Here is a 72,089-nt window from a genome sequence, read left to right as displayed (position 1 = left end):
GCTCATTAAACATTACCCAATCCTCTTGCTTCCAGCACATCTTTGCTTCGTTGTACTTCTCTTTTATTTATAATGCTGTTCCTGACGTCCCTTGTCAGCCATGGTCGCCCCTTGCTCCGCTTGGAATCTTTTTTCCTCATTGCCAAAGTTCTCAAAGGTTGTTGTATTGCATAAGGTATCGACATGAATATAGAGTCTGTAGCTTGTTTCGGGTATGCACCAGTCACCTCAGCTGAGGTAGAAATAAGCTTTTCACAACTGAAGCATATTCTGTCTGGCAGATGGCATAGTTCAACACCAGATAATTTGAAAGAAATGCTAGTAATTATGTGCAATCAGGCAACTTTGGTCACTTAATATAGTATACCTTTATATTATCATTTTAACCATATTATGGTGGTGGAAATACATGCCTTTTTATGCCTCTGTTTGTAAATAAACGCCCATTTTTGTGATTTTTATTATGCCTTTTTGCCTGCCTATTTCAGAGTTTTTTAGTGCCGAAACATCCTGGATCTGGTAATTACGAAAGAGATTTGCACGAAATGCTGAAATTACCAAACCAGTCATAAATGGAGAGAAGGAATCAAGGAAGGTGATACAAGGAACTGCTGGTACTGGTGACAAACTGGTAACAAACGTAGACTGGTGATTGGCGCAAGATTTTCTGCCGTTCCTGCTTTTCCCCCAAAATCCCTTGATTTCGTTAGCCCAAAATCTTGAAGAGCATAAATAATTATCTATTAAAGCAAACACAAGTAAAACACATAAAACTATCAATAAAGAAACAATACAAAATAACTCTTACACCACTCTACATATTCCAGTCTCCTGTCCACACACAATGGTCCAAGATTTTACTCTCTCTCTCTATATAGTACCTAGCAGTCTATCTGCGATATCTATCTTCTATCGCATATCTGATATCTTATCTCTCTCTCTCTAGCCTTCTCTCTCTCTCTCTCTCTCTCTCTCCTCTCTCTTCGCTCTATCTCTCCTCTCTCCCTCCCTCTCCCTCTCTCTCTCTGTCTCTCTTGCGCGCGCGTGCACGCTTCTTTCTCTCCTCTCTCTCTCTCTCTCTCTCTCTCTCTTTATCTCCAAGTACAACATGGCGAAACCAAAATGTATCAAAATGGCCTTTATTAAAATCTGACAATGTGCACTTTAAACACATGAGATTTTTTATGTTACAAATCTTAAATTGTGGAATACAAAATCAAATAACTAAATAATGTCCCAGACATTATTTATTTGCAGGCACTGTATTTAGCTGCGTACATCTCAAACTAGGCTGTGACGGTTGTCAGCAAAGATGCCAGAGAGATACTACGATCTTTGGTTGTCAGTGTTGCAGGGTAAGTGCAAGTCTCAACATACAAAGTGTAAAATCCAACACCGACTCCCATCCAGCCTGGGTGTGGTCACATTTCACACGATGAACGGCCAGGTTATTGATTCATGCACATGCAAGCACACAGCAGATTTCAACATGTGCCCCACGCCATGCAGCGGGTGGAGCTGCTGCCTCTCAGCGCTAGAGTCCCGGGCTCCATCACGCAGTGGATGTGAAAGTGGGATAACATAGAACTCGTGTCAGATGGTCATAAGGGATAGAAGCAGAATATGTTCATTCGGCCCATCAAACTCCGCCTTTCAATTATGGCTGATCTATCTCTCCCTCCTAACCACATTCTCCTGCCTTCTCCCCATAACCCCTGACCGCTGTACTAATCAAGAATCTATCTACCCATTGGCCGTGATGGTATTTCAGTCACAGTCACAGAGGCCGACGTCAGTAGATCCTTCAGATAGCAATGTTACAAAATTTTGAGATTTAAAAAATCAAGTCTGTAATTTATCCCATCAGATAAAGCATAAAAAGAAGTTTAATTTGACACCTAATTCACTTTCATATCTCAAGTATTTAAAAAGTTATGGCCATTTTCATACTCGGAAATTAGCATCTTGTTCCCTATTGATTTTCTATGGACATAACAAAAAAGCTGTGATCGTGTGCAGTCAAAAGCCCATAACCTTCTTAAAAATTAAGAGAACTGAATGAAATTTTCAGTTATCGTAAATTGAACCATTCTGAAACAAATATAAAATAATCTTACTTGGATGACCTGAAATTAAAGCATATAATTAGTTAGTTACCCAAGTGTAGCTAATTTCAAACTTCAATTACTAGATCTAAACATCTATCCATTTCTTAATAAATGATTAACATTTTTAAATAGCCTGTCCAAATAATATTCATAAATAATTCACAATAAAACATGATTTTAAAATCTCATTTACATTAATTTATAGGCCAAATGGAAGGAATTTAGTGTTTAATTGCTGTAAATTAAAGTCCATTTTAAATCAGCTTTCTAGTGGGATCCTGTGAACGCGCTGGTTTAGAACGTTCACATTGCGCTACATTTGTGCCCTCAAATGCCCAGAAAAATACTGCCGGATATAATGGGCCCAAAATGAGCTACTCGCAACATTAAACTTTGTATAAAGGGATCTTAAGAAGCCCTTTTATATGTACAAATAAGCAGCCTACCTTCTATTATTTGCTCTATGCGACCCTGACAGCTGCCGGTGGTCGCGGGTTTAGAGATTGATTTTTAAACTACTATAACTATTATACGAGGCCTTTAAAACCAATAATAGCTTTTGCGACGGGGTCTTCCAGCGATTTTTCGTTAATAATTAACTAGGCTGAACATCTTTGATTTGAACAGCCTAGAGAAAATCGCGTTTTAAACCCGCCCCCCTCTAAACGGCGCCAAAATCGCGCACACCCGCAGCGACAGATTTTCAGCGACGCTTCAGGTAGGCTTTGCAACATACCTACTTCAGAGGGATGAACCCTTGAAAAGCGCCTGGACCTGATGGTATACCTGGTCGTGTTCTAAAAACCTGTGCGGACCAACTGGCTGGAGTTTTTACGGACATTTTCAATCTCTCACTTCTGAGGTCTGAGGGTCCCTCCTGCTTTAAAAGGGCATCAATAATACCGGTGCCCAAGAAGAGCAAGTGTCTGTTCAAGGGTCTGGACTCGAAACATCATCTATTCCTTGGCTCCATAGATGCTGCCTCACCCGCTGAGCTTCTCCAGCATTTTTGTCTACCTTCGATTTTTTTTTGCAGTATCTGCAGTTCCTTCTTAAACAAAGTATTATCATGTGCTAGAAGGAACTGTAGATGCTGGTTTAAACCTAAGGTGGACACAACATGCTAGAGTAACTCAGCGGGGCAGGCAGAATCTCTGGAGAGAAGATTGACGTTTCGGATCGAGACCCTTCTTGTGTCCAGAGTGTGTAGTTGAAGCAAAGGAAAGCAGATGATGGTTCATCCACAACAGGGGCACAGAATGCTGGTGTATCTCAGCAGAAGAAGGTTCTCGACCCGACATGTCACCCATTCCTTGCTGCCTGTCCCGCTGAGTTACTCCAGCTTTTTGTGTCTATCTTCGGTTTAAACTGGAATCTGCAGTTCCTTCCCACACAGATCAATCAGACAGTCCAGTTCATCTCAACAACAGCCGTGTGACCGGGACCTTGCGGTGGGTGAACAAGGGCTCGCTGCAGCAGTTTGCGAGTCGGGAGGGGGGGGGGGGGGGGGGGGGGGTTATTGGGGTTGGAAGATGTGAGCGACTGGCAAGCCGCGGCGGTTCCGTCCGCTATATCCAAAATCTGTTATTAAGGGGTCCCTTAAAACGAGAGTTTACTGTATTATCCGCGGTACATTGTGTGAGCATGTTGTTATATCTGTGAGTTTCACGGTAATGTTAAAAAAAAACTGTGTTCATGTGCATGAGGAAATTATGACAAAACTGTTAACGAACAGACTGCCTGGCCGTGTTTATACGTTATTTTCTGAGTAATAGTAAAAATGAAAGCACATTTAAATTAAATTAAATTAAAGTTAAATGTAAATGTGGCAATCCTTGGAAGACACGGTAGCGTAGCGGTAGAAGTACTCGCCAGAGACCCGGGTACCTGAACACGGGTGCTTGTCTACGGAGTTTGTCCGTTATCCCCGTGACCTGCGGTTTCCTCCCACACTCCAAAGACGTACAGGTTTGTAGGTTAATTGGCTGGGAATAAATGAAAACCTGTGTCACCGACTGAATCTCCAATAAAACTCATAAAATGATGCAATGAAGCGAAGCGTTTTGTTGAAATAGGAATTTCCCCGAATGAATCGAAATAAACGTTGTGCACGCGTGTGAACGGACGGTATTTTCTCAAAAGTATCCATCGATAGAATAGCAGAGGATGGTTTCGATCCATCGACCTCTGGGTTATGGGCCCAGCACGCTTCCGCTGCGCCAATCTGCTTTGACAGAAACATTCTTAGCGTATGTACACCTTTTTGCTAATTTCGTTGTTTTCATCTCTTACCTCACACCGTTTGCAGGCTTTGCTTTCTTTTCTCGCGTTCCCACTTCTATCTTCCATTTTTTTCTCCATCTTACTTTCTTTATTTCTTACTCTCTGCCCCATCCCGTTGTTATGACTGTGCTGCCTGTCCCGCTCGGATACACAGTTCCAGAGGTTTTCGCAATGAATTTTAAATTATTTAAATTACCCCATTCCAGCAGCCCTGTTGCTGAATATTCTGTTTATCTTGCTCTGTGTCTCTCCCACATTCATTCGAGCCGATCTTCCGATCACACTTCAATGTAAAAGCAGGGGGCACCGACTGAGCTGCAGCCGAGGATTCACCCACACACGGCTGTTTATTTTGTCCAATCCCCAGATCCCATTAATTTCCCAATCCCGTCAATGCGATTAACTGAATATCAGATTCCTTCAGTGTTGAAGGGCCAGCAGATCACGTTGACTCTTTGCGGAACTTATCCGGTGCCTTCACAAGTACACTTCAAGTGCAACACATCCGTCTACCGGGTTTCACACTTGGCGACATAACGGCTGCTGTAAACTCCGGAGCAACAAGGCGGGAGCAGGTAGTGTCAATGTGCAGCAGCGCAGTACCGCAGGACCCAGGGAATCTGCCGGCTAAAGAGTGACGGCGATCAGTAAGACTGTTCTCCCGGCTGAGACTCGCCCGTTGCACCCGCAGAGATAGACACAAGATGAATTGAATTGAATAAATGTTATTAGCCAAGTATGTATGCATACAAGGAATTCGCCTTGTTGCCTGGTTCGCAAGTAACAACACGATATACAGTAGACAATTAAAAATGCTGGAGTAAAGGACATGGAGTAACTCTGGAGAGAAGGAATGGGTGACGTTTCGGGTCGAGCATTTCTGGAGGGAAGCAATGGGTGACGGACACAGTAGATGAAGTTGGAGGAGGTGCAAATCAACCTCTGCCGCACCCGAAAAGACTGTCGGGGTCCCTGGATGGAGTCGAGGTGTGTGTGTGTGTGTGTGGGGGGGGGGGGGGGGGGGGGGGGGGATATAGGGACAGGGGAAAGTAACTGGGAAGGGGGAGGTTTGAGTGGCATCGACCCCTCCCTCTGCAACTGGATACTGGACTTTCTAACCAACAGACCCCAGTCTGTTAGGTTAGACAAGCACACCTCTTCAACCCTCACCCTGAACACCGGCGTTCCACAGGGCTGTGTGCTGAGCCCCCTCCTCTACTCCCTCTTCACCTATGACTGCACACCTGTACATGGTACTAACACCATCATCAAGTATGCAGATGATACAACGGTGATTGGCCTCATCAGCAACAACGATGAGTCGGCCTACAGGGAGGAGGTCCAGCACTTAGCAGCATGGTGCGCTGACAACAACCTGGCCCTTAACTCCAAGAAGACCAAGGAGATCATTGTAGACTTCAGGAAGTCCAGGGACGGCACGCACACCCCCATCCACATTAACGGGACGGAGGTGGAACGTGTTTCTAGCTTCAGGTTCCTGGGAGTCAACATCTCCGATGACCTCTCTTGGACCCACAATACCTCAACTCTGATCAAGAAGGCTCACCAGCGTCTCTTCTTCCTGAGGAGACTGAAGAAGGTCCATCTGTCTCCTCATATTCTGGTGAACTTCTACCGCTGCACCATCGAGAGCATCCTTTCAACTGCATCACAGTATGGTATAGCAACTGCTCTGTCTCCGACCGGAAGGCATTGCAGAGGGTGGTGATAAATTGCCCAACGCATCACCGGTTCCTCGCTCCCCTCCATTGAGTCTGTCCAAAGCAAGCGTTATCTGCGGAGGGCGCTCAGCATCGCCAAGGACTGCTCTCACCCCAACCATGGACTGTTTACCCTCCTACCATCCGGGAGGCGCTACAGGTCTCTCCGTTGCCGAACCAGCAGGTCCAGGAACAGCTTCTTCCCGGCGGCTGTCACTCTACTCAACAACGTACCTCGGTGACTGCCAATCAGCCCCCCACCCCCCGGACACTTATTATCACTTATTATTATTTATTTAAATCATTTGCTATGTCGCTCTTCCAGGGAGATGCTAAATGCATTTCGTTGTCTCTGTACTGTACACTGACAATGACAATTAAAAATTGAATCTGAATCTGAATCTGAATCTGAATCTGAGTGGGAAGAAAGTTGTGAGTTTAGTTGAGAAAGAGTAAGTTGAAGAAAGGGGTGGAGATGGGACCAGGGTATTGTGCAGGGAACGGCCTCTGCGGAAAGGGCAGGAAATGGTACTTTAGACTGCAAATCGGTGGGGAGGAGGGGACGTGTCCCATACTCGGATAGGTGAGATTTCCTTATTCAAGGAACGTGGGTTTTACTCTTCTCTCATAGAGGAGAGCCTCACCCCGCAACGTCCCGTAGTTCTGCTCTTGCTTTCTGTTCGCCCGGTCGTAACAAGGACAGTTCCCCTGATCCTCACTTGTCACCCCACCAGACTCGCATCCCAAATATTATCCTCCGACATTCCCGTCACCTCCTGAGGGATGCCACCACTAATCACATCTTCTCATCTCCACCCCTTTCCGCCTTCCCCAGGGACTGCTCCTTCCACAATTCACTCATCTCTTCCCACCCACCTCAAGGTAGATGGGAGGAACCGGGTGGTCTTACCTTCAGCGCCCTCGAGGTCGGCTGCGGGAGGTGCCCCTCTGGGGAACTATGGCTGAAGAGGGCAGGTGTGGAGAGGGATACCGGATTACGGGACAACCGGAATGGAGGTGACGGCTGCAACGGGCCTGTGTCACCAGCTGCAGCTGCGACTGTAAAATGGCGCCAAATGTCACCTCTTACATATGGACTCAGTGGGTTGTTCTGTGTATGCAGTACTGACTAGGGTGAGTATGCATATGTACGGGGATAGTCTTGCTGAGCTGTATGAAATAATCCATTGAACCATCCCCTTCCTAGATCCATTCCCAGCAACCGTAGTAGATGGAACACGTGTCTCTATACCTCCTCTCTTGACACCATCCAGGGACCCCAGGCATAGGCGGAAATCGGTTTTAAAACATGTGGAGGGACACAATGAGGCCTGACATCAAGGAAAGGGGTCGGCAACCTACGGACCAAGGACCGGATCCGGCCCGCAAACCAAAATCATCCTGCCCGCAGACTATTTTGTTTAATGGGCGCTACAGGCAGTCCCGGATCAGGCGAGCCGAAGTGGGACTGACTGTAGCGCCCAGGTCACAAAACATGGGGGAGATTGTCCCCCACCTCTGAAAACTGGTCGCCGAAACTCTACTTCAGTCTCATTCAGTACCTTCGATTTTCCAGCATCTGCAGTTCCTTCTTAAACATCGAAAATCAGTACCCCCTTCCTGTTTTCCCCCACATCCCTTGATTCCTTTGGCCCAAAGAGCTAAATCTAACTTTTTCTTGAAAACATCCAGTTAATTGGCCTCCACTGCCCTCTGTGGAAAGAATTCCACAGGTTCACAACTCTCTGGGTGAAAACGTTTTTCCTCATCTCAGTCCAAAATGGCCTGCCCCTTATTCTTAAACTGTGACCTGAGTTCTGGACTCCCCCAACATCGGGTACATTTTTCATGCATCAACTAGATGAATTGTGTGCGGAGTCCACTGTTGTGCTTCAACAAAACTCACCGCGACGGACGTTCAGGTGCAAAGTTAGGAATTACTTCGACAAGGAATGGGTAGATGATATATCAGAGCTGTAATAAGGCAACTGGTCCGTCCTCTCACCAGTTGTAGAGCGGTCCTGACCTTCAATTTACCTCATTGGAGACCTTCTTAATATCATTAATCGGATTTTACTGGACGTTATCTACATTAAGTTTAATCATTAAATTATTCGTTTAAGTCTGAAGAAGGGTCAGGACCCGAAACGTTACCCATTCCTTCTCTCCAGAGATGCTGCCTGTCCCGCTGAGTTACTCCAGCATTCTGTGTCTCTCTTCGGTTCAAACCAGCATCTGCACTTCCTTCCTGCACGTCACAGGTGCAGAAAGGTGTCACAGGTGACATTCAATGATTGCGCATACTTTCGACGGAACATATTCGAGGGCCGAAAGACCTCCTGCGATCACTGTGCTTCTGTTCTGTTTTAACAAGTTGTGATCTGGGATTTGGTCAGACCAATGGGAAAATCAAAGGTACACAAAAATGCTGGAGAAACTCAGCGGGTGCAGCAGCATCTATGGAGCGAAGGAAATAGGCAACGTTTCGGGCCGAACCCCTCCTTCAGACCTCCTCTGCTCCGCCTCTGTCCCTGAAGTTGCAACGTTTACAGGGCGTGTGGTTCAGTGACTGAGGTGGAAGATGGCAAGAATTCTCTGTCTCTCTTGTCTGGTGGGATCTGTATTCGGAAATGACAAAAATGTTCAGCAGCGGGATTACCACATCTGATGAACACGGTGCGTTATATAAAATTGACGCAGCATCAGGTGAAGGACTATGGCCGGATTCATGAGTTGGAAGTGAACTGAGTTTCCTTCAGCAGAGGTAAAGTAGCCGAAATAGCTCAGTTGGGAGAGCGTTAGACTGAAGATCTAAAGGTCCCTGGTTCAATCCCGGGTTTCGGCAATGGTATTTAAGACTTTAAAATTTAAATCAGCTATCATAGATATATGATTTATTCCAACGTTTTTGTTCGTGACGCAGCCGTCAGTGCCGCTCAATCAAGGTTCAACGTTAACCTCCGGTTTTCTTTGACGGTCTTTCTGCCTGCATGTGACTTATTGGGTTTCCAGCAGGTACCCCGGTTTCCACTCAAATACCACGGACGTACGTTCGGAAAATAAATTGGCCGTGTAGCTCACCATTTCGTGCATGGTATACGGCGGGATGTAGCTCAGCTACATTAATAGGAGAGGAATGGACGTTAAAATGTTAACGGGGAAAGTGTGAGATGTTGCGCTTGGGCCGAACGAAAGTTTGATTAACACCCCGCTTATTATCTTTTACACCCGCAGACAAAAATTCTTACCAGAGGTAGTTCCTTGATGTATTGAGAGGTTGATTCTCGAGACATTATACATTCAATGTCTGAGCATTGCCCGGCTAGCTCAGTCGGTAGAGCATGAGACTCTTAATCTTCAGGGTCGTGGGTTCGAGCCCTACGTTGGGCGACACTTCCTTTAACCATTATCAATAGCAAACATATGTCTAGCCAGCGAATAGTTCAGGAATACTCTGCATTTTTGGGGATCTAAGGATTTTCTACATTTTAAACCAGTTGGTTACATTTATTGGAGAGAATTAAGTGCAACATGTGTTTTCTTTATTATGAAATAAAACGACAACGGCTGAGAGCGCCCAACCCCCGCCACCGCCAGAGTGACGCCCAGCGCAAATTGGAGGAGCAGCACCTCATATTTCGCTTCTACATCTGGTGACCTCCTTGGTTACTTCCCACCAGTTTATCAGGGTCAGAGGCAAAGATCCTATAGCTCCGCTATAAGATCGTTGGTCAGAGGGGCCTCACGGTTCTCCAAGACGGGACGTCACGTGGCAGCTCTCTCTGACTTTTGTCAATCTGCATTTGGAGTCTTGCATTCAACTCTGTTTTCCCTATTACAGGAAGGGGGTGGAGGCTTTGGAGAGGGTGCAGAAGAGGTTTAACAGAATGAAAACCTGTCTGCCATGAATGGGTTAGGGGCCAGTAGCTACAAAGTGAGGCTTGACAGACTGGAATTGTTTTCTCTGGTTCATCTGAAATGGAGGGCAGAGGTATATAAAGTTATGAGAGATATAGATAGGGTAGACACTGGGAATCTTTATCCCAGGGTGGAAATCTCAATCACTTGAGGCTGTAGCTTTAACGTGAGAGCGGTAAAGTTTAAAGTAGATGTGTGGGACGAGGAGAGCTGGGTGCCTGGAATGCGCTGCTACGAGTGGCGGTGGAAGCAGATACGATAGAGATCACAGGTAGGCAAGTAGATTAGATTAAAGATGATAGACACAAAAAGCTGGAGTATCTCAGCGGGACAGGCAGCATTTCTGGAGAGAAGGTGACGTTTCGGGTTGACACCCTTCTTCAGATTAATTTGGAATTATGTTAGACACTGATATTGTGGGCTGAAGGGCCTGTTTCTGAGCTCCCGTACTGTATGTGTTATGGTAATTCGGAATATTCAATAAACCGATCAATTCAGCAACAAACGTTTTGTATATTTATAAATCAAAATGTGTAAAATTCATCTTGGATTTCCAGTTAAATTTAGGAGGAAAACCTTCTCCCCGAGGGGAATTGAACCCCGGTCTCCCGCGTGACAGGCGGGGATACTAACCATTATAGTAACAAAGAACCGCTGTACAATATGCATTGTGAAGCAGTATAATGTACGTAGGTGAAGGGTAGGGGGGGGAAGGAGACATTGAAGTGAGTCGAAGAGGAAAGAGGGGAAAAGTGTTGTTTGTGGGTTAGTGACATAAGGTTGCAGAATTTCTCCAAAAGCCTGCAATGTTCAGACATTCACTTCCCACTCTTTGACTTGTGCTTCTTCCGCGATCCGGTCACTTATTCAAGTACATGCTCGTGTTGAATTCTTTAATAAAGGGGCGCTTTCATTTTCTAAACGCATGAAACCGGAACTGCGAGTCGTATTCTGTATTTGCTGTCACAAGCAGCAGCGGGACTGTGCTCGAGTCACAGAGTCACACTGCACTGGAGACGGTTCCGTTCCCCACTCGCCGATGGAATAGTGTGGCCTGCCTTCCGTCTGGTTCACAGCGAGTGCCGAAGGTCGACACAAAAAGCTGGAGTAACCCAGCGGCACAGGCAGCATCTCTGGAGAGAAGGAATGGGTAACTTAATGGAGAAGTCCGAAGAAGGGTCTCGACTCGAAACGTCACCCGTTCATTCTATGCAGAGCCTGTCCCTCTGAATTACTGCAGCAATTTGTGTCTATCTTCGGTTTAAATCGGCATCTATAGTTCCTTCTTACACCCAGTGCCGTCAGCTACCTGTCTATTCACCTCGTGGACTCTCTCTCCCCACTTTCCCTCCACTTCGACATGAACCTCCTCCAGAACAAAAACCCTTCGGCCCACTATTTCCATGCCGACCAGATATTGCTCATCTACTCGCATCCCATTTCCCACCACCTGTCCCGTAGACTACTACCGTTCAGTGATTATCAGAGATATCCCCCTTGTTCTACCCATTCCCCGCTCCCCCACTCTCTCTGCTACTGAACATGAACGTGTTTATATCTGTATCAAAGTTGCAATGAAGAACACAGGAGCTGAACCATTGGCTCCACCATTTCCTGTTCTATACCATGGGGAGATGTTATGAGGAGAAAGCAGGATAATGGGGTTAGGAGGGAGCGATAGATCAGCCGTGATTGAATGGCCTAATTCTAGTCCTATCACTTATGACCAGAACGCAGCTTCATGCAGCAGAGAATATTATGCATTAATTGGTCAACGGCCGAGCACAACGTCACCCACGGATTCTCCAATAAAACTCATAAAATGATGCAACGAAGCGAAGCGTTTGTTGAAATAGGAATTTCCCCGGATGTAACGAAATATACGTTGTGTACGCGTGTGAACGGACGGTATTTTCTCAAAAGTATCCATTGATAGAATAGCAGAGGATGGTTTCGATCCATCGACCTCTGGGTTATGGGCCCAGCACGCTTCCGCTGCGCCACTCTGCTCTGACAGAAACATTCATGGCGTGTGTGCTCCTTTTTGCTCATTTCCTTCTTTTCATCACTTACCTCACACCGTTTGTGTACTTCTGCATCCATTACTCTGAGCATTGTCAAATCTTCAGTTTCGTGATCAATAGGATTATCTTGCTGATGCCGTTAAGTTTCTTGATCATTTACATGGTCTTGATTATCAGTTACTAATTGCACATCACCTTCAGTCTTTCTATCTAAGGAGGGGGGATAGGAGGGGGAGAGGAGGAGGGCGGAGAGAAGAGGGCGAGGGGCAGGAGGTGGGGTAGGAGGGGGGAGGAGGGGGGGGGAGAGAAGGAAGGGGAGAATAGGAGAGGGGAGAGGAGGAGGGGGAGGGAGCGGGGAGAGTGGCGCGGGAAGCGGGGCGGGCGACAACCAAAGGACTGCGAGTTCAGCGGCTTCAATCCAAGGCCCGACTTGCTCGTTCTTTCTGCGTCTTTTGAATAACGGGGTTTGGGGGGGGGGCGGGGGTGGGCATCACTCGTAGCGAGAGGAAGGGCACGCAGACCCATTAAGACGTCATCAGCGAAAGACAGTCGTTTTTATTTCAAAGTTTTGTCAGATGTTTGAACATTTTCATTAAATACTCGAGAAATCAAGCATGGAGTTTTCAGATGTCGTTTTTGGAATCCACGGGAAAAATCTCTCCCAGAATATGTAAAAAAGGTACCGTTACCGCATCGTTTTTTCCTGGAGATGTGATTACACACAAACATACAAACACATACACACACACACATCCACATCCAAGATCAGAGTTTTAAGTATATAGATATGATGTGATGTTTACAGGCTACGGTACAGAAAGGAAAAATTGTTGCTTGCGCTTTCTTATGAATAAACCTGACTGATGGCAAATAAAGAGGAACTATAAACTGTCTAAAAGATCAAAATGTATTTATAATATCAAGTGTAAAGTCTCAAAATTTGAGCCCCCTTTGAAGCAGACGGGCATGAGGCCGATGCCAAATGAACCTTATTGCCCCCCCCCCCCCCCCCCCCCCATCTGATATGGCCAGGGTGTGGTCTCACTGGGGCCCGTACAACTGCAGAAATACCTCTTCAAAATTAGAGGGTTATGTTGTAAGGCTGTTATTCGTGTTGGAGGTCTGTGACCAGTGGATTTCCACTGGGATCTCAGATTCAGATTCAGATTCAATTTTAATTGTCATTGTCAGTGTACAGTACAGAGACAACGAAATGCATTTAGCATCTCCCTGGAAGAGCGACATAGCAAATTATTTGAATAAATAATAATAAGTGTGGGGGGGGGGGGGGGGGGGGGGTGATTGGCAGTCACCGAGGTGCGTTGTTGAGTAGAGTGACAGCCGCCGGGAAGAAGCTGTTCCTGGACCTGCTGGTTCGGCAACGGAGAGACCTGTAGCGCCTCCCGGATGGTAGGAGGGTAAACAGTCCATGGTTGGGGTGAGAGCAGTCCTTGGCGAAGCTGAGCGCCCTCCGCAGACAACGCTTGCTTTGGACAGACTCAATGGAGGGGAGCGAGGAACCGGTGATGCGTTGGGCAATTTTCACCATCCTCTGCAATGCCTTCCGGTCGGAGACAGAGCAGTTGCCATACCATACTGTGATGCAGTTGGTAAGGATGCTCTCGATGGTGCAGCGGTAGTAGTTCACCAGGATCTGAGGAGACAGATGGACCTTCTTCAGTCTCCTCAGGAAGAAGAGACACTGGTGAGCCTTCTTGATCAGAGATGAGGTATTGTGTGTCCAAGAGAGGTCATCAGAGATGTTGACTCCCAGGAACCTGAAGCTAGAAACACGTTCCACCTCCGTCCCATTAATGTGGATGGGGGTGTGCGTGCCGCCCCTGGACTTCCTGAAGTCTACAATGAGCTCCTTGGTCTTCTTGGAGTTAAGGGCCAGGTTGTTGTCAGCGCACCATGCTGCTAAGTGCTGGACCTCCTCCCTGTAGGCCGACTCATCGTTGTTGCTGATGAGGCCAATCACCGTTGTATCATCTGCATACTTGATGATGGTGTTAGTACCATGTACAGGTGTGCAGTCATAGGTGAAGAGGGAGTAGAGGAGGGGGCTCAGCACACAGCCCTGTGGAACGCCGGTGATCAGGGTGAGGGTTGAAGAGGTGTGCTTGTCTAACCTAACAGACTGGGGTCTGTTGGTTAGAAAGTCCAGTATCCAGTTGCAGAGGGAGGGGTCGATGCCCAGGTTACTGAGTTTGGTGATCAGTTTTGATGGTATAATGGTGTTGAATGCTGAGCTGCAATCGATGAACAGCATTCTTACGTAAGTGTCTCTGTTGTCGAGGTGGGAGAGGGCGGAGTGAAGTGCCGTTGAGATGGCATCCTCCGTACTCCTGTTCTTGCGGTAGGCAAACTGATAGGGATCCAGTGTGGGGGGTAGGCAGCTTTTGAGGTGTGCCAGGACCAGCCTCTCGAAGCACTTGGTGATGATGGGGGTAAGTGCAACTGGGCGGAAGTCGTTGAGGCTTGCAGCAGTGGAGTGTTTTGGCACTGGCACGATGGAGGTGGTTTTAAGGCACGTGGGGACAACTGCTTGGGCAAGTGACAGGTTGAAGATGACAGTCCAGACGTCTGTCAGCTGCGCAGCACAGGACCTGAGCACGCGCCCGGGGATGCCGTCAGGGCCAGCAGCTTTACGTGCATTAGTCCTACTCAGTGCCACGTATACGTCGTAGGGGGTGAGTGTGAGGGGTTGGTGATCGGCAGGTAGCACAGCCTTGATGGCTGTCTCTAGATTGTCCCTGTCGAAGCGGCCATAGAAGTGATTAAGCTCCTCAAGGAAGGAGGCGTCGCTGGATGTGGTATCAGGTATCTGTGTTGATACCCCTGTTGTTTGTGATATATATAAACAGCCTAGAATGAATGTACATGCAGACGCAGGGAACTGCAGATATTGGTTTAAATGTAGGGGAGTGCAGATTGTAGGGCATGATGGGAGAACTGCTGTGAGAGGCAGTGGGTGTCGTGCAGGTCCCAGGTGGGCAATAACGGGGAGGCCTTTCCACAATATTATGGTACATTTCTCTCTTCTTATCTGACATCATTTTGGATCCTTTTTACCATTACCGCTTCTCCACCCATCTGCCAATGAAAACCCCTCACCTCACAATGCCCTCCAATATGTTTGGGACAAAGACCCATCATTTATTATTGGTTTCTGTACACCACAACTTGAGATTTGTAATAGAAAAAAAATCACATGTGGTTAAAGTGCATATTGACAGATTTTATTAATGAAAATGTTTTTACATTTTGGTTTCACCGTGTAGAAATGACAGCGGTGTTTATACATAGTCCCCCCATTTCAGGGCACCATAATGTTTGGGACACATGGCTTCACAGGTGTTTGTAATTGCTCAGGTGCATTTAATTGCCTCCTTAATGCAGGTGCAAGAGAGCTCTCCGCACCTAGTCTTTCCTCCAGTCTTTCCATCACCTTTGGAAACTTTTATTGCTGTTTATCTACATGTGGACCAAAGTTGTGCCAATGAAAGTCAAAGGAGCCATTATGAGTGAGAAACAAGAATAAAACTGTTAGAGACATCAGCCAAACCTCAGGCTTACCACATTCTATTGCTTGGAACATCAATAAGAAGAAAGAGAGCACTGGTGAGCTTACTAATCGCAAAGGGACTGGCAGGCCAAGGAAGACCTCCACAGCTGATGACAGAAGAATTCTCTTTACAATAAATAAAAATCCCCAAACACCTGTCCGACAGATCAGAAGCACTCTTCATGAGTCCGGTGTGGATTTGTCAATGACCACTGTCCGCTGAAGACTTCATGAACATAAACACAGAGGCTACACTGCAAGATGCAAACCACTGGTTAGCTGCAAAAATAGTATGGCCAGGTTACAGTTCGCCAAGAAGAACTTAAAAGAGCAACCACAGTTCTGGAAAAAGGTCTTGTGGACAGATGAGACGAAGATTAACATATCAGAGTGATGGCAAGAGCAAAGTATGGAGGAGAGAAGGAACTGCCCAAGATCCAAAGCACACCACCTCATCTGTGAAACACGGTGGTGGGGGTGTTATGGCCTAGGCATGTATGGCTGCTGAAGATACTGGCTCACTTATCTTCATTGATGATACAACTGCTGATGGTAGTAGCATAATGAATTCTGGAGTGTATAGACACATCCTATCTACTCAAGTTCAAACAAATGCCTCAAAACACATTGACCGGTGGTTCACACAATGATCCCAAACATACTGCTAAAGCAGCAAAGGAGTTTTTCAAAGATTAAAAAATGGTCAATTCTTGAGTGGCCAAGTCAATCTCCCGAACTGAACCCAATTGAGCATGCCTTTTATATGCTGAAGAGAAAACTGATGGGTACTAGCCACCAAAACAAGCATAAGCTAAATATGGCTGTAATACAGGCCTGGCAGAGCATCATCAGATAAGACACCCAGCAAGTGGTGATGTCCATGAATCGCAGACTTCAAGCAATCATTGCATGCAAAAGCTATGCAACAAAATACTAAACATGACTACTTTCATTTACATGACATAGAGTCACAGATTAATACAGTGTGGAAACAGGCCCTTCGGCCAACTCGCCCACACTAGCCAATAATGTCCCAGCTATCCTACTCCCACTTGCCTGCACTTGGTCCATAACCCTCCAAACCTGTCCTATCCATGCACCTGTCCAACTGCTTCTTAAACAATGGGATAGTCCCAGCCTCAACTAACTCCTCTAGCTAGGTAGGGCTCTTAAAAATAGCAGAGTCAGGGGATATGGGGAGAAGGCAGGAACGGGGTACTGATTGGGGATGATCAGCCATGATCACATTGAATGGCGGTGCTGGCTCGAAGGACCAAATGGCCTACTCCTGCACCTATTGTCGATTGTCTATTGTCTATTGTCTCTGGCAGCTTGTTCCATACACATATGTGAAAAAGTTACCTCTCGGAATCCTATTAAATATGTTCCTCTTCAATTTGAACCTATGTCCTCTGGTCCTCGATTCCCCTACTCTGGCTAAAAGACTGCATCTACCCGATCTATTCTTCTCATGATTTTGTATACCTCTACAAGATCTCCCCTCATCCTTCTGAGCTCCATGGAAAAGAGACCCAGCCTACTCAACCTGGAATAGAGACCCAGCCTATTCAACACATTGCTGTGTCCCAAACATTATGGTGCCCTGAAATGGGGGGACCACGTATAAACACTGTGATTTCTACATGGTGAAACCAAAATGTATAATAATGGCCTTTAATAAAATCTGTCAATGTGCACTTTAACCGCATGTGATTTTTTTCTATTACAAATCTCAAATTGTGGAGTACAGAGGCAAATAAATAAATGATGGGACTTTGTCCCAAACATTATGGAGGGCACTGTACATCATAGAAACAGGCCCATTAGCTCATCTTGCCCATGATGATCAAGATGCCCCATCTACACTGAAGAAGGGTCTTGACCAGAAACGTCACCCACTCCTTCTCACTAGAAATGCTGCCTGTGTTACTCCAGCTTTTTGTGCCTATCCCCATCTACACTAGTCCAACCTGCTCATATTTGGTCCATATCCTCTGAAACTTTCGTATCCATAGAATGTCTTTTAACTAACATTGTAGTACCCACCTCAACTATTTTGTCTGGCAGCTTGTTCCATATACCCACCGTCCTCTGTGTGATAAACACCACTCTGGTTTCTATTTCCTTTCTATCTTCAACCAATGTCCTCTGGTTTTTGACTCCCCTATGCTGTGCGAAGGAGTCTGCGCATCTACCCTATCTCTTCCGCTCATGATCTCTACACCTCCACAAGATCACTCTTCATCATCCTGCACTTTAGGGAATCAAGTCCGAGCTTTCCCAACCTCTCCTGATAGCTCAGGCCATCAAGTCCTGGCAACATCCTCAGAAACTTCTCTCCACTCCTTCCAGCTTAACAACATCTTTCTTATAGCAAGATAACCAAAATTGAACACAGTGCTCCCAATGAGGCCTCACCAATGTTGTGTACCATAACATCCTTACTTCTATACTCAATCCCCTGACTGATGGCCAATATGCCAAAAGCCCTCTTGACTACCCGATCTCGGAACTATGCCAAATCCCTCTGCTCTGCAACAATCCCGGGGAGCCACTCGTGGCGGGAGTATCCTGGGGAGCCCCGCGGCCCATAGACTGATCCACCCAGAAGGCCTGACTTGTCTGCCACGGACGGTGGGCCCGCGTCATGCAGTGGAACCCGCCAGGTAGGCCCAACCGGCCCGCTGCACACCGGAGACTTTCCCGGCATGGATGGAGCATCCATGGTAACCCACATGGAGGGCCGCTAAGTAGACCGGCAGTGGGAGGCAAGGCATTGCCTCGACAGTGGAGAGGGCCGCTGGAGGCCCCTGCAGCAGCCTGGGGCTCAGCTGGACTGGCGCCGCTCCAAGAGGTTGAGCAGGTGGACCGGACGCAGCCTACAGCCGGTAAGAGTGACGGAGGACACCAACGGTCACGCTTGGCCAGGCCCACCCTGCAACGTCTACAGCATAACACACCTTCATGATCAGGTCAAGATCCCTGCACTTACGACAAATGGGACTGGATAATGGCATCAAACTGGCGACTCTGTATACTGTCTCAGTGTACAGCTACTGTACACTTGTACTGTATCTGTGATGCTTATCTAACATGTATCTAAGTGTTTATGTGAAGTGATATTTGTACTGAACTGTTTACATAAACAAATATCACTGTGTTAGAATACATGTGACAAATAAAGTGCCATATAAATAGACTCCTCAGGCCCCTGCCATTCACTGTGACTGGTGGGGTGCTGCAAGGCTCGGTGCCAGAACCCCAGTTTAAAAAATATATATTAATGATTTAGTCGAGGGAATTAAATGTGACATCTCCAAGTTTGTGGATGACACAAAGCTGGTGGCAGCGTGAGCCGTGATGATGCTATGATGTTGCTGGGTAACTTGGATAGGTTGGATGAGTGGGTAGCTGTATGGCAGATACACTATAATGTGGATAAATGTGAGGTTTTCCACTTTGGTAGCAAGAACAGGAAGGCAGATTATTATCTGAATGGTGTCAGATTAGGAAAAGTGGAGGTGCAACGAGACCTGGGTGTGCTTGTAGATCAGTCACTGAAAGTAAGCATGCAGGTAATGCAGGCAGTGATGAAAGCTAATGGCATGTTGGCCTTCATTGCGAGAGGATTTGAGTTTAGGAGTAAGGAGGTCCTACTGCAGTTGTACAGGGTCTGGACATTATTGCTATTGAGGGAGTGCAGCGTAGGTTTACCAGGTTAATTCCTGGTGAGGATCTTATAGAAACATATAAAATTATTAAGGGATTGTACCAGCTAGATGCAGGAAAATGTTCCTGATGTTGGGGGAGTCCAGAACCAGGCGTCACAGTTTAAGAATAAGGGGTAGGCCATTTGTGACTGAGATGAGGGGGGAAAAAATCCTCATCTGTGGAAATTTCTACAGAAGGCAGTGGAGGCCAATTCTCTGGATGTTTTCAAGAGAGAGTTATTTTTAGCTCTTAGGGCAAAAGGAATCAACGAATATGGGGAAAAAGCAGCAACGGGGACTGATTTTAGATGATCCCAGGCACACCACTAGTCACAGGCCTCCAGTTTGAAAACCAACCTTCCACCCTCTGCATCTTTCCATTAAATCAATTCTCGATCCATTCGCCTAGCACTCCCTGGACCGCACGCATTCTAACCTTTCAGAGCAGCCTACCATGTGGAACATTAACATTGTTCCTAATCAAGCCTGCATACATCTGTCACTTGCCAGGCTTTGTCCCGCTCCAAGGTACACAAAAATTCTGGAGAAACTCAGCGGGTGCAGCAGCATCTATGGAGCGAAGGAAATAGGCAACGTTTCGGTGCGAAACCTTTTTCGCTCCACCCTTTTTACAATTTTCTCTCCTCTACTATGATCAGTATGGTGCATCTCTCTAGAATATTTCTGTCAGAGCAGAGTGGCGCAGCGGAAGCGTGCTGGGCCCATAACCCAGAGGTCGATGGATCGAAACCATCCTCTGCTATTCTATCAATGGATACTTTTGAGAAATTCCGTCCGTTCACACGCGTGCACAACGTTTATTTCGTTTCATTCAGGGAAATTCCTATTTCAACAAAACGGTTCGCTTCATTGCATCATTTTATGAGTTTTATTGGAGAATCCGTGGGTGACGTAATGGTCCCCGTTGTGCTCGGCCGTTGACCAATTAATTCATAATATTCTCTGCTGCATGAAGCTGCGTTCTGGTCATGTGATAGGAATAGAATTAGGCCATTCGGCCCATCAAGTCTACTCCACCATTCAATCACGGCTGATCTATCTCTCCCTCCTAACCCCATTCTCCTGCTTTCTCCTCATAACATCCCCCATGGTGTAGAACAGGAAATGGTGGAGCCAATGGTTCAGCTCCTGTGTTCTTCATTGCAACTTTGATACAGAGATAAACACGTTCATGTTCAGTAGCAGAGAGAGTGGGGGAGCGGGGAATGGGTAGAACAAGGGGGATATCTCTGATAATCACTGAAGGGTAGTAGTCTACGGGACAGGTGGTGGGAAATGGGATGCGAGTAGATGAGCAATATGTGGTCTGCATGGAAATAGTGGACCAAAGGGTTTTTGTTCAGGAGGAGGTCCTGAGCCGGATTTATGTATAGGCTTCATAGGCTGAAGTCTATGGCCTTGAGAGCTAGGGGGCCTTGGCCTCGTACTGCCAAGGTGTATAATATTTTTGGCATAGTGGCATTGACGGGTGGGGGTGCTGCAAGCCGGCAGCCCTGCCAGCAGCGTGTCAGTTCTTTCCACTTTTTTTGTCTTTTTAGTATGTCCTAATGTGGGTTTTTAATGTTCCTCTGTGTTTTTTGTGTGGGGGGTGGTGTGGGGGGGGGGTTAGAGGGAATCCGCTTCAGTCGCCTCCTCCACGGAGAGGCAACTTTTTTCATGTCGCCTCCCCCGTGGCCTAACAGCAAGGATCGGTGCAGCCTTTCCCGGAGACGTGCCTGGGGCTACAGCAGCAGGCGCAGCGCGGACTCTCGGCGTGGAGCGGGCGAGCCCTCGCCGGGGATCGCCAGAGGGGAGCACGCCATTCGCTGGCCGGCGGCAGCCTGAAGCTGCAGTCTGCAGAGCTCCGACCGGCATGGCATCCGCAGTCTGGGATCCCTCGTGGGGGACCTGGGGGAAGAAGAAGCTCTGACTGCCGGCCGGCGGCCAATTTCTAGCGCGTGCGTGGTGGCGACTTACCATCAAGAGCGGGGTCCCTCGCCGGGGATCCCTGGAGGGGAGCTTCGACCGCCGGCGCTGCAGTCTGCGGTGCTTCTGGCTGCGGCGTGAACTTTAAATCTCCGACCGCTGACCTACGTCCTATACCAACTTGAAGCCGCAGTCTCAGGTGGGGAGGCACTGATTCAGCACTTACCTGGACTTTTTACCTTGTCTGCACATCTGGACATCCGCAGCGACGGTTTAAGACACATACCCAGGTCTGATCTACCTGCTGTAGGCCTGCCTCGACTGAGGGTGTCTTGTGATAAAAGGCCGAAACACCCAGTGACATTGAGGTACACAACTGAAGATGTGTCTGATTGGTAGCAAATTCACCTAGTGATCATACCAAAGAATGTCAATTGTAGTGAAATATTAGGGATTGTAACACCCAGTCCTACAATCAATCACTACAGTTTTCGTCAGATGTATTGTGCAAAAAATAATGATTTAATTATCTTGAGAGTGGATGTTTCTGGATTAATTTATGGGAATTAAACACTAAATTCCTTCCACTTGGCATATAAATTCATGACAAAGTGAGATTTAAAAATCATGTTATATTGTGAATTGTAGTGTGAATGGGATCAGTTTGTTATTTGTTATTTGGATACTTTGGCTATTTAAAAATGTTAACCTTTTCTTACGAAATGGATAACCGTTTAGATCTTGTAATTGAATTTAGATCAGATTAATTGATTAGATGAATTTAATTGATTTGATGAAACTGATGAATATGAATTTTTAGTTGGTTATTTACTATTTGTTTTAACTTTTAAAAAGCATACTCATTTTGTAAACGGTTTTTGGAAGCAGATTCGATTCAGATTGGATTCAGATTTTGCAATATAATTGCCAATAAGGAACAATTCTTTAAGAAATATTTCCCAACTATTATACAGAATTTTTTTTTCTTCACTCAAGTGAACCCCATTTTGTGATAACGCCCCTTCATGTTTTCCTTTCTAATAACTGTTTCTAATTCTAATTCTAATCTGAGCATGAGTAAAAGATTTGAAAGTGGTGCTAGCAAGCGCAAGAGAAAGAGACTTGAAAATGATATGGTAAAGGAGTTAAAACCAATCACTGCTTTCTTAGATCAGCCACTGACAGAGGCAACAAGTGCCAGCGGTGAAGCAGATACATTGATACTGACACAAGGAAATCAGTGTGGTGGAGCTATCCAGCCATCTACTAGCATTCAACCAGAAGAAAACCCCCCAGAAACAGAAACAGCAAAGCAGGACGTGGAACAGCAAGCTGAATATGAGAAAGCAGCCATGATGCCGACTCCAAATGAAAATATAGAACTAATTCTGTGTATGTGTATGTAAGTACTCAGTTAAAATGACATTAAAGTAAATACTGAATACTGAATAATTCAGGAGTCACTTAATGGACAGGGAGAGGCTAAAGAGCGACAAGAAAATAATGTGGATAGGCAGAATTTCCAGCTCACACCTGGTAAGGTAGGCCAAAGTATTCCAGACTCAGTTATAGATGATGCTACAAATAGATCTATTGTAACAGACTGGTTTGTAGACAGAATTATCACATGAGGACGTATCCTATTGGGTAGAATGGGGCCCCTCTCAAGTTCTTGGTTCTTGGTTATTTGGTCCTCCAAAATATTCCAACTGGAATTTAAACTGGAGGTGGTGAAGGGAGGGATTAAGCCAGAAAGGGTTATTGGGAAGAAAGTGCTACTTTAATTTTAGTTGCATCTGGTTGGGTAACTATAGTTTGGTGGAGATTATTCCATGCTTTAATTGTGCATGGGAAGAACGAATTGTTGTACACATCTGTCTTTGTAGCTGGGATCACAAATTTGATCGAATGCCCTCGTCTGCTCCTAATTGGTTTGGGGTTGGTGTAGGTCTTGTGATCTATGTCTAGCTGACCATTTAACATTTTGTAAAAACAGGTCAGACGGTGAGCTTCACGTCTGTCTTGGAGAGGGTTCCACCCCAGAGAATTCAGAAGTTTGGTGACACTCGCTTCTCTCTCATAGGTGTTAGTAACAAATCGAGCGGCCTGTCTTTGGACACGTTCGATGGATGAAATGTTTTTGTCTGTGTATGGGTCCCAAGCTGCAACTGCGTAGTCCAAATGAGGTCGAACGAGGGTGAAATACAGCTTCTCCTTGACAGAAGCTGAACAATGATGAAAGTTGCACCTCAGGAAGTTTAGGACACCTGTTGCTTTCACTGTTGCATTATGAGTCTGACCATTCCAACGCAGATCATTTTGCAATTTGATGCCAAGATACTTGATTTGTTTGGATTCTTCAAGGGTGACACCAAGTATGTTGTAGGATGTGACGCCTGGATTCCTCTTTCTGGTGACACGCATGGTTTGACATTTGGAAGGGTTGAACTGCATGCCCCATTGTTGTGACCACTCGACCATAGTGTCGAGATCCTTTTGGAGAGCATCTTCATCATCAGCTGACTTAGTTCAGCATCGTGTGGACCATTTTCTAATTCAAGCGAGTGTATAAAAAGCAGTCTAGCTTTAGCACAAAAGCTCTTTTTTATTCAACAAAAGACAATGGAGAAACATATAGCTGAGAGTGGCCTGTGTATTCTCCCTCGAAAGGCCGGATTTATTGTTTTGTTTGTAAACTCTTACCAAACAATGCATGTTCTGCTACATCTTTAGCTTCTGAATGGTTTGATAATTGGCAAAACCCCTGTCTTATCCAAACTCATGAAAACTCACTCGCGGTGAGGGGGTGACATCACTCGCAGCGAGAGGAAGGGCACGCAGGCCCATTAAGACGTCATCAGCGAAAGACAATCGTTTTTATTTCAAAGTTTTGTCAGATGTTTGAACATTTTCATTAAATACTCGAGAAATCAAGCATGGAGTTTTCAGATAAGTCGTTTTTGGAATCCACGGGAAAAATTTCTCCCAGAATATGTAAAAAAGTTACCGTTACCGCATCGTTTTTTCCTGGAGATGTGATTACACACAAACATACAAGCACACACACACACACACACATCCACATCCAAGATCAGAGTTTTAAGTATATAGATATGATGTGATCTTTACAGGCTACGGTACAGAAAGGAAAAATTGATGCTTGCGCTTTCTTATGAATAAACCTGACTGATGGCAAATAAAGAGGAACTATAAACTGTCTAAAAGATCAAAATGTATTTATAATATCAAGTGTAAAGTCTCAACATGAAGCAGACGGGCATGAGGCCCATGCCAAATGAACCTTATTGCCCCCCCCCCCCCTGATATGGCCAGAGTGTGGTCTCACTGGGGCCCGTACAACTGCAGAAATACCTTTTCAAAATTAGAGGGTTATGGTGTAAGGCTGTTATTCGGGTTGGAGGTCTGTGACCAGTGGATTTCCACTGGGATCTCAGATTCAGATTCAGATTCAGATTCAGATTCAGATTCAGATTCAATTTTAATTGTCATTGTCAGTGTACAGTACAGAGACAACAAAATGCATTTAGCATCTCCCTGGAAGAGCGACATAGCAAATGATTTGAATAAATAATAATAAGTGTCCGGGGTGGGGGGTGATTGGCAGTCACCGAGGTACGTTGTTGAGTAGAGTGACAGCCGCCGGGAAGAAGCTGTTCCTGGACTTGCTGGTTCGGCAACGGAGAGACCTGTAGCGCCTCCTGGATGGTAGGAGGGTAAACAGTCCATGGTTAGGGTGAGAGCAGTCCTTGGCGATGCTGAGCGCCCTCCGCAGACAACGCTTGCTTTGGACAGACTCAATGGAGGGGAGCGAGGAACCGGTGATGCGTTGGGCAATTTTCACCACCCTCTGCAATGCCTTCCGGTCGGAGACAGAGCAATTGCCATACCATACTGTGATGCAGTTGGTAAGGATGCTCTCGATGGTGCAGCGGTAGAAGTTCACCAGGATCTGAGGAGACAGATGGACCTTCTTCAGTCTCCTCAGGAAGAAGAGACACTGGTGAGCCTTCTTGATCAGAGATGAGGTATTGTGGGTCCAAGAGAGGTCATCGGAGATGTTGACTCCCAGGAACCTGAAGCTAGAAACACGTTCCACCTCCGTCGGTAGTGGGGAAATTGCTAGAGTCAGTTATTAAAGATGGGATAGCAGCACATTTGGAAAGTGGTGAAATCATTGGACAAAGTCAGCATGGATTTACAAAAGGTAAATCATGTCTGACGAATCTTATAGAATTTTTCGAGGATGTAACTAGTAGCGTGGATAGGGGAGAACCAGTGGATGTCGTGTATCTGGACTTCCAGAAGGCTTTCGACAAGGTCCCACATAAGAGATTAGTATACAAACTTAAAGCACACGGCATTGGGGGTTCAGTATTGATGTGGATAGAGAACTGGCTGGCAAACAGGAAGCAAAGAGTAGGAGTAAACGGGTCCTTTTCACAATGGCAGGCAGTGACTAGTGGGGTACCGCAAGGCTCAGTGCTGGGACCCCAGCTATTTACAATATATATTAATGATCTGGATGAGGGAATTGAAGGCAATATCTCCAAGTTTGCGGATGACACTAAGCTGGGGGGCAGTGTTAGCTGTGAGGAGGATGCTAGGAGACTGCAAGGTGACTTGGATAGGCTGGGTGAGTGGGCAAATGTTTGGCAGATGCAGTACAATGTGGATAATTGTGAGGTTATCCATTTTGGTGGCAAAAACAGGAAAGCAGACTATTATCTAACTGGTGGCCGACTAGGAAAAGGGGAGATGCAGCGAGACCTCGGTGTCATGGTACACCAGTCATTGAAAGTGGGCATGCAGGTGCAGCAGGCAGTGAAGAAAGCGAATGGTATGTTAGCTTACATAGCAAAAGGATTTGAGTATAGGAGCAGGGAGGTTCTACTGCAGTTGTACAGGGTCTTGGTGAGACCACACCTGGAGTATTGCGTACAGTTTTGGTCTCCAAATCTGAGGAAGGACATTATTGCCATAGAGGGAGTGCAGAGAAGGTTCACCAGACTGATTCCTGGGATGTCAGGACTGTCTTATGAAGAAAGACTGGATAGACTTGGTTTATACTCTCTAGAATTTAGGAGATTGAGAGGGGATCTTATAGAAACTTACAAAATTCTTAAGGGGTTGGACAGGCTAGATGCAGGAAGATTGCTCCCGATGTTGGGGAAGTCCATGACAAGGGGTCACAGCTTAAGGATAAGGGGGAAATCCTTTAAAACCGAGATGAGTAGAACTTTTTTCACACAGAGAGTGGTGAATCTCTGGAACTCTCTGCCACAGAGGGTAGTCGAGGCCAGTTCATTGGCTATATTTAAGAGGGAGTTAGATGTGGCCCTTGTGGCTAAGGGGATCAGAGGGTATGGAGAGAAGGCAGGTACGGGATACTGAGTTGGATGATCAGCCATGATCATATTGAATGGCGGTGCAGGCTCGAAGGGCCGAATGGCCTACTCCTGCACCTAATTTCTAAGTTTCTATGTTTCTATGTCCCGTTAATGTGGATGGGGGTGTGCGTGCCGCCCCTGGACTTCCTGAAGTCTACAATGAGCTCCTTGGTCTTCTTGGAGTTAAGGGCCAGGTTGTTGTCAGCGCACCATGCTGCTAAGTGCAGGACCTCCTCCCTGTAGGCCGACACATCGTTGTTGCTGATGAGGCCAATCACCGTTGTATCATCTGCATACTTGATGATGGTGTTAGTACCATGTACAGGTGTGCAGTCATAGGTGAAGAGGGAGTAGAGGAGGGGGCTCAGCACACAGCCCTGTGGAACGCCGGTGTTCAGGGCGAGGGTTGAAGAGGTGTGCTTGTCTAACCTAACAGACTGGGGTCTGTTGGTTAGAAAGTCCAGTATCCAGTTGCAGAGGGAGGGGTCGATGCCCAGGTTACTGAGTTTGGTGATCAGTTTTGATGGTATAATGGTGTTGAATGCTGAGCTGTAATCGATGAACAGCATTCTTACGTAAGTGTCTCTGTTGTCGAGGTGGGAGAGGGCGGAGTGAAGTGCCGTTGAGATGGCATCCTCCGTACTCCTGTTCTTGCGGTAGGCAAACTGATAGGGATCCAGTGTGGGGGGTAGGCAGCTTTTGAGGTGTGCCAGGACCAGCCTCTCGAAGCACTTGGTGATGATGGGGGTAAGTGCAACTGGGCGGAAGTCGTTGAGGCTTGCCGCAGTGGAGTGTTTTGGCACTGGCACGATGGAGGTGGTTTTAAGGCACGTGGGGACAACTGCTTGGGCAAGTGACAGGTTGAAGATGACAGTCCAGACGTCTGTCAGCTGCGCAGCACAGGCCCTGAGCACGCGCCCGGGGATGCCGTCAGGGCCAGCAGCTTTACGTGCATTAGTCCTACTCAGTGCCACGTATACGTCGTAGGGGGTGAGTGTGAGGGGTTGGTGATCGGCAGGTAGCACAGCCTTGATGGCTGTCTCTAGATTGTCCCTGTCGAAGCGGCCATAGAAGTGATTAAGCTCCTCAAGGAAGGAGGCGTCGCTGGATGTGGTATCAGGTATCTGTGTTGATACCCCTGTTGTTTGTGATATATATAAACAGCCTAGAATGAATGTACATGCAGACGCAAGGAACTGCAGATATTGGTTTAAATGTAGGGGAGTGCAGATTGTAGGGCATGATGGGAGAACTGCTGTGAGAGGCAGTGGGTGTAGTGCAGGTACGTTAGGTCCCAGGTGGGCAATAACGGGGAGGCCTTTCCACAATATTATCGTACATTTCTCTCTTCTTATCTGACATCATTTTGGATCCTTTTTACCATTACCGCTTCTTCACCCATCTGCCAATGAAAACCCCTCACCTCACAATGCCCTCCAATATGTTTGGGACAAAGACCCATCATTTATTTATTGGTTTCTGTACACCACAACTTGAGATTTGTAATAGAAAAAAAATCACATGTGGTTAAAGTGCATATTGACAGATTTTATTAAAGAAAATGTTTTTACATTTTGGTTTCACCGTGTAGAAATGACAACGGTGTTTATACATAGTCCCCCCATTTCAGGGCACCATAATGTTTAGGACACATGGCTTCACAGGTGTTTGTAATTGCTCAGGTGCATTTAATTGCCTCCTTAATGCACGTGCAAGAGAGCTCTCCGCACCTAGTCTTTCCTCCAGTCTTTCCATCACCTTTGGAAAAATTTATTGCTGTTTATCTACATGAGGACCAAAGTTGTGCCAATGAAAGTCAAAGGAGCCATTATGAGACTGAGAAACAAGAATAAAACTGTTAGAGACATCAGCCAAACCTCAGGCTTACCACATTCTATTGCTTGGAACATCATTAAGAAGAAAGAGAGCACTGGTGAGCTTGCTAATCGCAAAGAGGCTGGCAGGCCAAGGAAGACCTCCACAGCTGATGACAGAAGAATTCTCTCTACAATAAATAAAAATCCCCTAACACCTGTCCGACAGATCAGAAGCACTCTTCATGAGTCCGGTGTGGATTTGTCAATGACCACTGTCCGCTGAAGACTTCATGAACATAAACACAGAGGCTACACTGCAAGATGCAAACCACTGGTTAGCTGCAAAAATAGTATGGCCAGGTTACAGTTCGCCAAGAAGAACTTAAAAGAGCAACCACAGTTCTGGAAAAAGGTCTTGTGGACAGATGAGACGAAGTTTAACATATCAGAGTGATGGCAAGAGCAAAGCATGGAGGAGGGAAGGAACTGCCCAAGATCCAAAGCACACCACCTCATCTGTGAAACACGGTGGTGGGGGTGTTATGGCCTAGGCATGTACGGCTGCTGAAGATACTGGCTCACTTATCTTCATTGATGATACAACTGCTGATGGTAGTAGCATAATGAATTCTGGAGTGTATAGACACATCCTATCTACTCAAGTTCAAACAAATGCCTCAAAACACATTGACCGGTGGTTCACACAATGATCCCAAACATACTGCTAAAGCAGCAAAGGAGTTTTTCAAAGATTAAAAAATGGTCAATTCTTGAGTGGCCAAGTCAATCTCCCGAACTGAACCCAATTGAGCATGCCTTTTATATGCTGAAGAGAAAACTGATGGGTACTAGCCACCAAAACAAGCATAAGCTAAATATGGCTGTAATACAGGCCTGGCAGAGCATCACCAGATAAGACACCCAGCAAGTGGTGATGTCCATGAATCGCAGACTTCAAGCAATCATTGCATGCAAAAGCTATGCAACAAAATACTAAACATACTACTTTCATTTACATGACATAGAGTCACAGATTAATACAGTGTGGAAACAGGCCCTTCGGCCAACTCGCCCACACTAGCCAATAATGTCCCAGCTATCCTACTCCCACTTGCCTGCACTTGATCCATAACCCTCCAAACCTGTCCTATCCATGCACCTGTCCAACTGCTTCTTAAACAATGGGATAGTCCCAGCCTCAACTAACTCCTCTAGCTAGGTAGGGCTCTTAAAAATAGCAGAGTCAGGGGATATGGGGAGAAGGCAGGAACGGGGTACTGATTGGGGATGATCAGCCATGATCACATTGAATGGCGATGCTGGCTCGAAGGACCAAATGGCCTACTCCTGCACCTATTGTCGATTGTCTATTGTCTATTGTCTCTGGCAGCTTGTTCCATACACATGTGTGAAAAAGTTACCTCTCGGAATCCTATTAAATATGTTCCTCTTCACCTTGAACCCATGTCCTCTGGTCCTCGATTCCCCTACTCTGGGTAAAAGACTGCATCTACCCGATCTATTCTTCTCATGATTTTGTATACCTCTACAAGATCTCCCCTCATCCTTCTGAGCTCCATGGAAAAGAGACCCAGCCTACTCAACCTGGAATAGAGACCCAGCCTATTCAACACATTGCTGTGTCCCAAACATGATGGTGCCCTGAAATGGGGGGACCACGCATAAACACTGTGATTTCTACATGGGGAAACCAAAATGTATAATAATGGCCTTTAATAAAATCTGTCAATGTGCACTTTAACCGCATGTGATTTTTTTCTATTACAAATCTCAAATTGTGGAGTACAGAGGCAAATAAATAAATGATGGGACTTTGTCCCAAACATTATGGAGGGCACTGTACATCATAGAAACAGGCCCATTAGCTCATCTTGCCCATGATGATCAAGATGCCCCATCTACACTGAAGAAGGGTCTTGACCAGAAACGTCACCCACTCCTTCTCTCTAGAAATGCTGCCTGTGTTACTCCAGCTTTTTGTGCCTATCCCCATCTACACTAGTTCAACCTGCTCATATTTGGTCCATATCCTCTGAAACTTTCGTATCCATAGAATGTCTTTTAACTAACATTGTAGTACCCACCTCAACTATTTTGTCTGGCAGCTTGTTCCATATACCCACCGTCCTCTGTGTGATAAACACCACTCTGGTTTCTATTTACTTTCTATCTTCAACCAATGTCCTCTGGTTTTTGACTCCCCTATGCTGTGCGAAGGAGTCTGCGCATCTACCCTATCTCTTCCGCTCATGATCTCTACACCTCCACAAGATCACTCTTCATCATCCTGCACTTTAGGGAATCAAGTCCGAGCTTTCCCAACCTCTCCTGATAGCTCAGGCCATCAAGTACTGGCAACATCCTCAGAAATCTTCTCTGCACTCCTTCCAGCTTAACAACATATTTCTTATAGCAAGATAACCAAAATTGAACACAGTGCTCCCAATGAGGCCTCACCAATGTTGTGTACCATAACATCCCTACTTCTATACTCAATCCCCTGACTGATGGCCAATATGCCAAAAGCCCTCTTGACTACCCGATCTCGGAACTATGCCAAATCCCTCTGCTCTGCAACAATCCCGGGGAGCCACTCGTGGCGGGAGTATCCTGGGGAGCCCTGTGGCCCATAGACTGATCCACCCAGAAGGCCTGACTTGTCCGCCACGGACGGTGGACACGCGTCATGCAGTGGAACCCGCCAGGTAGGCCCAACCGGCCCGCTGCACACCGGAGACTTTCCCGGCATGGATGGAGCATCCATGGGAACCCACATGGAGGGCCGCTAAGTAGACCGGCAGTGGGAGGCAAGGCATTGCCTCGACAGTGGAGAGGGCCGCTGGAGGCCCCTGCAGCAGCCTGGGGCTCAGCTGGACTGGCGCCGCTCCAAGAGGTCGAGCAGGTGGACCGCACGCAGCCTACAGCCAGTAAGAGTGGCGGAGGACACCAACGGTCACGCTTGGCCAGGCCCACCCTGCAACGTCTCCAGCATAACACACCTTCATGATCAGGTCAAGATCCCTGCACTTACGACAAATGGGACTGGATAATGGCATCAAACTGGCGACTCTGTATACTGTCTCAGTGTACTGCTACTGTACACTTGTACTGTATCTGTGATGCTTATCTAACATGTATCTAAGTGTTTATGTGTAGTGATATTTGTACTGAACTGTTTACATAAACAAATATCACTGTGTTAGAATACATGTGACAAATAAAGTGCCATAGAAATAGACTCCTCAGGCCCCTGCCATTCACTGTGACTGGTGGGGTGCTGCAAGGCTCGGTGCCGGAACCCCAGTTTAAAAAAATATATATTAATGATTTAGTCGAGGGAATTAAATGTGACATCTCCAAGTTTGTGGATGACACAAAGCTGGTGGCAGTGTGAGCCGTGATGATGCTATGATGTTGCTGGGTAACTTGGATAGGTTGGATGAGTGGGTAGCTGTATGGCAGATACACTATAATGTGGATAAATGTGAGGTTTTCCACTTTGGTAGCAAGAACAGGAAGGCAGATTATTATCTGAATGGTGTCAGATTAGGAAAAGTGGAGGTGCAACGAGACCTGGGTGTGCTTGTAGATCAGTCACTGAAAGTAAGCATGCAGGTAATGCAGGCAGTGATGAAAGCTAGTGGCATGTTGGCCTTCATTGCGAGAGGATTTGAGTTTAGGAGTAAGGAGGTCCTACTGCAGTTGTACAGGGTCTGGACATTATTGCTATTGAGGGAGTGCAGCGTAGGTTTACCAGGTTAATTCCTGGTGAGGATCTTATAGAAACATATAAAATTATTAAGGGATTGTACCAGCTAGATGCAGGAAAATGTTCCTGATGTTGGGGGAGACCAGAACCAGGCGTCACAGTTTAAGAATAAGGGGTAGGCCATTTGTGACTGAGATGAGGGGGAAAAAAATCCTCATCTGTGGAAATTTCTACAGAAGGCAGTGGAGGTCAATTCTCTGGATGTTTTCAAGATAGAGTTATTTTTAGCTCTTAGGGCAAAAGGAATCAACGAATATGGGGAAAAAGCAGCAACGGGGACTGATTTTAGATGATCCCAGGCACACCACTAGTCACAGTCCTCCAGTTTGAAAACCAACCTTCCACCCTCTGCTTCTTTCCATTAAATCAATTCTCGATCCATTCGCCTAGCACTCCCTGGACCGCACGCATTCTAACCTTTCAGAGCAGCCTACCATGTGGAACATTAACATTGTTCCTAATCAAGCCTGCATACATCTGTCACTTGCCAGGCTTTGTCCCGCTCCAAGGTACACAAAAATTCTGGAGAAACTCAGCGGGTGCAGCAGCATCTATGGAGCGAAGGAAATAGGCAACGTTTCGGTGCGAAACCTTTTTCGCTCCACCCTTTTTACAATTTTCTCTCCTCTACTATAATCAGTATGGTGCATCTCTCTAGAATATTTCTGTCAGAGCAGAGTGGCGCAGCGGAAGCGTGCTGGGCCCATAACCCAGAGGTCGATGGATCGAAACCATCCTCTGCTATTCTATCAATGGATACTTTTGAGAAATTCCGTCCGTTCACACGCGTGCACAACGTTTATTTCGTTTCATTCGGGGAAATTCCTATTTCAACAAAACGCTTCGCTTCATTGCATCATTTTATGAGTTTTATTGGAGAATCCGTGGGTGACGTAATGGTCCCCGTTGTGCTCGGCCGTTGACCAATTAATTCATAATATTCTCTGCTGCATGAAGCTGCGTTCTGGTCATGTGATAGGAATAGAATTAGGTCATTCGGCCCATCAAGTCTACTCCACCATTCAATCACGGCTGATCTATCTCTCCCTCCTAACCCCATTCTCCTGCTTTCTCCTCATAACATCCCCCATGGTGTAGAACAGGAAATGGTGGAGCCAATGGTTCAGCTCCTGTGTTCTTCATTGCAACTTTGATACAGAGATAAACACGTTCATGTTCAGTAGCAGAGAGAGTAGGGGAGCGGGGAACGGGTAGAACAAGGGGGATATCTCTGATAATCACTGAAGGGTAGTAGTCTACGGGACAGGTGGTGGGAAATGGGATGCGAGTAGATGAGCAATATGTGGTCTGCATGGAAATAGTGGGCCGAAGGGTTTTTGTTCAGGAGGAGGTCCTGAGCCGGATTTATGTATAGGCTTCATAGGCTGAAGTCTATGGCCTTGAGATCTAGGGGGCCTTGGCCTCGTACTGCCAAGGTGTATAATATTTTTGACGTAGTGGCATTGACGGGTGGGGGTGCTGCAAGCCGGCAGCCCTGCCAGCAGCGTGTCAGTTCTTTCCACTTTTTTTGTCTTTTTAGTATGTCCTAATGTGGGTTTTTAATGTTCCTCTGTGTTTTTTGTGTGGGGGGTGGTGTGGGGGGGTTAGAGGGAAACCGCTTCAGTCGCCTCCTCCACGGAGAGGCAACTTTTTTCATGTCGCCTCCCCCGTGGCCTAACAGCAAGGATCGGTGCAGCCTTTCCCGGAGACGTGCCTGGGGCTACAGCAGCAGGCGCAGCGCGGACTCTCGGCGTGGAGCGGGCGAGCCCTCGCCGGGGATCGCCAGAGGGGAGCACGCCATTCGCTGGCCGGCGGCAGCCTGAAGCTGCAGTCTGCAGAGCTCCGACCGGCATGGCATCCGCAGTCTGGGATCCCTCGTGGGGGACCTGGGAGAAGCAGAAGCTCTGACTGCCGGCCGGTGGCCAATTTCTACCGCGTGCGTGGTGGCGACTTACCATCAGGAGCGGGGTCCCTCGCCGGGGATCCCTGGAGGGGAGCTTCGACCGCCGGCACTGCAGTCTGCGGTGCTTCTGGCTGCGGCGTGAACTTTAAATCTCCGACCGCTGGCCTACGTCCTATACCAACTTGAAGCCGCAGTCTCAGGTGGGGAGGCACTGATTCAGGACTTACCTGGACTTTTTACCTTGTCTGCACATCTGGACACCCGCAGCGACGGTTTAAGACACATACCCAGGTCTGATCTACCTGCTGTAGGCCTGCCTCGACTGAGGGTGTCTTGTGATAAAAGGCCGAAACACCCAGTGACATTGAGGTACACAACTGAAGATGTGTCTGATTGGTAGCAAATTCACCTAGTGATCATACCAAAGAATGTCAATTGTAGTGAAATATTAGGGATTGTAACACCCAGTCCTACAATCAATCACTACAGTTTTCGTCAGATGTATTGTGCAAAAAATAATGATTTAATTTATCTTGAGAGTGGATGTTTCTGGATTAATTTATGGGAATTAAACACTAAATTCCTTCCACTTGGCATATAAATTCATGACAAAGTGAGATTTAAAAATCATGTTATATTGTGAATTGTAGTGTGAATGGGATCAGTTTGTTATTTGTTATTTGGATACTTTGGCTATTTAAAAATGTTAACCTTTTCTTACGAAATGGATAACCGTTTAGATCTTGTAATTGAATTTAGATCAGATTAATTGATTAGATGAATTTAATTGATTTGATGAAACTGATGAATATGAATTTTTAGTTGGTTATTTACTATTTGTTTTAACTTTTAAAAAGCATACTCATTTTGTAAACGGTTTTTGGAAGCAGATTCGATTCAGATTGGATTCAGATTTTGCAATATAATTGCCAATAAGGAACAATTCTTTAAGAAATATTTCCCAACTATTATACAGAATTTTTTTTTCTTCACTCAAGTGAACCCCATTTTGTGATAACGCCCCTTCATGTTTTCCTTTCTAATAACTGTTTCTAATTCTAATTCTAATCTGAGCATGAGTAAAAGATTTGAAAGTGGTGCTAGCAAGCGCAAGAGAAAGAGACTTGAAAATGATACGGTAAAGGAGTTAAAACCAATCACTGCTTTCTTAGATCAGCCACTGACAGAGGCAACAAGTGCCAGCGGTGAAGCAGATACATTGATACTAACACAAGGAAATCAGTGTGGTGGAGCTATCCAGCCATCTACTAGCATTCAACCAGAAGAAAACCTCCCAGAAACAGAAACAGCAAAGCAGGACGTGGAACAGCAAGCTGAATATGAGAAAGCAGCCATGATGCCGGCTCCAAATGAAAATATAGAACTAATTCTGTGTATGTGTATGTAAGTACTCAGTTAAAATGACATTAAAGTAAATACTGAATACTGAATAATTCAGGAGTCACTTAATGGACAGGGAGAGGCTAAAGAGCGACAAGAAAATAATGTGGATAGGCAGAATTTCCAGCTCACACCTGGTAAGGTAGGCCAAAGTATTCCAGACTCAGTTATAGATGATGCTACAAATAGATCTATTGTAACAGACTGGTTTGTAGACAGAATTATCACATGAGGACGTATCCTATTGGGTAGAATGGGGCCCCTCTCAAGTTCTTGGTTCTTGGTTATTTGGTCCTCCAAAATATTCCAACTGGAATTTAAACTGGAGGTGGTGAAGGGAGGGATTAAGCCAGAAAGGGTTATTGGGAAGAAAGTGCTACTTTAATTTTAGTTGCATCTGGTTGGGTAACTATAGTTTGGTGGAGATTATTCCATGCTTTAATTGTGCGTGGGAAGAACGAATTGTTGTACACATCTGTCTTTGTAGCTGGGATCACAAATTGGATCGAATGCCCGCGTCTGCTCCTAATTGGTTTGGGGTTGGTGTAGGTCTTGTGATCTATGTCTAGCTGACCATTTAACATTTTGTAAAAACAGGTCAGACGGTGAGCTTCACGTCTGTCTTGGAGAGGGTTCCACCCCAGAGAATTCAGAAGTTTGGTGACACTCGCTTCTCTCTCATAGGTGTTAGTAACAAATCGAGCGGCCTGTCTTTGGACACGTTCGATGGTTGAAATGTTTTTGTCTGTGTATGGGTCCCAAGCTGCAACTGCGTAGTCCAAATGAGGTCGAACGAGGGTGAAATACAGCTTCTCCTTGACAGAAGCTGAACAATGATGAAAGTCGCACCTCAGGAAGTTTAGGACACCTGTTGCTTTCACTGTTGCATGATGAGTCTGACAATTCCAACGCAGATCATTTTGCAATTGGATGCCAAGATACTTGATTTGTTTGGATTCTTCAAGGGTGACACCAAGTATGTTGTAGGATGTGACGCCTGGATTCCTCTTTCTGGTGACACGCATGGTTTGACATTTGGAAGGGTTGAACTGCATGCCCCATTGTTGTGACCACTCGACCATAGTATCGAGATCCTTTTGGAGAGCATCTTCATCATCAGCTGACTTAGTTCAGCATCGTGTGGACCATTTTCTAATTCAAGCGAGTATATAAAAAGCAGTCTAGCTTTAGCACAAAAGCTCTTTTTTATTCAACAAAAGACAATGGAGAAACATATAGCTGAGAGTGGCCTGTGTATTCTCCCTCGAAAGGCCGGTTTTATTGTTTTGTTTGTAAACTCTTACCAAACAATGCATGTTTTGCTACATCTTTAGCTTCTGAATGGTTTGATAATTGGCAAAACCCCTGTCTTATCCAAACTCATGAAAACTCACTCGCGGTGAGGGGGTGACATCACTCGCAGCGAGAGGACGGGCACGCAGACCCATTAAGACGTCATCAGCGAAAGACAATCGTTTTTATTTCAAAGTTTTGTCAGATGTTTGAACATTTTCATTAAATACTCGAGAAATCAAGCATGGAGTTTTCAGATAAGTCGTTTTTGGAATCCACGGGAAAAATCTCTCCCAGAATATGTAAAAAAGTTACCGTTACCGCATCGTTTTTTCCTGGAGATGTGATTACACACAAACATACAAACACACACACACACACACACATCCACATCCAAGATCAGAGTTTTAAGTATATAGATATGATGTGATGTTTACAGGCTACGGTACAGAAAGGAAAAATTGATGCTTGCGCTTTCTTATGAATAAACCTGACTGATGGCAAATAAAGAGGAACTATAAACTGTCTAAAAGATCAAAATGTATTTATAATATCAAGTGTAAAGTCTCAAAATTTGAGCCCCCTTTGAAGCAGACGGGCATGAGGCCCATGCCAAATGAACCTCATTGCCCCCCCCCTCCCCCCCCCCCCCTGATATGGCCAGAGTGTGGTCTCACGGGGGCCCGTACAACTGCAGAAATACCTTTTCAAAATTAGAGGGTTATGGTGTAAGGCTGTTATTCGGGTTGGAGGTCTGTGACCAGTGGATTTCCACTGGGATCTCAGATTCAGATTCAGATTCAGATTCAGATTCAGATTCAATTTTAATTGTCATTGTCAGTGTACAGTACAGAGACAACAAAATGCATTTAGCATCTCCCTGGAAGAGCGACATAGCAAATGATTTGAATAAATAATAATAAGTGTCCGGGGTGGGGGGTGATTGGCAGTCACCGAGGTACGTTGTTGAGTAGAGTGACAGCCGCCGGGAAGAAGCTGTTCCTGGACTTGCTGGTTCGGCAACGGAGAGACCTGTAGCGCCTCCCGGATGGTAGGAGGGTAAACAGTCCATGGTTAGGGTGAGAGCAGTCCTTGGCGATGCTGAGCGCCCTCCGCAGACAACGCTTGCTTTGGACAGACTCAATGGAGGGGAGCGAGGAACTGGTGATGCGTTGGGCAATTTTCACCACCCTCTGCAATGCCTTCCGGTCGGAGACAGAGCAGTTGCCATACCATACTGTGATGCAGTTGGTAAGGATGCTCTCGATGGTGCAGCAGTAGAAGTTCACCAGGATCTGAGGAGACAGATGGACCTTCTTCAGCCTCCTCAGGAAGAAGAGACACTGGTGAGCCTTCTTGATCAGAGATGAGGTATTGTTGGTCCAAGAGAGGTCATCGGAGATGTTGACTCCCAGGAACCTGAAGCTAGAAACACGTTCCACCTCCGTCGGTAGTGGGGAAATTGCTAGAGTCAGTTATTAAAGATGGGATAGCAGCACATTTGGAAAGTGGTGAAATCATTGGACAAAGTCAGCATGGATTTACAAAAGGTAAATCATGTCTGACGAATCTTATAGAATTTTTCGAGGATGTAACTAGTCGCGTGGATAGGGGAGAACCAGTGGATGTCGTGTATCTGGACTTCCAGAAGGCTTTCGACAAGGTCCCACATAAGAGATTAGTATGCAAACTTAAAGCACACGGCATTGGGGGTTCAGTATTAATGTGGATAGAGAACTGGCTGGCAAACAGGAAGCAAAGAGTAGGAGTAAACAGGTCCTTTTCACAATGGCAGGCAGTGACTAGTGGGGTACCGCAAGGCTCAGTGCTGGGACCCCAGCTATTTACAATATATATTAATGATCTGGATGAGGGAATTGAAGGCAATATCTCCAAGTTTGCGGATGACACTAAGCTGGGGGGCAGTGTTAGCTGTGAGGAGGATGCTAGGAGACTGCAAGGTGACTTGGATAGGCTGGGTGAGTGGGCAAATGTTTGGCAGATGCAGTACAATGTGGATAAATGTGAGGTTATCCATTTTGGTGGCAAAAACAGGAAAGCAGACTATTATCTAAATGGTGGCCGACTAGTGAAAGGGGAGATGCAGCGAGACCTCGGTGTAATGGTACACCAGTCATTGAAAGTGGGCATGCAGGTGCAGCAGGCAGTGAAGAAAGCGAATGGTATGTTAGCTTTCATAGCAAAAGGATTTGAGTATAGGAGCAGGGAGGTTCTACTGCAGTTGTACAGGGTCTTGGTGAGACCACACCTGGAGTATTGCGTACAGTTTTGGTCTCCAAATCTGAGGAAGGACATTATTGCCATAGAGGGAGTGCAGAGAAGGTTCACCAGACTGATTCCTGGGATGTCAGGACTGTCTTATGAAGAAAGACTGGATAGACTTGGTTTATACTCTCTAGAATTTAGGAGATTGAGAGGGGATCTTATAGAAACTTACAAAATTCTTAAGGGGTTGGACAGGCTAGATGCAGGAAGATTGCTCCCGATGTTGGGGAAGTCCAGGACAAGGGGTCACAGCTTAAGGATAAGGGGGAAATCCTTTAAAACCGAGATGAGAAGAACTTTTTTCACACAGAGAGTGGTGAATCTCTGGAACTCTCTGCCACAGAGGGTAGTCGAGGCCAGTTCATTGGCTATATTTAAGAGGGAGTTAGATGTGGCCCTTGTGGCTGAGGGGATCAGAGGGTATGGAGAGAAGGCAGGTACGGGATACTGAGTTGGATGATCAGCCATGATCATATTGAATGGCGGTGCAGGCTCGAAGGGCCGAATGGCCTACACCTGCACCTAATTTCTAAGTTTCTATGTTTCTATGTCCCGTTAATGTGGATGGGGGTGTGCGTGCCGCCCCTGGACTTCCTGAAGTCTACAATGAGCTCCTTGGTCTTCTTGGAGTTAAGGGCCAGGTTGTTGTCAGAGCACCATGCTGCTAAGTGCTGGACCTCCTCCCTGTAGGCCGACTCATCATTGTTGCTGATGAGGCCAATCACCGTTGTATCATCTGCATACTTGATGATGGTGTTAGTACCATGTACAGGTGTGCAGTCATAGGTGAAGAGGGAGTAGAGGAGGGGGCTCAGCACACAGCCCTGTGGAACGCCGGTGTTCAGGGTGAGGGTTGAAGAGGTGTGCTTGTCTAACCTAACAGACTGGGGTCTGTTGGTTAGAAAGTCCAGTATCCAGTTGCAGAGGGAGGGGTCGATGCCCAGGTTACTGAGTTTGGTGATCAGTTTTGATGGTATAATGGTGTTGAATGCTGAGCTGTAATCGATGAACAGCATTCTTACGTAAGTGTCTCTGTTGTCGAGGTGGGAGAGGGCGGAGTGAAGTGCCGTTGAGATGGCATCCTCCGTACTCCTGTTCTTGCGGTAGGCAAACTGATAGGGATCCAGTGTGGGGGGTAGGCAGCTTTTGAGGTGTGCCAGGACCAGCCTCTCGAAGCACTTGGTGATGATGGGGGTAAGTGCAACTGGGCGGAAGTCGTTGAGGCTTGCCGCAGTGGAGTGTTTTGGCAAGTGACAGGTTGAAGATGACAGTCCAGACGTCTGTCAGCTGCGCAGCACAGGCCCTGAGCACGCGCCCGGGGATGCCGTCAGGGTCAGCAGCTTTACGTGCATTAGTCCTACTCAGTGCCACGTATACGTCGTAGGGGGTGAGTGTGAGGGGTTGGTGATCGGCAGGTAGCACAACCTTGATGGCTGTCTCTAGATTGTCCCTGTCGAAGCGGCCATAGAAGTGATTAAGCTCCTCAAGGAAGGAGGCGTCGCTGGATGTGGTATCAGGTATCTGTGTTGATACCCCTGTTGTTTGTGATATATATAAACAGCCTAGAATGAATGTACATGCAGACGCAAGGAACTGCAGATATTGGTTTAAATGTAGGGGAGTGCAGATTGTAGGGCATGATGGGAGAACTGCTGTGAGAGGCAGTGGGTGTAGTGCAGGTACGTTAGGTCCCAGGTGGGCAATAACGGGGAGGCCTTTCCACAATATTATGGTACATTTCTCTCTTCTTATCTGACATCATTTTGGATCCTTTTTACCATTACCGCTTCTTCACCCATCTGCCAATGAAAACCCCTCACCTCACAATGCCCTCCAATATGTTTGGGACAAAGACCCATCATTTATTTATTGGTTTCTGTACACCACAACTTGAGATTTGTAATAGAAAAAAAATCACATGTGGTTAAAGTGCATATTGACAGATTTTATTAAAGAAAATGTTTTTACATTTTGGTTTCACCGTGTAGAAATGACAACGGTGTTTATACATAGTCCCCCCATTTCAGGGCACCATAATGTTTAGGACACATGGCTTCACAGGTGTTTGTAATTGCTCAGGTGCATTTAATTGCCTCCTTAATGCAGGTGCAAGAGAGCTCTCCGCACCTAGTCTTTCCTCCAGTCTTTCCATCACCTTTGGACACTTTTATTGCTGTTTATCTACATGAGGACCAAAGTTGTGCCAATGAAAGTCAAAGGAGCCATTATGAGACTGAGAAACAAGAATAAAACTGTTAGAGACATCAGCCAAACATCAGGCTTACCACATTCTATTGCTTGGAACATCATTAAGAAGAAAGAGAGCACTGGTGAGCTTGCTAATCGCAAAGAGGCTGGCAGGCCAAGGAAGACCTCCACAGCTGATGACAGAAGAATTCTCTCTACAATAAATAAAAATCCCCAAACACCTGTCCGACAGATCAGAAGCACTCTTCATGAGTCCGGTGTGGATTTGTCAATGACCACTGTCCGCTGAAGACTTCATGAACATAAACACAGAGGCTACACTGCAAGATGCAAACCACTGGTTAGCTGCAAAAATAGTATGGCCAGGTTACAGTTCGCCAAGAAGAACTTAAAAGAGCAACCGCAGTTCTGGAAAAAGGTCTTGTGGACAGATGAGACGAAGTTTAACATATCAGAGTGATGGCAAGAGCAAAGTATGGAGGAGAGAAGGAACTGCCCAAGATCCAAAGCACACCACCTCATCTGTGAAACACTGTGGTGGGGGTGTTATGGCCTAGGCATGTATGGCTGCTGAAGATACTGGCTCACTTATCTTAATTGATGATACAACCGCTGATGGTAGTAGCATAATGAATTCTGGAGTGTATAGACACATCCTATCTACTCAAGTTCAAACAAATGCCTCAAAACACATTGACCGGTGGTTCACACAATGATCCCAAACATACTGCTAAAGCAGCAAAGGAGTTTTTCAAAGATTAAAAAATGGTCAATTCTTGAGTGGCCAAGTCAATCTCCCGAACTGAACCCAATTGAGCATGCCTTTTATATGCTGAAGAGAAAACTGATGGGTACTAGCCACCAAAACAAGCATAAGCTAAATATGGCTGTAATACAGGCCTGGCAGAGCATCACCAGATAAGACACCCAGCAAGTGGTGATGTCCATGAATCGCAGACTTCAAGCAATCATTGCATGCAAAAACTATGCAACAAAATACTAAACATGACTACTTTCATTTACATGACATAGAGTCACAGATTAATACAGTGTGGAAACAGGCCCTTCGGCCAACTCGCCCACACTAGCCAATAATGTCCCAGCTATCCTACTCCCACTTGCCTGCACTTGGTCCATAACCCTCCAAACCTGTCCTATCCATGCACCTGTCCAACTGCTTCTTAAACAATGGGATAGTCCCAGCCTCAACTAACTCCTCTAGCTAGGTAGGGCTCTTAAAAATAGCAGAGTCAGGGGATATGGGGAGAAGGCAGGAACGGGGTACTGATTGGGGATGATCAGCCATGATCACATTGAATGGCTCGAAGGACCAAATGGCCTACTCCTGCACCTATTGTCGATTGTCTATTGTCTATTGTCTCTGGCAGCTTGTTCCATACACATGTGTGAAAAAATTACCTCTCGGAATCCTATTTAATATGTTCCTCTTCACCTTGAACCCATGTCCTCTGGTCCTCGATTCCCCTACTCTGGGTAAAAGACTGCATCTACCCGATCTATTCTTCTCATGATTTTGTATACCTCTACAAGATCTCCCCTCATCCTTCTGAGCTCCATGGAAAAGAGACCCAGCCTACTCAACCTGGAATAGAGACCCAGCCTATTCAACACATTGCTGTATCCCAAACATTATGGTGCCCTGAAATGGGGGGACCACGTATAAACACTGTGATTTCTACGTGGTGAAACCAAAATGTATAATAATGGCCTTTAATAAAATCTGTCAATGTGCACTTTAACCGCATGTGATTTTTTTCTATTACAAATCTCAAATTATGGAGTACAGAGGCAAATAAATAAATGATGGGACTTTGTCCCAAACATTATGGAGGGCACTGTACATCATAGAAACAGGCCCATTAGCTCATCTTGCCCATGATGATCAAGATGCCCCATCTACACTGAAGAAGGGTCTTGACCAGAAACGTCACCCACTCCTTCTCACTAGAAATGCTGCCTGTGTTACTCCAGATTTTTGTGCCTATCCCCATCTACACTAGTCCAACCTGCTCATATTTGGTCCATATCCTCTGAAACTTTCGTATCCATAGAATGTCTTTTAACTAACATTGTAGTACCCACCTCAACTATTTTGTCTGGCAGCTTGTTCCATATACCCACCGTCCTCTGTGTGATAAACACCACTCTGGTTTCTATTTCCTTTCTATCTTCAACCAATGTCCTCTGGTTTTTGACTCCCCTCTGCTGTGCGAAGGAGTCTGCGCATCTACCCTATCTCTTCCGCTCATGATATCTACACCTCCACAAGATCACTCTTCATCATCCTGCACTTTAGGGAATCAAGTCCGAGCTTTCCCAACCTCTCCTGATAGCTCAGGCCATCAAGTCCTGGCACCATCCTCAGAAATCTTCTCTGCACTCCTTCCAGCTTAACAACATCTTTCTTATAGCAAGATAACCAAAATTGAACACAGTGCTCCCAATGAGGCCTCACCAATGTTGTGTCCCTACTTCTATACTCAATCCCCTGACTGATGGCCAATATGCCAAAAGCCCTCTTGACTACCCGATCTCGGAACTATGCCAAATCCCTCTGCTCTGCAACAATCCCGGGGAGCCACTCGTGGCGGGAGTATCCTGGGGAGCCCCGCGGCCCATAGACTGATCTACCCAGAAGGCCTGACTTGTCCGCCATGGACGGTGGGCCCGCGTCATGCAGTGGAACCCGCCAGGTAGGCCCAACCGGCCCGCTGCACACCGGAGACTTTCCCGGCATGGATGGAGCATCCATGGTAACCCACATGGAGGGCCGCTAAGTAGACCGGCAGTGGGAGGCAAGGCATTACCTCGACAGTGGAGAGGGCCGCTGGAGGCCCCTGCAGCAGCCTGGGGCTCAGCTGGACTGGCGCCGCTCCAAGAGGTTGAGCAGGTGGACCGGACGCAGCCTACAGCCGGTAAGAGTGACGGAGGACACCAACGGTCACGCTTGGCCAGGCCCACCGTGCAACGTCTACAGCATAACACACCTTCATGATCAGGTCAAGATCCCTGCACTTACGACAAATGGGACTGGATAATGGCATCAAACTGGCGACTCTGTATACTGTCTCAGTGTACTGCTACTGTACACTTGTACTGTATCTGTGATGCTTATCTAACATGTATCTAAGTGCTTATGTGTAGTGATATTTGTACTGAACTGTTTACATAAACAAATATCACTGTGTTAGAATACATGTGACAAATAAAGTGCCATATAAATAGACTCCTCAGGCCCCTGCCATTCACTGTGACTGGTGGGGTGCTGCAAGGCTCGGAGCCGGAACCCCAGTTTTAAAAATATATATTAATGATTTAGTCGAGGGAATTAAATGTGACATCTCCAAGTTTGTGGATGACACAAAGCTGGTGCCAGTGTGAGCCGTGATGATGCTATGATGTTGCTGGGTAACTTGGATAGGTTGGATGAGTGGGTAGATGCATTGCAGATACACTATAATGTGGATAAATGTGAGGTTTTCCACTTTGGTAGCAAGAACAGGAAGGCAGATTATTATCTGAATGGTGTCAGATTAGGAAAAGTGGAGGTGCAACGAGACCTGGGTGTGCTTGTAGATCAGTCACTGAAAGTAAGCATGCAGGTAATGCAGGCAGTGATGAAAGCTAATGGCATGTTGGCCTTCATTGCGAGAGGATTTGTGTTTAGGAGTAAAGAGGTCCTACTGCAGTTGTACAGGGCCCTGGACATTATTGCTATTGAGGGAGTGCTGCGTAGGTTTACCAGGTTAATTCCTGGTGAGGATCTTATAGAAACATATAAAATTATTAAGGGATTGTACCAGCTAGATGCAGGAAAATGTTCCTGATGTTGGGGGAGTCCAGAACCCGGCGTCACAGTTTAAGAATAAGGGGTAGGCCATTTGTGACTGAGATGAGGGGGGAAAAAATCCTCATCTGTGGAAATTTCTACAGAACGCAGTGGAGGCCAATTCTCTGGATGTTTTCAAGAGAGAGTTATTTTTAGCTCTTAGGGCAAAAGGAATCAACGAATATCGGGAAAAAGCAGCAACAGGGACTGATTTTAGATGATCCCAGGCACACCACTAGTCACAGGCCTCCAGTTTGAAAACCAACCTTCCACCCTTTGCTTCTTTCCATTAAATCAATTCTCGATCCATTCGCCTAGCACTCCCTGGACCGCACGCATTCTAACCTTTCAGAGCAGCCTACCATGTGGAACATTAACATTGTTCCTAATCAAGCCTGCATACATCTGTCACTTGCCAGGCTTTGTCCCGCTCCAAGGTACACAAAAATTCTGGAGAAACTCAGCGCGTGCAGCAGCATCTATGGAGCGAAGGAAATAGGCAACGTTTCGGGGCGAAACCTTTTTCGCTCCACCATTTTTACAATTTTCTCTCCTCTACTATAATCGGTATGGTGCATCTCTCTAGAATATTTCTGTCAGAGCAGAGTGGCGCAGCGGAAGTGTGCTGGGCCCATAACCCAGAGGTCGATGGATCGAAACCATCCTCTGCTATTCTATCAATGGATACTTTTGAGAAATTCCGTCCGTTCACACGCGTGCACAACGTTTATTCTGTTTCATTCGGGGAAATCCCTATTTCAACAAAACGGTTCGCTTCATTGCATCATTTTATGAGTTTTATTGGAGAATCCGTGGGTGACGTCATGGTCCCCGTTGTGCTCGGCCGTTGACCAATTAATTCATAATATTCTCTGCTGCATGAAGCTGCGTTCTGGTCATAAGTGATAGGAATAGAATTAGGCCATTCGGCCCATCAAGCCTACTCCACCATTCAATCACGGCTGATCTATCTCTCCCTCCTAACCCCATTCTCCTGCTTTCTCCTCATAACATCCCCCTATGGTGTAGAACACGAAATGGTGTAGCCAATGGTTCAGCTCCTGTGTTCTTCATTGCAACTTTGATACAGAGATAAACACGTTCATGTTCAGTAGCAGAGAGAGTGGGGGAGCGGGGAATGGGTAGAACAAGGGGGGTATCTCTGATAATCACTGAAGGGTAGTAGTCTACGGGACAGGTGGTGGGAAATGGGATGCGAGTAGATGAGCAATATGTGGTCTGCATGGAAATAGTGGGCCGAAGGGTTTTTGTTCAGGAGGAGGTCCAGAGCCGGATTTATGTATAGGCTTCATAGGCTGAAGTCTATGACCTTGAGATCTAGGGGGCCTTGGCCTCGTACTGCCAAGGTGTATAATATTTTTGACATAGTGGCATTGACGGGTGGGGGTGCTGCAAGCCGGCAGCCCTGCCAGCAGCGGGTCAGTTCTTTCCACTTTTATTGTCTTTTTAGTATGTCCTAATGTGGGTTTTTAATGTTCCTCTGTGTTTTTTGTGTGGGGGGTGGTGTGGGGGGGTTAGGGGGAAACCGCTTCAGTTGCCTCCTCCACGGAGAGACAACTTTTTTCACGTCGCCGCCCCCGTGGCCTAACAGCAAGGTTCGGTGCGGCCTTTCCCGGAGACGTGCCTGGGGCTACAGCAGCAGGCGCAGCGCGGAATCTCGGCGTGGAGCGGGCGAGCCCTCGCCGGGGATCGCCGGAGGGGAGCACGCCATTCGCTGGCCGGCTGCAGCCTGAAGCTGCAGACTGCAGAGCTCCGACCGGCATGGCATCCGCAGCCTGGGATCCCTCGTGGGGGACCCGGGGGAAGAAGAAGCTCTGACTGCCGGCCGGCGGCCAATTTCTACCGCGTGCGTGGTGGCGACTTACCATCAGGAGCGGGGTCCCTCGCCGGGGATCCCTGGAGGGGAGCTTCGACCGCCGGCACTGCAGTCTGCGGTGCTTCTGGCTGCGGCGTGAACTTTAAATCTCCGACCGCTGGCCTACGGCCTATACCAACTTGAAGCCGCAGTCTCCGGTGGGGAGGCACTGATTCAGGACTTACCTGGACTTTTTACCTTGTCTGCACATCTGGACACCCGCAGCGACGGCTGCGGAGGGTTGAGATCCCGACCACGGGCGAAAATGGAGGAGGACAGGCCAAATTTTGTGTCTTCCACCACAGTGATGAATGCTGTGGTGGATGTTTGTGTTAAATTTTTAGTGTGTTTTTGTGTGTTCTTTTTCATTGTACCGCTGCTGGCAAATTCATTTCACTTTCACTTTATGTGCAATGTGACGAATAAAACTGATTGATTGATTGATTGATTGATTGTTACAAAACCTACCATCAATGGCGCTGTGTTTGCGATTCTGGAGGCTTTGATGGGGGAGTGGGGCGTGATTAAAATGCAGATGAGGTTTGTATTCGTTGTCGGAGAGGAATTTGCTCGGACTGCTACTCAAAGATACCTGATGAAGAAAATCCGTTCTACGATTGTGCTCCTGTTTCTGCTGGATTGAGGTTAAACGCGACTAAAAATGCATTCAACGCCTTCAACATCACGGATCGTAAGTGCAGGACAAAACAAAAGGTATGTCATTGATTTAAGATATTTTGCTGCTTTTTGTTGCAGCTTCATTTTAATCTGCTGATATGGAAAATGTCGAGTGGTGGTGGCAGACTTGCCTGCAGCAGTTCGTTCTTTACCCTTTTTTTAATGTTTAGTTTGTTAAATAGATTTGTTCTGGAAGCCTTGTAATCATTTTAGTCTTTTTATGTGTGGTTGGGGGGGTGGGGGGGAAGGGGGAAACAGTTTTTCTTCCTTCCTCCAAGCCGCATCTTCGCCCCCTCCTCGCGGCCTACCATTCGGATTGGCGCGGCCTTTCCTGCCAGGACTGGCCGGAGCTTCGAGCTGCAGCTTCAGCGCTGAGGTACCATTGCGGAGCGGGGCGCTGCCTTACGCGGGTCGCTGTGTGGAGCTCCGGAGTGACTACTTTAACATCGTGGAGTTGTGGTTGTGGACCTTCCAGCCATGGGCGGTGCTGACTTTAAACAAGGTGGAACCTGTGATCGCTCGCCGAGATCGCCAGTGTTGGAACTCCGTCCAGCGCGGCCTATCGACTTCTGGAGCCACAGTCTCTGGTAGCAAGTGGCCGTTTCGGAACTCCAAGCTGCTGAGAGTGTTCTTCTGACGCCGGGGTTCATTCATCCAGCAAGAGGGCCTGAAACATCGGGCCGCCATGGCGGCGACTGCGGAGGCCTCAATAGGCCCCGAACACGGGTGAACATGGAGGAAGTGGACTAAACTTTGGTGCCTTCCCTCACAGAGGGAAACGTTGATCCCACTGTGGGGGGTGTTTTTTTTGGGTTAATGTTAAATTCTATGATGTTGTGTTTATTTTATTTATGTGCAGCATTGGCAACTCAAATTTCACTACACCAATTGGTGTATGTGACAATAAATGTCCTTTGTCCTTTGTCCTTTGTCCTTTGTTATTTAGGCCCTGATACGAATCGGCCTTGTCTTACCTGCCGATATCGGGGCTTAAATCATGGCAGCGGCCACATTCCAATCGATAACAATCCAGAAACATCCACTCTCAAGATAAGATAAGACACACCCAGGTCTGATCTACCTGCTGTAGGCCTGCCTCGACTGAGGGTGTCTTGTGATAAAAGGCCAAAACACCCAGTGACATTGAGGTACACAACTGAAGATGTGTCTGATTGGTAGCAAATTCACCTAGTGATCATACCAAAGAATGTCAATTGTAGTGAAATATTAGGGATTGTAACACCCAGTCCTACAATCAATCACTACAGTTTTCGTCAGATGTATTGTGCAAAAAATAATGATTTAATTATCTTGAGAGTGGATGTTTCTGGATTAATTTATGGAAATTAAACATTAAATTCCTTCCACTTGGCATATAAATTCATGACAAAGTGAGATTTAAAAATCATGTTATATTGTGAATTGTAGTGTGAATGGGATCAGTTTGTTATTGGTTATTTGGATACTTTGGCTATTTAAAAATGTTAGCCTTTTCTTACGAAATGGATAACCGTTTAGATCTTGTAATTGAATTTAGATTAGATTAATTGATTAGATGAATTTAATTGATTTGATGAAACTGATGAATATGAATTTTTAGTTGGTTATTTACTATTTGTTTTAACTTTTAAAAAGCATACTCATTTTGTAAAAGGTTTTTGGAAGCAGATTTGATTCAGATTGGATTCAGATTTTGCAATATAATTGCCAATAAGGAACAATTCTTTAAGAATTATTTCCCAACTATTATACAGAATTTTTTTTTCTTCACTCAAGTTAACCCCATTTTGTGATAACGCCCCTTCATGTTTTCCTTTCTAATAACTGTTGAAGATTAATTTTACTTTTTATTTTCAGATTCTAATCTGAGCATGAGTAAAAGATTTGAAAGTGGTGCTAGCAAGCGCAAGAGAAAGAGACTTGAAAATGATACGGTAAAGGAGTTAAAACCAATCACTGCTTTCTTGGATCAGCCACTGACAGAGGCAACAAGTGCCAGCGGTGAAGCAGATACATTGATACTAACACAAGGAAATCAGTGTGGTGGAGCTATCCAGCCATCTACTAGCATTCAACCAGAAGAAAACCTCCCTGAAACAAAAACAGCAAAGCAGGACGTTGAACAGCAAGCTGAATATGAGAAAGCAGCCATGATGCCGGCTCCAAATGAAAATATAGAACTAATTCTGTGTATGTGTAAGTAAGTACTCAGTTAAAATGACATTAAAGTAAATACTGAATACTGAATAATTCAGGAGTCACTTAATGGACAGGGAGAGGCTAAAGAGCGACAAGAAAATAATGTGGATAGGCAGATTTTTCCAGCTCACACCTGGTAAGGTAGGCCAAAGTATTCCAGACTCAGATATAGATGATGCCACAAATAGATCTATTGTAACAGACTGGTTTGAAGACAGAATTATCACATGAGGACGTATCCTATTGGGTAGAATGGGGCCCCTCTCAAGTTCTTCGTTCTTGGTTACTTGGTCCTCCAAAATATTCCAACTGGAATTTAAACTGGAGGTGGTGAAGGGAGGGATTACGCCAGAAAGGGTTATTGGGAAGAAAGTGCTACTTTAAATTTAGTTGCATCTGGTTGGGTAACTATAGTTTGGTGGAGATTATTCCATGCTTTAATTGTGCGTGGGAAGAACGAATTGTTGTACACATCTGTCTTTGTAGCTGGGATCACAAATTGGATCGAATGCCCTCGTCTGCTCCTAATTGGTTTGGGGTTGGTGTAGGTCTTGTGATCTATGTCTAGCTGACCATTTAACATTTTGTAAAAACAGGTCAGATGGTGAGCTTCACGTCTGTCTTGGAGAGGGTTCCACCCCAGAGAATTCAGAAGTTTGGTGACACTCGCTTCTCTCTCATAGGTGTTAGTAACAAATCGAGCGGCCTGTCTTTGGACACGTTCGATGGATGAAATGTTTTTGTCTGTGTATGGGTCCCAAGCTGCAACTGCGTAGTCCAAATGAGGTCGAACGAGGGTGAAATACAGCTTCTCCTTGACAGAAGCTGAACAATGATGAAAGTTGCACCTCAGGAAGTTTAGGACACCTGTTGCTTTCACTGTTGCATGATGAGTCTGACCATTCCAACGCAGATCATTTTGCAATTTGATGCCAAGATACTTGGTTTGTTTGGATTCTTCAAGGGTGACACCAAGTATGTTGTAGGATGTGACGCCTGGATTCCTCTTTCTGGTGACACGCATGGTTTGACATTTGGAAGGGTTGAACTGCATGCCCCATTGTTGTGACCACTCGACCATAGTATCGAGATCCTTTTCGAGAGCATCTTCATCATCAGCTGACTTAGTTCAGCATCGTGTGGACCATTTTCTAATTCAAGCGAGTGTATAAAAAGCAGTCTAGCTTTTGCACAAAAGCTCTTTTTTATTCAACAAAAGACAATGGAGAAACATATAGCCGAGAGTGGCCTGTGTATTCTCCCTCGAAAGGCCGGATTTATTGTTTTGTTTGTAAACTCTTACCAAACAATGCATGTTCTGCTACATCTTTAGCTTCTGAATGGTTTGATAATTGGCAAAACCCCTGTCTTATCCAAACTCATGAAAACTCAGTGAAGCACAGGAATGCCATGTTGACCTACTGAACAAGAAAGCGAGAAGGTGGGGGTGGGGGATTGGGAGGGGCCTCACAAGTGGAATAGCCTAGGGCCTCTCTTCATCTAAATCCGACACTGAGGAAGTCCATGTCGGAGTGGAGGGAGTGTGTGGAGAGAGACACCACGGGGTTAATAGACAAGCAGCTGACGGCACTGGGTGTAAGAAGGAATTGTAGATGCTGGTTTATACCGAAGATAGACACAAATATCTGGAGAAACTCAGCGGGACAAGCAGTATCTTTCGAGAGCAGGAATGGGTGACGTTTCGGGTCGAGACCCTTCTTCAGACTTCCTCGTTCAGTCTCCCATTCCTTACCTCTCGAGATGCTGCCTGTCCCACTAAGTTTTTTGTGTCTTTCTTCAGCACTCGGTGTAAACCAGACAGAAGGCAGGCCACACACTATTCCATCGGCGAGTGGGGAACGGAACCGTCTCCAGTGCAGTGTGACTCTGTGACTCGAGCACAGTCCCGCTGCTGCTTGTGACAGCAAATACAGAATACGACTCGCAGTTCCGGTAACATGCGTTTAGAAAACGAAAGCGCCTCTATTGAAAGAATTCAACACGACCATGCACTTGAATAAGTGACCGGATCGCGGAAGAATCCGAGAGCACACTAGTCAAACAGTGAGAAGTGAATGCCTGAAAGTTGCAGGTTTTTGGTCAAATAAAATCTAAGGCTATTAACATGAAATTCTGCAACCTTATGTAACTAACCGACAAACAACACATTTCCCCACTTTACTCTTCGACTCACTTCCCTTCCACCTACGTACATTATAAGACTTCAGAATGCACAATTGTACGGCGGTTCCGTGTTAGTATAGTGGTTAGTGTCCCCGCCTGTCACGCGGGAGACCGGGGTTCAATTCCCCGACGGGGAGAAGGTTTTCTTTGTTCTAAATTTAACTTTCAATCCAAGTCGTATTTTGCACATTCTGTTTTTACAAAATGGGGACAGCAACTATTTTTTTTTGCTGAATTGATCGGTTTAGTGAACATTCCGGATTAACATAATACATGCAGTACAGGAGCTCAGAAACAGACCCTTCGGCCAACAATATGTGTCTGCCATAATGCCAAATTAAACTAATCTACTCTGAAGAAGGGTGTCGACCCGAAATGTCACCCATTCCTTCTCTCCAGAGATGCTGCCTATCCCGCTGAGTTACTCCATCTTTTTGTGTCTATCTTAATCTAATCTACTCGCCAACCTGTGATCTATATCCTCTCCCCCCCACGATTCCCATTTTATACAGTGCATATTTGACATATTCTTAAATGCCACTATCGTATCTGCTTCCACCACCCCTCCTCGAGCGCATTCCAGGCACCCACCTCTCTCCATCCCACACATCTACTTTAAACTTTACCGCTCTCACGTTAAAGCTATGGCCTCAAGTGACTGAGATTTCCACCGTGGGATAAAGATTGTCAGTGTCTATCCTATCTATATCTCTCATAACTTTATATACCTCTGCCCCCAATTTCTGATGACCCAGGAAAAACATTTCCAATCTGTCAAGCCACAAGTATGATAACTGATGGGTATGATCATCTCATATTACTCTGATGACCAAAGAGCCCACAATGGTTTATTGTTGGCTGAGGAAGAGGTGAAAACGAAGGGATAAGAACAGTTAAACTATCAAAACGACTGGGGCGGGGGAGGGACGGGGAGAGAGAGGGAATGCAAAGGTTACCTGAAATTAGAGACATCAACTATCATACTTGCTGTGGTTGAGAGACTGGCATTGTTTTCTTTGGTTCATCAGAAATTGAGGGCAGAGGTATATAAAGCATATAAATAGCTGAGGTACACAAAATTGCTGGGGAAACTCAGCGGGTGCAGCAGCATCTATGGAGCGAAGGAAATAGGCGACGTTTCGGGCCGAAACCCTTCTTCAGACTCCAGACTTCAGACATAAATAGCTGAGGTACTGCTTTGTCCCGAACCTTTTCATACCTTCAGTTACCCACATCCCTGAATCTCAGTCTGAAGAACGGTCTCGATCCGAAACGTCGCCTATTCATTTTCTCCAGAGATGCTCTCTGGCCCGCTGAGTTACTCCAGCATTTTGTGTCTCTCTCCGGTGTAAACCAGCATCTACAATTCCATCCTACACACAATAATTGCTGTCATCTCTCTCAGCACCCCGGCTTTCAAATATCTGTCTGTCACGTTCACCACGGACCCCTTCTACATCTGGCGATTCCTTCCCAGCGCGCTATCGCCACACCCATAAGTATAGGTATGTTGCAAAGCCTACCTGAAGCGTCGCTGAAAATCTGTCGCTGCGGGTGTGCGCGATTTTGGCGCCGTTTAGAGGGGGGCGGGTTTAAAACGCGATTTTCTCCAGGCTGTTCAAATCGAAGATGTTCAGCCTAGTTAATTATTAACGAAAAATCGCTGGAAGACCCCGTCGCAAAAGATATTATTAGTTTTAAAGGCCTCGTATAATAGTTATAGTAGTTTAAAAATCAATCTCTAAACCCGCGACCACCGGCAGCTGTCAGGGCCGCATAGAGCAAATAATAGAAGGTATGCTGCTTATTTTTACATTAAAAAGGGCTTCTTAAGATCCCTTTATACAAAGTTTAATGTAGCGAGTAGCTCATTTTGGGCCCATTATATCCCGCAGTAATTTTCTGGGCATTTGAGGCACAAATCTAGCGCAATGTGAACGTTCTAAACCAGCGCGTTCACAGGATCCCACTAGAAAGCTGATTTAAATGGACTTTAATTTACAGCAATTGAACACTAAATTCCTTCCATTTGGCCTATAAATTAATGTAAATGAGATTTTAAAATCATGTTTTATTGTGAATTATTTATGAATATTATTTGGACACTTAGGCTATTTAAAAATGTTAATTATTTATTAAGAAATGGATAGATGTTTAGATCTAGTAATTGAAGTTTGAAATTAGCTACACTTGGGTAACTAACTAATCATATGCTTTAATTTTAGGTCATCCAAGTAAGATTATTGTATATTTGTTTCAGAATGGTTCAATCAACGATAACTGAAAATTTCATTCAGTTCTCTTAATTTCTAAGAAAGTTATGGGCTTTTGACTGTCCACGATCACAGCTTTTTTGTTATGTCCATAGAAAATCAATAGGGAACAAGATGCTAATTTCCGAGTATGAAAATGGCCATAACCTTTTAAATACTTGAGATATGAAAGTGAATTAGGTGTCAAATTAAACTTCTTTTTATGCTTTATCTGATGGGATAAATTACAGACTTGATTTTTTAAATCTCAACATTTTGTAACATTGCTAATAAGTATAATTTACCAGCTGCCCTGTAGTGCCTGCATAAATTCGACAATCTTTAACCTCTTTTGATTTCAATGTGAAGATCCGCATGTATTTGATATAATTGATTTGATTTATCCTGTACCTGCAAATGGCCTTGTAATCGTCAGTATGCAGAGACTTAAGATCGCTGGCACCGAAACCTCATTGCCTAGTTTTCGCAGAGTCTCCGATGAATGGAATTCTCCCTCCGGTAGCATGCAGGTACAGCAGGCAGTGAAGAACGCGAATGGCATGTTGGCCTTCATAGCAAGATTAGTTTAATTTAAACCGAATTACGAATGAACGAGTGAATGCATGAAAGAATTATACTTTATTGTCACGTGTACCTAGGGTACTTAGGTGCAGTAAAATACGTTGCTTTGCATACAACCGATGCAGTACACAATTGTGTCCACGTGTTGGCGCCGACAAAGTTACAAAAGTAACCAACAGTCTTATTTTTTGCCGATGTTCAACGAAATGATCTCCGAAATTAGACAAAAATGCTGGAGAAACTCAGCGGGCGAGGCAGCATCGATGGAGAGAAGGAATAGGCGACGTTTCTGGTCGAGACCCTTCTTCAGACCAGTATCTTTGCTTCAGACTGAAGTGGGGGCGGGAAAAAGAAAGGAAGAGACGGAGACAGTCGGCTTATGGGAGAGCTGGGAAGGGGAGGGGAAGGAGGGAGAAAGCAAGGACTACCTGAAATTGGAGGTCAATGTTCATACCGCTGGGGTGGAAACTACCCAAGCGAAATATGAGGTGCTGTTCCTCCAATTTGGGCTGGGCCTCACGCTGGCATTGGCGGAGGCCCAGGACAGAAAGGTCGGATTCGGAATGGGAGAGGGAGTTGAAGTGCTGAACCGCCGGGAGATCAGGTTGGTGGGTTGGGCGCTCTCAGCCATTTTCACGATAAAGAAAACACATCTTGCAGTTAATTGTCTCTAATAAACGTAACCGAAAGGATTAAAAGGTATAAAATCCTTAGATCCCCAAAAAGGCAGAGTATTCCTAAACTATTCACTGGCTAGACATAGTGTTTGCTATTGATAATGGTTAAAGAAAGTGTCGCCCAACGTGGGGTTCGAACCCACGACCCTGAGATTAAGAGTCTCATGCTCTACCGACTGAGCTAGCCGGGTATTGCTCAGACTTCTTCAGTGTCTAATTTCATGAAAACCATCGCCTCAATACATCAAGGATCTACCTCTGGTGAGAATTTTTGTCTGTGGGTGTAGAAGATAATCACAAGCGAGACGTTAATCAAACTTTCGTTCGGCCGAAGCGCAACATCTCACACTTTCTCCGTTTAAATGTCATCGTCCATTCCTCTCCTATTTATGCAGCTGAGCTGCATCCCGCCATGTACCATGCACGAAACAGCCCCGTTCTGAAGGGTGAGCTACACGGCCAATTTATTTTCCGACAGCATGTCTGTGGTATTTGAGTGTAAACCGGGGTCCCTGCTGGAAATTCAATAAGGCACATGCAGGGCCGGCCTTAGGGGGAGCGGGGCCCAATTGGGAACAATTTTGGTGAACCCCAGGTTCCCAGCCAAGGTCTGTCAGCCCAGTTATTTAGTATATATTATGAAATTGTACACCAGGGGCTATGGATTATACACTGTGTGAATCACTCCTGCTCCCGTTTGACTGTCAGTAGCTCCGCTGGCTTCCAACCTTTGCCGTAGCTGCTAATTATGTGATTGGACACAATGCCCTTGGAGACAGCGGCTGATTGGACGGAAGGAGACTTATTTGTTGATTGGACGGGAATATTTCGGCAAGCTGGTTGGTGATTAGATGCAACCCCCTTAGAAACAGCGATTGATTGGCCGACAAATAAAATTGTCAAATAGGAAAACAAAAATCGCTGGTCAGTGCGAATTCAGTGGACTATTTGGTTGTATCTCCAACCGAAACAGTATAACATGCAGGTACATTCATTTTAAATTAAATTCAGTGATTATTTCACATGATTTCTCACTGTGTAAAGCTCAATATCTGACCAATTTCGTTTAACACGTTTGGTCTGCCGTGAGCATTTTTCTCTCCCAAAACAGTTCATATCTAGCAAACCGATCAACGAAGCAGACAGCAGTTGAACGCAGTCATAGAAACATAGAAATAGGTGCAGGAGTAGGCCATTCGGCCCTTCGAGCCTGCACCGCCATTCAATATGATCATGGCTGATCAACCAACTCGGTATCCTGTACATGCCTTCTCTCCATACCTCCTGATACCTTTAGCCACAAGGGCCACACCTAACTCTATCTTAAATATAGCCAATGAACTGGCCTCAACTACCTTCTGTGGCAGAAAATTCCAGAATCGCCACTCTCTGTGTAAAAAATGTTTTTCTCATCTCAGTCCTAAAAGATTTCCCCCTTATCCTTAAACTGTGATCCCTTGTTCTGGACTTCCCCAACATCGGGAACAATCTTCCTGCATCTAGCCTGTCCAACCCCTTAAGAATTTTGTACGTTTCTATAAGATCCCCCCTCAATCTTCTAAATTCTAGCGAGTACAAGCCGAGTCTATCCAGTCGTTCTTCATATGAAAGTCCTGACATCCCAGGAATCAGTCTGGTGAAGCTTCTCTTTATGGCAAGAATGTCCTTCCTCAGATTAGGAGCCCAAAACTGTACGCAATACTCCAGGTGTGGTCTCACCAAGACCATGTACAACTGCAGTAAAACCTCCCTGCTCCTATACTCAAATCCTTTTGCTATGAATGCTAACATACCATTCACTTTCTTCACTGCCTGCTGCACCTGCGTGCCTACTTTCAATGACTGGTGTCCCTTGACACCCAGGCCTCGTTGCATCTCCCCTTTTCCGAAACGGCCACCATTCAGATAATAGTCTACTTTCCTGTTTTTGCCACCAAAGTGGATAAACGGTTTAGAAATTTTCAGATGGGTTCAGATGTGTTCAGACGTGTTCAGAAGTGTTTAGAAGTGTTCAGAAGTGTTCAGAAGTGTTCAGAAGTGTTCAGAAGGGAGTAGGGGGAAATAGGTAGGGTTTAGGAGGGGGGGAGGGGGGGGGGGGGGGGGGGGGGGGGGGTAGAGGTGTTTTATAGGTTCAGAGGGTCCCGGAGGGTCCCAGAGGGGTTTAGAGACGTTATAAGCCCCCCGTGAGAAATTGTATTTCTCTGAAATTGAAGATAGACATAAAGCTGGAGTAACTCAGCAGGACAGGCAGCGCAGCGACTCTGGAGAGAAGACCCTTCTTCAGACTGAACTGAACTCTCGTCGGTGAGAGTACTTGTGATTGTCTGAAGAAGGGTCTCGACCAGAAACGCAACCCTCTCCCCAGAGCAAAAAAATAAATAAAATAAAATAAAATAAAATAAAATAAAAAAAGAGCCCATGCCCGTCCCGCTGAGCCACCTTCAGATTCAGAGCCAAACAAAAACACAGAGTGCTGGAGGAACTCAACGCGTTCTCCAGCATTTTTGTCTACCGCAAAACGTCAATGATTCCGGGAATACCGAGGCGACCGGGTGAGAGAGAGGTAGTGGGAGAGCTAGAGAGAGACGAGATGGGGAGCGGGAGAGAGAGAGGGAGGGAGGGAGAGAGCAAAACACAGAGAGACACAACGTGGGTCGGTAGGTGAATGACTAACCTACACAACAAGAAGAAGCCCCTTCTCGCGGTCCGCGGCCCTCACTCATGATGGTGAGTTTAATGATATTCTCAATGTGTCATCGATCTACATTCCTCAGTAAATGTAATTGTGTTTTAAACACGTATTAATGACGCCGCGTGAATATTATTCAAAGGAACACGGCGTCATTAATACTTGTTCAAAACACAATAATATTTACTGAGGAATGTGGATGAATGCATTGCTGTTAAGAAGTGCTAACAATACTAGTTAACAAATCGTTTCTGTCTGATGGCCGTGCAGCGGTTGTTATACATGTTCGTTTTAAAAAAAAATCCGGAAGGCGAATTAAAAACAAATCTTTATTTAACAAAGAGAATTCGTATTTCCGTACGAAATACAGAACATTCGTGCGGGGCCCCCCTTAGGCGCGGGAGCAATCGGTCAAATCTGCTTAAGGCCGGCCCTGGTCACATGCAGGCAGAAAGAACGTCAAAGAACACCGGAGGTTAACGTTGAACCTTGATTGCGCGGCACTGACGGCTGCGTCACGAACAAAATCGCTGGAATAAATCATACATCTATGAAAGATGGTTTAAGTTTTAAAGTGATAAACACCACTGGACGACGAATCCGTGCATAGTCGTTCACCTAATTCTGGCCCAATTTTATATAATGCAGCGTGTTCATCAGATGTGGAATCTGCTGATCATCCCGCTGCTGAACATTTTGTCATTTCCCAATACAGGTCTCACCAGACAAGAGAAATAGTGAATTCTCGCCATCTTCCACCTCAGTCCTTGACCGACGAAGACTGTGGTCAGGTCACTGAACCACACGCCCTGTAAACGCTGCAACTTCAGGGACAGAGGCGGAGCAGAGGAGGTTTTCCCATTGGTCTGATCGATGCTCAAATCCCAGATCACAACTTGTTAAAACAGAACAGAATCACAGTGATCGCAGGAGGTCTTTCGGCCCTCGAATATGTTCCGTCGAAAGTATGCGCAATCATTGAATGTCACCCGTGACACCTTTCTAGCCCATCACTATCCCGCGCAACGTGGTCACAAACAATGTGTGTAGGAAAGTTCTGCAGATCTGAAGAAGGGTCTCGACCCAAATCGTGACGTCACCCATTCCTTCTCTCCAGAGATGCAGCCTGTCCTGCTGAGTTACTCCAGCATGTTGTGTCTATCTTTGGTCGCAAACAATATGTATATATCAGTTTAATTTAACTAACATTAATTTACCGTGCAGCGAGATATAATGAAAAACTGTATGTTACGTGCTAACCAGTCAGAGAAAGGACTTTACATGATTGTAATCAAGCTGTCCACAGTGTGCAGATAAAGGTGACGTGCACGAAGGAAATGCAGATAGAAACATAGAAACATAGAAATTAGCTGCAGGAGTAGGCCATTCGGCCCTTCGAGCCTGCACCGCCATTCAATATGATCGTGGCTGATCATCCAACTCAGTATCCCGTACCTGCCTTCTCTCCATACCCTCAGCCCTTAGCCACAAGGGCCACATCTAACTCCCTCTTAAATATAGCCAATGAACTGGCCTCGACTACCCTCTGTGGCAGAGAGTTCCAGAGATTCACCACTCTCTGTGTGAAAAAAGTTCTTCTCACCTCGGTTTTAAAAGATGTCCCCCTTATCCTTAAGCTGTGACCCCTTGTCCTGGACTTCCCCAACATCGGGAGCAATCTTCCTGCATCTAGCCTGTCCAACCCCTTAAGAATTTTATAAGTTTCTATAAGATCCCCTCTTAATCTCCTAAATTCTAGAGAGTATAAACCAAGTCTATCCAGTTTTTCTTCATAAGACAGTCCTGACATCCCATGAATCAGCCTGTTGAACCTTCTCTGCACTCCCTCTATGGCAATAATGTCCTTCCTCAGATTTGGAGACCAAAACTGTACGCAATACTCCAGGTGTGGTCTCACCAAGACCCTGTACAACTGCAGTAGAACCTCCCTGCTCCTATACTCAAATCCTTTTGCTATGAAAGCTAACATACCATTCGCTTTCTTCACTGCCTGCTGCACCTGCATGCCTACTTTCAATGACTGGTGTACCATGACACCCAGGTCTCGCTGCATCTCCCCTTTTCCTAGTCGGCCACCATTTAGATAATAGTCTGCTTTCCTGTTTTTGCCACCAAAATGGATAACCTCACATTTATCCACATTATACTGCATCTGCCAAACATTTGCCCACGCACCCAGCCTATCCAAGTCACCTTGCAGTCTCCTAGCATCCTCCACACAGCTAACACTGCCCCCCAGCTTAGTGTCATCCGCAAACTTGGAGATATTGCCTTCAATTCCCTCATCCAGATCATTAATATATATTGTAAATAGCTGGGGTCCCAGCACTGAGCCTTGCGGTACCCCACTAGTCACTGCCTGCCATTGTGAAAAGGACCCGTTTACTCCTACTCTTTGCTTCCTGTTTGCCAGCCAGTTCTCTATCCACATCAATACTGAACCCCCAAGGCCGTGTGCTTTAAGTTTGTATACTAATCTCTTACTAACCTTGTCGAAAGCCTTCTGGAAGTCCAGATACACCACATCCACTGGTTTTCCCCTATCCACGCTACTGGTTACATATAACAATTACAGCACGGAAACAGGCCATCTCGACCCTTCTAGTCCGTGCCGAACACGTATTCTCCCCTAGTCCCATATACCTGCGCTCAGACCATAACCCTCCATTCCTTTCCCGTCCATATAACTATCCAATTTATTTTTAAATGATAAAAACGAACCTGCCTCCACCACCTTCCCTGGAAGCTCATTCCACACAGCCACCACTCTCTGAGTAAAGAAGTTCCCCCTCATGTTACCCCTAAACTTCTGTCCCTTAATTTTCAAGTCATGTCCCCTTGTTTGAAACTTCCCTACTCTCAGTGGGAAAAGCGTATCCACGTCAACTCTGTCTATCCCTCTCATCATTTTAAAGACCTCTATCAAGTCCCCCCTTAACCTTCTGCGCTCCAAAGAATAAAGCCCTAACTTGTTCAACCTTTCTCTGTAACTTAGTTGCTGAAACCCAGGCAACATTCTGGTAAATATCCTCTGTACTCTCTCTATTTTGTTGACATCCTTCCTATAATTAGGCGACCAAAATTGTACACCATACTCCAGAATTGGCCTCACCAATGCCTTGTACAATTTTAACATTACATCCCAACTTATATACTCAATGCTCTGATTTATAAAGGCCAGCACACCACAAGCTTTCTTTACTACATGAGATTCCACTTTCAGGGAACTGTGCACAGTTATTCCCAGATCCCTCTGTTCACCTGCATTCTTCAATTCCCTACCATTTACCATGTACGTCCTATTTTGATTTGTCCTGCCAAGATGTAGCACCTCACACTTATCAGCATTAAACTCCATCTGCCATCTTTCGACCCAAATCGTGACGTCACCCATTCCTTCTCGCCAGTGATGCTGCCTGTCCTGCTGAGTTACTCCAGCGTTTTGTGTCTATCAACTTTAATCTAATCTACTCGCCTACCTGTGATCTCTATCGTATCTGCTTCCACCGCTACTCGTAGCAGCGCATTCCAGGCACCCACCTCTCTCCATCCCACACATCTTCTTTAAACTTTACCGCTCTCACGTTTAAGCTACAGCCTCAAGTGATTGAGATTTCCACCCTGGGATAAAGATTCTCAGTGTCTATCCTATCTATATCTCTCATAGCTTTATATACCTCTGCCCTCAATTTCTGATGAACCAGAGAAAACAATTCCAGTCTGTCAAGCCTCACTTTGCCCCTATTCTCACTGGCCCCTATCCCATGCATGGCAGACAGGTTTTCATTCTGTTAAACGTCTTCTGCACCCTCTCTAAAGCCTGTAATAGGGAAAACAGAGTTGAATGCAAGACTCCAAATGCAACTTGACAAAAGTCAGAGAGAGCTGCATCGTGACATCCAGGCTTGGAGAACCGTGAGGCCCCTCTGACCCTGATACGCCGGTGGGATGTAACCAAGGAGGTCACCAGATGTAGAAGCGAAATATGAGGTGCTGTTCTTCCAATTTGCGCTGGGCGTCACTCTGACTGTGGCGGAGGCACAGTACAGAAAGGTCGGATTCGGAATGGGAGGGGGAATTGAAGTGCTGAACCGCCGGGAGATGAGGTTGGTGGGTTGGGCGCTCTCAGCCATTGTCGTGTTATTTCACGATAAAAAAAACACATCTTGCAGTTCATTGTCTCCAATAAAAGTAACCGAAGGGTTTGAAAGGTATAAAATCCTTGGAACCCCCAAAATGCAGCGTATTCCTGAACTGTTCGCTGGCTAGAAATATGTTTGCTGTTAATAACGGTTAAATAAAGTGTCGCCCAACGTGGGGCTCGAACCCACGACCCAGAAATTAAGAGTTTCATGCTCTACCGACTGAGCTAACCGGGCATCGTTCTGATTATTTGAATGTCAAATATTACGGGAATCATCCTCTCAATACATCAAGGATCTACCTCTGGTAAGAATGTTTGTCTGCGGATGTAGAAGATAATCACAAGACGTTAATCAAACTGTCGTTCGGCCCAAGCGCAACATCTCACACTTTCTCCGTTTAAATGTTATCGTCCATTCCTCTCCTATTTATGCAGCTGAGCTGCATCCCGCCGTGTACCATGCACGAAACAGCCCCGTTCTGAAGGGTGAGCTACATGGCCAATTTATTTTCCAACAGCATGTCTGTGGTATTTGAGTGGAAGGTACACAAAAATGCTGGAGAAACTCAGCGGGTGCAGCAGCATCTATGGAGCGAAGGAAATAGGCAACTTTCGAGCCGAAACCCTACTTCAGACTTCGATTAACCAGCATCTGCAGTTCCTTCTTAAACAAAGTATTAGAGTGGAAACCGGGGTACATGCTGGAAATTCAATGTCACATGCAGGCAGAAAGACCGTCAAAGAACACCGAGGTTAACGTTGAACCTTGATTGAGCCGCACTGACGGTTGCGTCACGAACAAAAGCGTTGGAATAAATCATACATCTATAAACGCTGATCTAAATTTGAAAGTCTGAAACACCATTGCCGAAACCCGGGATTGAACCAGGGACCTTTAGATCTTCAGTCTAACGCTCTCCCAACTGAGCTATTTCGGCTACTTTACCACTGCTGAAGGAAACTCAGTTCACTTCCAACTCATGAATCCGGCCATAGTCGTTCACCTACTTCTGCGCCTATTTTATATAACGCACCGTGTTCATCAGATGTGGTAATCCCGCTACTGAACATATTTGTCATTTCCGAATACAAATACAGAGAATAAGAACTTATCCACTGGATAAGTTCCGCAATTGGGTAATTTAAATAATTTAAAATTCATTGCGAAAACCACTGGAACGGTGTATCCGAGCGGGACAGACAGCACAATTATGACAACGGGATGGGGCAGAGAGTAAGAAATAAAGAAAGTAAGATGGAGAATAAATGGAAGATAGAAGTGGGTACGTGAGAAAAAAAAGCAAAGCCGGCAAACGGTGTGAGGTACGAGATGAAAACAACGAAATGAGCAAAAAGGAGCACATACGCTGAGAATGTTTATGTCAGAGCAGAGTGGCGCAGCGGAAGCGTGCTGGGCCCATAACCCAGAGGTCGATGGATCGAAACCATCCTCTGCTATTCTATCAATGGATACTTTTGAGAAAATACCGTCCGTTCACACGCGTGGACAACGTTTATTTCGTTACATTCGGGGATTTTCCTATTTCAACAAACGCTTCGCTTCATTGCATCATTTTATGAGTTTTATTGCAGAATCCGTGGGTGACGTCATGGTCCCCGTTGTGCTCGGCCGTTGACCAATTAATGCATAATATTCTCTGCTGCATGAAGCTGCGTTCTGGTCATAAGTGATAGGAGTAGAATTAGGCCATTCGGCCCATCAAGCCTACTCCGCCATTCAATCACTGCTGATCTATCTTTCCTCCTAACCCCATTCTCCGGCTTTCTCCTCATAACATCTCCCCATGGTATAGAACAGGAAATTGTGGAGCCAATGGTTCAGCTCATGTGTTCTTCATTGCAACTTTGATACAGAGATAAACACGTTCATGTTCAGTAGCAGAGAGAGTGGGGGAACGGGGAATGGGTAGAACAAGGGGGATATCTCTGATAATCACTGAAGGGTAGTAGTCTACGGGACAGGTGGTGGGAAATGGGATGCGAGTAGATGAGCAATATCTGGTCGGCGTGGAAATAGTGGGCCGAAGGGTTTTTGTTTTGGAGGAAGTCTATGTCGGAGTGAAGGGAGAGTGAGGAGAGAGAGTCCACGGGAAAATGGACAGGTAGCTGACGGCACTGGGTGTAATAAGGAACTGCAGATGTTTGTGTAAACCGAAGATATGCACAACAAGTTGTAGTAACTCAGTGGGACAGGCAGTATCTCTGGAGAGAAGGATCGGGTGACGTTTCGAGTCGAGACTCTTCATTAGACTTCCCCATTCAGTCACCCATTCCTTCTCTCCAGAGATGCTGCCTGTGCCGCTGAGTTACTCCAGCTTTTTTGTGTCTATTTTCGTCACTCGGTGTAAGCCAGGCCACACTATTCCATCGGCGAGTGGGGAACGGAACCGTCTCCAGTGCAGTGTGACTCTGTGACTCGAGCACAGTCCCGCTGCTGCTTGTGACAGCAAATACAGAATACGACTCGCAGTTCCGGTTACATGCGTTTAGAAAATGAAATAATTCAACACGAGCATGTACTTGAATAAGTGACCGGATCGCGGAGGAAGCAAAGAGTGTGAAGTGAATGTGTGAACATTGCAGGTTTTTGGTGAAATTCTGCAACCTTACGTATCTAGCCCTCAAACAACACTTTTCCCCTCTTTCCTCTTCGACTCGCTTCAATTTCTCCTCCCCCCCCCCCCCCCCCCCCCCCCCCCCCCCCCACCCTTCCACCTACGTACATTATACTACCTCACAATACACATCGTACAGCCGTTCCTCGTTAGTATAGTGGTTAGTATCCCCGCCTGTCACGCGGGAGACTGGGGTTCAATTCCCCGACGGGGAGAAGGTTTTCGTGGTTCTAAATTTAACTGGAAATCCAAGATGTATTTTACACATTTTGATTTATAAATTGATCGGTTTATTGAATATTCCGAATTAACAAAATACACACAGTACAGGAGCTCATAAACAGGCCCTTCGGCCCATAATATCAGTGTCTACCATAATTCCAAATTAATCTAATCTACTCTGAAGAAATGTGTCAACTCGAAACGCACCAACAGACGGCGACGCGTACGAAAGCACCGCCGGGGACGCAGAGGTGGGTTAAAGGCCAGGTTAGAGCTAGCCCCACACAGGCTAGCGATTCCTAGCCTTTTCCTCGCCAACGTGCGGTCACTGGCAAACAAAATGGACGAACTCCGGCTAAGGATCACCTCCCACAACTGGATCAAAGACTGCAACATCCTGATCTTCACGGAAACTTCGCTCAACATCGACGTTCCTGATAGCGCCATCCAGCTAACGGGGCGTCATTTACTCCGAGCGGACAGGAGAACAGACTCCGGTAAGACCAGAGGTGGGGGGGGGGGGGGGGGGGGTCTGTGGGTTTATGTAAATAAAGCATGGTGCACGGACTCCACCATCATCGAGAGTCACTGCTCAGCTAACCTTGAGTTCCTCTTGGTTAGATGCAGACCGTTCTATCTGCCCAGAGAGTTCACCTCCACTGTTGTGACTGCAGCCTATATCCCTCCTGATGCTAATGCCAAGCTTGCAATGAAAGAGAAGACGCACAACCCCGAGGCAGCCTTCATTGTTGCGGGTGACTTCAATCACTCCAACCTGAAGACTGTACTCCCCAAATTCCACCAACATGTATCCTTCCCCACTAGAGTAGACAAGACACTGGACAAAGTCTACACTAACATGGCTGAAGCTTACAAAGCCGTCCCCCTCCCCCACCTTGGTCAGTCTGATCAACTCTCATTGTTCCTGCTCCCTAAGTACTCCCCACCCATCAGACGGGTTAAACCCACTGAGGACAGTTAAAGTCTGGTCAGAGGAAGCGGACCCCACACTTAAGCAGTGTTTTGGAAACACTGACTGGAAGGTGTTTGCAGCCCAGGCCACCCTTGACTCCCACACGGACATTGATTCCTACACATCCTCTGTTCTGGACTTTATAAACTCCACCATCAATAGTGTCACCTCCCTCAAACGAGTGACCATATTCCCGAATCAGAAGCCATGGATGAACAGCGAGGTCAGGCTACTGCTGAAAGCACGGGACACCGCTTTGAGGTCAGGCGATGCTCGAGCCTGCAGTTCATCCGGGGCTAACCTGAAGAGGGGCATCAAGAAGGCCAAGCACTGCCATAAGCTCAGGATTGAGGAGCACTTCAACAACAACTCTGACCCCGGACGCATGTGGCAAGGCATCCAGGCCATCACGGACTATAGACCCACCAACACCTTCCACCGACGCCTCCTGCCTTGAGGAGCTTAACCACGCCTATGGCCGCTTCGACAGGGACAATCTAGAGACAGCCATCAAGGCTGTGCTCCCTGCTGATCACCAACCCCTCACACTCACCCCCTACGACGTGTACGTGGCACTGAGGAGGATTAATGAACGTAAGGCTGCTGGCCCTACACGATATGCTTTGTCGATATCAAAACAAGTATCCGGATGCGGCAATGGTGGTGGCTGGAGATTTTAATAAATCAAATCACAAGAAGGTCATGCTGAACTTCTACCAACACATCACGTGTGCCACCAGGGGGGAGAGAACTTTGGACCACTGCTACACACCGTTCAGGAAAGGCTACAAGGCCGTTTCACTCCCTCACCTAGGAAAATCTGTCCACGCTGCCATTTTCCTATTGCCGGAGTATAAACAGAGCATAGTTCGGGAAGCGGTAGAGACGAGGGACGTAAAGCGGTGGTCCGACCAGTCAGAGGCCATGCTGCAAGATGCACTGAGTGATGTCGACTGGAATATGTTCCAAGCAAGTTCCAGTTACGTCAGTGAGTTCGCGGAAGCAGTCACGGACTTCATCGCAACAGTAACCGACAACATCGTCCCCACGGTAAGGGTAAGCACCTTTCCGAACCAAAAACCCTGGGTAGACAGGTCTGTTCGTGTGGCCCTGAATGCTCGCACCGCTGCCTACAACTCGGGCCTGGCATCAGGAAACATGGACGTCTACAAGGCAGAGTCCTACCGACTGCGAAGGGCAGTGAAGGACGCAAAGAGAAGGTACAGAGACAAGATGGAGTTTCAGATGGAGCTGGACACCAGAAGCATGTGGCAGGGGCTACGGATTGTAACCAACTACCGGAGCACCCCTCCCTCATCCGCAAGTGCCGGCACCTCCCTAGCTGATGACCTGAACTCCTTTTACGCTCGTTTCGAGAGGGGCAACACCACTCCAGGTCTGCCGACTATCGACAATACCGCCAGCGGGCTGGCTACCGAAGCTGAAGGGAGGAATGTGCACACATTCTCGCTGTCCGAGCACGACGTGAGGAGGGCTCTGACACGGGTGAACACGAGAAAAGCTGCAGGCCCCGATGGCATCTCGGGGCGAGTACTCAAGTCCTGTGCTACGCAGCTAGCTCCAGTGCTCACTACATTATTCAACCCCTCCCTGGTCCGTGGTCCCTGCCTGCTTCAAAAAATCCATAATTGTACCGGTACCAAAAAAAACCTCCCCAGCCTGTCTGAATGACTACCGTCCGGTGGCCCTTACCTCGGTAGTCATGAAATGCTTTGAGAGGCTGGTGAAGAAACACATCTGCGCCTTCCTCCCTCGGAACATGGACCCGTTGCAGTTCGCATACCGTCCGAACAGATCCACGGACGATGCGGTCTCCCAGGTCTTGCACACCGCTCTCTCCCATCTGGACAGCCAGAAGGGGGGCAACGTGAGGATGCTGTTCATAGACTACAGTTCAGCCTTCAACACGATAGTCCCCACCAGACTGGCCGGGAAGCTAATGGAATTGGGGCTCAACACCTCCCTGTGTGCCTGGGTCCTGGACATTCTCACCGCCAGGTCCCAGGTAGTCAAGATGGTAGGGAATACATCGAAGTCCCTCACCCTGAGCACGGGATCGCCCCAGGGTTGCGTCCTCAGCCCCCTATTGTACTCCCTGTACACACATGACTGTGTGGCTAGGTTCAGTTCCAACTCATTAATTAAATTTGCTGATGACACTGTGGTGGTGGGCCTGATCTCAGACAACGACGAGAAGGCCTAGCGGGAGGAGGTGGCTGGTCTAGCACTCTGGTGCCAGGATAACAGCCTCCTCTTGAACATCAAAAAAACGAAGGAGCTGATCATGGACTTTAGGAGGGCACATCATCCGAGGACGTACACTCCATTGAGGATAAATGGGGATCCTGTGGATAGGGTGAACTGTTTTAAATATCTGGGAGTCCACATCTCCGAGGATATGACATGGGCATCACACGCCTCTGCACTCGTGAGTAAGGCAAGGCAGCGCCTTTACCACCTCAGGCAATTGAGGAAGTTCAGAGTGTCTCCGAGGATCCTCCAGTGCTTCTACGCAGCGGCGGTGGAACGCATCTTGTCCGGGAACATTACCATCTGGTTTGGGAATTGCACTGCCAAGGACAAGAAGGCTCTGCAGAGAGTAGTGTTGTCGGCCGAACTCACTATGGGAACTTCACTTGCCCCCCTGCAGGAACTATACATCAGGAGGTGCAACAATAAAATCATGGGAGACCCCTTCCACCCCTGCAACGGACTGTTCCAGCTGCCACGGTCAGGCAAACGCCTGTTGCCATGCGGTGAGAACGGAAAGGTTGAGAAGGAGTTTCTTCCCAGAGGCCATTCGGACTGTAAACGCATATCTCACCAGGGGCTAAGTCTACTGAACGTTTTTCCTTCCATTATTTATTATGTGTAAAGAGGCGTCATAACACACTGTGTCTTTACTACTGTTTATTCATGATACACATACGTTGCTGCCCTAGCAGTTCGTGGTCTGTCACCGGAACTAGAGAGAGAGATCAACGGGTGGGAAGGCTGTAATTATACTTGTGATATGGGGAGTGGTTAGTAGTGGTGAGGTCACTATGTTAAAGGTACATGCACATGTCATCTACATCCTTCCCCTTGGAAATGAAAAGCAATACAGTAGTGACAGGGCGACCACGTCTCATACGCTACGAGCAGGTAAGCAAACAGTTAAGCAAAATCACCATAACGGACAGGCGGCTTGACCACCCGCCCGGACCGGGTACGCAGCTCGCCATCTCCCCCCTCTGCAGAAAGAACAGGAGCAGGAGCAGGTGCGGGTGAGCGAACCGGGGACCCGGGAGGAGAAGGAGAAGACGGAGACGGAGGAGGGGATGCAGGCGCAGCAGCGGGAAGACGGGCAGGCGAGGGAGGATTGGCTGTTGGAGAGCGGGGCTGATAGAGCTGAGAAGGCGGGGACCGAGGCATGCGTGGAGCGGCAGGCAAAGTGGCAGACAGCGGGGGGCAAAGGGGTCGGCAGGCGGTGGTGGGGGCTCGTTGACAAGCCGCAGATGTTGGCGGGACCGGCGGGAAATGGTACCGTCATGGTCGACCAGGTAGGACCGCGGCGAACCAGCAGTATCGACGACGATGGCAAGCCTGGAGTGACCGGAAGGGGACTGCATCCGGACGACTTGGCCAGGGAACAGACGCGGGAGGGGACGGCAGGACTTGTCGTGGGAGCGCTTTTGGATTTCTTGCTTGAGGGCAATGCGCTCCTGGACGGCAGCGGGCTGGAGAACAGAGGGCACGAGGGACCGCTGGGTCACCGGGATCGGAGGTCTCGTAGTGCGAGACATCAACCGCTGTGCTGGCGAGGCAGGGTCGCGGGAGATGTTTCGAAGGTTGAGGAGGGCCAGGTAAAAGTCAGAATGCGACAGTCTACAATGTTCCAGCAAGTCCTTAGCACTGCGGACAGCGCGCTCTGCCAGGCCGTTGCTTTGCGGGTACTCTGGGCTGCTGGTATAGTGTCGGAAGTTCCAGCTGGCGGCGAAACTCCGAAATTCGGCACTTGAGAACTTGCTGCCGTTGTCCGATTGAAGACTTGCCGGGGAGCCAAAGGTTGCGAAGTGGCGGCGCAGCTTCCCGATAACGGCCGAAGAGGTGAGGGAGTGCAGCTGGTCAACCTCGAACCAGCTGGAGTACCAGTCAACAAGGACCAGGAAGTGCTTGCCACGCCACTCGAAAAGGTCAGTGGCGACGGCCATCCAGAGCAGCTCGGGGGCAGGCCGTTGCAGAAGCGGCTGCCGTTGCTGATGGGGAGCGAGGCTATTGCAGGTAGAGCAGGCGGAGACACTCTCCCGGATGTCTTGGGCCATGCCGGGCCAGTAGAACTGACTCTGGGCCTGAGACAGAGTGGCCTCGGCCCCAGGATGACCGCGGTGGGCGGTCTGAAAGTAGTGGTCTCGCAGCGCAGCAGGCACAACGACCTTGTGTCCCTTCACGACCACGCCGTCGTGCAGCACGAGCTCGTCACGGACCAGGAAGTAGGGCACGGCACCAGCCGGCAAGGATGAACGACAGTCTGGCCAGCCCTGCCGGATGACGTCGGGACCAGCCAGGTTGAGAAGCAGAGAAGCCTGTGTCGCAGGGGTGGCAGCAGGATGGGCGATCGTGACGTAGTGTTGGAAGTCACGTCTAAAGACACCCGACCGATGGGCAATGTCTGAGTCGAAGACAAGCATATCGGGCGTGCGGCAAGAAGTAGCCATGGCACGGGAGATACAAAAAAACACACAGGATAGGGAACTGGGTCAAAAGTAAATAAACCCCGACAAACAGGAGGCGCAAAGGTACGATTCTGACACCATGTAAAGATGCGTCATAACACACTGTGTCTTTACTACTGTTTATTCATGATACACATAGTTGTTGCCCTAGCTGTTCGTGGTCTGTCACCGGAACTAGAGAGAGAGATCAATGGGTGAGAAGGCTGTAATTATACTTGTGATATGGGGAGTGGTTAGTAGTGGTGAGGTCACTATGTTAAAGGTACATGCACATGTCATCTACATTATGTAAAATAATATGTGTGTTATTATTGTGTTTATACTTTGTTTGGTTGTTTGGTTGTTTGTCTTTTGCACAAAAGTCCGCGAGCATTGCCACTTTCATTTCACTGCACATCTCGTATGTGTATGTGACAAATAAACTTGACTTGACATGACTTGACTTGACTTGGCCCTGACGGCATCCCCGGGTGCGTCCTCAGGGCCTGTGCTGCGCAGCTGACTGACGTCTGGACTGACATCTTCAACATGTCACTTGCCCAAGCAGTTGTCCCCACGTGCCATAAAACCACCTCCATCGTGCCGGTGCCAAAACACTTCACTGCGGCAAGCCTCAACGACTTCCGCGCAGTTGCACTTACTCCCATCATCACCAAGTGCTTCGAGAGGCTGGTCCTGGCACACCTCAAAGGCTGCCTACCCCCCACATTGGATCCCTATCAGTTTGCCTACCGCAAGAATAGGAGTACGGAGGATGCCATCTCAACGGCACTTCACTCCGCCCTCTCCCACCTCGACAACAGAGACACTTACGTAAGAATGCTGTTCATCGATTACAGCTCAGCATTCAACACCATTATACCCTCTAAACTGATCACCAAACTCGGTAACCTGGGCATCGACCCCTCCCTCTGCAACTGGATACTGGACTTTCTAACCAACAGACCCCAGTCTGTTAGGTTAGACAAGCACACCTCTTCAACCCTCACCCTGAACACCGGCGTTC

At 46.7% G+C, this 72,089-nt stretch overlaps 11 non-coding genes across 11 annotated transcripts; 7 read left to right on the top strand and 4 right to left on the bottom strand.

The window, feature by feature from the left end:
- Nucleotides 1-8,884: 8,884 nt before the first annotated feature.
- trnaf-gaa lies at nucleotides 8,885-8,957 on the top strand. Its single transcript has one exon. It is a non-coding gene; the product is annotated as a tRNA-Phe (tRNA).
- A 471-nt stretch (nucleotides 8,958-9,428) lies between these two features.
- trnak-cuu lies at nucleotides 9,429-9,502 on the top strand. Its single transcript has one exon. It is a non-coding gene; the product is annotated as a tRNA-Lys (tRNA).
- A 2,466-nt stretch (nucleotides 9,503-11,968) lies between these two features.
- trnam-cau lies at nucleotides 11,969-12,040 on the bottom strand. Its single transcript has one exon. It is a non-coding gene; the product is annotated as a tRNA-Met (tRNA).
- A 7,983-nt stretch (nucleotides 12,041-20,023) lies between these two features.
- Nucleotides 20,024-20,095, top strand: trnam-cau. Its single transcript has one exon. It is a non-coding gene; the product is annotated as a tRNA-Met (tRNA).
- A 12,850-nt stretch (nucleotides 20,096-32,945) lies between these two features.
- On the top strand, nucleotides 32,946-33,017 carry trnam-cau. Its single transcript has one exon. It is a non-coding gene; the product is annotated as a tRNA-Met (tRNA).
- A 19,199-nt stretch (nucleotides 33,018-52,216) lies between these two features.
- Nucleotides 52,217-52,288, top strand: trnad-guc. Its single transcript has one exon. It is a non-coding gene; the product is annotated as a tRNA-Asp (tRNA).
- Nucleotides 52,289-55,780: 3,492 nt separating this feature from the next.
- On the bottom strand, nucleotides 55,781-55,853 carry trnak-cuu. The gene has a single exon. It is a non-coding gene; the product is annotated as a tRNA-Lys (tRNA).
- Nucleotides 55,854-62,678: 6,825 nt separating this feature from the next.
- trnak-cuu lies at nucleotides 62,679-62,751 on the bottom strand. The gene has a single exon. It is a non-coding gene; the product is annotated as a tRNA-Lys (tRNA).
- A 630-nt stretch (nucleotides 62,752-63,381) lies between these two features.
- Nucleotides 63,382-63,454, bottom strand: trnaf-gaa. Its single transcript has one exon. It is a non-coding gene; the product is annotated as a tRNA-Phe (tRNA).
- Nucleotides 63,455-63,902: 448 nt separating this feature from the next.
- On the top strand, nucleotides 63,903-63,974 carry trnam-cau. Its single transcript has one exon. It is a non-coding gene; the product is annotated as a tRNA-Met (tRNA).
- A 1,321-nt stretch (nucleotides 63,975-65,295) lies between these two features.
- On the top strand, nucleotides 65,296-65,367 carry trnad-guc. The gene has a single exon. It is a non-coding gene; the product is annotated as a tRNA-Asp (tRNA).
- The last annotated feature ends 6,722 nt before the right edge of the window (nucleotides 65,368-72,089 follow it).

Source organism: Amblyraja radiata, chromosome 37 (assembly GCF_010909765.2).
Source record: "Amblyraja radiata isolate CabotCenter1 chromosome 37, sAmbRad1.1.pri, whole genome shotgun sequence".
Taxonomy (NCBI): Eukaryota; Metazoa; Chordata; class Chondrichthyes; order Rajiformes; family Rajidae; genus Amblyraja; species Amblyraja radiata.
The sequence above is the reverse complement of the archived record's forward strand: the minus strand, read 5'-3'. Positions and strand labels throughout refer to the sequence as shown.